The sequence below is a fragment of the Saccoglossus kowalevskii genome, chromosome 9, assembly GCF_978046115.1.
Source record: "Saccoglossus kowalevskii chromosome 9, keSacKowa6.1, whole genome shotgun sequence".
Classification (NCBI taxonomy): domain Eukaryota; kingdom Metazoa; phylum Hemichordata; class Enteropneusta; family Harrimaniidae; genus Saccoglossus; species Saccoglossus kowalevskii.
This window is the reverse complement of record NC_140649.1, coordinates 30,534,869-30,606,957: the sequence shown is the minus strand read 5'-3', so window position 1 is coordinate 30,606,957 and position 72,089 is coordinate 30,534,869. Positions and strand designations below refer to the sequence as shown.

The following is a 72,089-nucleotide window of genomic DNA, read 5'->3' as shown; positions in this document are numbered from 1 at the left end:
AACATATTAATTAATATATTTATACCAGCCAGAAAGAAATTGCAAGTTTTCACTGAGCAATTAGGAATATACATGGACAACAATTGATGCATGTGTAGCAATATACTGTTTGAAAGGCTGCAAGATGTAATGAAGTAGCAAACCAATCACTACTCGAGTCTGACTGGCTGGGAAACTGCACAATACATACAAAAATGTATGCAGATGATATATGAGCAGCTCCACCAAATATAAAAATATTCTTTCCATAGTTATGACTCTAATGTGTATGTGATTTTCCACTCCTTAGGAATAGTAGTTAGAGTATTGTATTGTACTGTATCGTACAAGTTTATTGTGATTCTATAAGTGTTTGTAATATTATTTAGCTTTATTTAGCATTCTGTTTAGTTGGTTAACTTTACTGTATCTTAATGTAGTTTATTTTATTTTTATACGACCATAGAACAACTCACTGTAGTTTGTTTTAATGTTGAATAAAAATTAAATCAGTCACTGTATAGTGGTGACGTATTGCGTGAAATTGTTGCAAGGACAATACTTTTCTCGATTTGCGTGTCGTCGTGCGTCGATAAAAAATGCATGGAATGGTCGGCAGTATCGATCAAGTTCGTCTAGTGTGACATTTGTGGCTGGCGACAAGATGTCGTATAATCGTTTAAATAGACGTCAAGGAGGATTGAAAGGCCATAATTTGGTGCTACAATAGATGTCATGAAATGTTGGAAAATTACAGTCAATCAAAAAAACTGTTCACATGACAACAAAAAATATTCACTATATTTATTATGCATTATTTTTTTGTTGGTAGCAAATGATCACGGTACGGTAGCTTACTTGTTTTCGAAGTGTTGTAATTGTTGATTAGTACTCAGTAGTGATTATATTAACGTACAAAAAATAAATTCGTTGAATTGTTATGAAATGCAAGTAAAATTCAACTTAGTTTTATCTAAAGCAAATGTTTTCGGTTACATGTTAACGCTCGATGTGACAATATCCGCCATGTTATCCATGCCCACGACGTGTGTTTATTGACCAGATAGGTCAAGTCGCTAATCAACCAATCAAAAGGCTGGATGGTGCCCATGTGCTCAAATTACCATAAAGCATTTAAATATGACAGTTCAGCGACCTCATGGTGAAAGCAACACGAAAGACCAGATTTACCGATGTTTTAGTGCAATCTTTTGGCTTCGTTTCTCATGGGGAAAAAGGCATGATTTTTTTAATCGGATTTAGAAAAATAAATAAACGTACCGTCCCAAATGAAAATGTGCTGGGTGGAATTTTTCTAAAGAAAAAATAAACGTACCGGTACGTTTATATTGGGACATTTAGCGTTGTGGGCAAGCTCTTCTGAGTAGCGACATATTTTTAACTTCACCTATTGCATGATCAGTTGATTATGGAAATAAACCAACACTTTCAATGAGTACATGCCGACCCAACTAAACTTGTTTATGGCTGTTTATGAACAGCGAGGACGCATCTCATAGAACAATAGCTGTGGAAATCATAAACAAATGTAAATGTTGCGGAAATCAAGCATGGCGATAATGATTTTGAGTGAGGCAGAGTCTGGCAAGCATCTCAGAGCAGCATTGCGCCGACACCACCAGGACGTTTGAATCCCGGTGAGAGCACTGCAAACCTCAAGTCACGAGGTAAACTTTCAATTTACACAATACATAATCAGTTCCTACAACCATAATAAAAAGGCAGATTTTCTGGCGAAACTCTCGACAGGTTAGCAATAGTTTCTCATGATCACCAAACCTGAGACACAAACAATAATACAAAGTGTATAAATACCATAACAAGCACAGTTTCTTACCTTTGAAATTGACGAGACACAATTTTGTCCATAGAAGCATTGCGCAAATAAAGATACAATTCCGGGATACAATATCCTCACAAAATTGACTGATTTCCACCGAGACGAGAACTGCATAAGCATCATCAAAACTCGGATTAAACTCGGGTGATTTCGGGAAAAGTCGGATTTTGAAGGAAAAATGTTAAAAATCAAGTAAAAACACAGTGAAACTTTGAAGAATGGAAAAAATAACTTGATGTGCACCATAGCACCATCAATTTCTGTCTCTGTACCAACTCTGAACTGAATTGGATCACACATGTGTGAGAAAAAGCTGGTAACATGAAAATGTGCACACACACTGCACAGACACGACCCAAATTATTATCCCCCGCCCGGATCGCAGATCCGGCGGGGGCTAATAAAGGACTCTGTCCCACAATCCTTTGTGCACGTTATTACGGACACGTGCAAAAAACTGTACCACGCTTGTCAAATATGGGTCAAACATACAGTACGCTACTATCTTGCCAGATTGTTTAGTAATGGAGTGTTCGGTGAACATTGAATTAACCTGTGATTCATATTTTATGTGTATTAATTTATTCGTCAATTTTAGTGACTGACAGTACTGCCCAAATTTTAGTCAAAAAAACGCAACTGGTGAAACGGGAGAGCATCACCAGGCAATGGACGCAGGGCTCTTTGGCAACGACTGCATATAGGTCAAAATACGCGTTCTATTTTTACGTGTTAAATTTGGCTCTTCCGTTTCGCCCCCTCCGGAATGTTCTACTTTCCGCAGCCTAATCGCAGGTTTTTCGAAAAACGTCAAAAAAACACAAGAATTAGTAGAAATGTTCCTGTTTTGGGCGGATTATTGATAGAGAATAATGTCTTCATTACAAAAATGCTGAAAAACCGTGAGTTGTTGCCTTAGTTATTTGTTTATTGGTGAAAAACTGCGAACTTGGCATATTTGGTTGCACAACTTCCCTTTATCATATACACCCAGCGACACCGTTGCCAGCTGACTGTGTACAAAACTGGTAGGAGGTAATACATTTGGGGCGAATGTATTCAAAAATCAGTTTTTGGATGTTGCAATGGCAATGGTGGGCCAGGATTTTTTTCTAATTAGTGACGGCACGACCTACCTGTGAAGTATGAAAAAAACCAGTCGAGCCGAAAAAATCACAGAGGAGTTAAAAGCCGTTGCTGGTGAAAAGTTACCCCAACTTTGGGGTCAAATTTCTCTGTAATGAAAACAGATATCAAAAATTCAAATAGTAACTTTGTGCCACACTCAAGCTGAGTAGAATGAGCTATGTCTGAAGTGTTTTATCTAAAATATGTAGGAGGAGATACATTTGGCGCGAAGCAATCCAAAAATCAGTTTTTTGGTTGTTGCTATGGCAACGGTGAGCCAACAATTTTTTCCAGATTTTTTCTAATAACTAGGGTGAAGGTGTGACCTACCTGCCAAGTTTGAAAGAAATTGGCCAAGCCAAAAAAATTACAGAAGGAATCATACATGAAAACACTGGAAATGTACACACACACACAGACACACACACAAGCCGGTAGGCTGGTTGGCGATCCGCTCCACTCAAAAACAAGCAACATGTTTTTGGCTGTTTCCATGGTGTGACATAAACGTGAAGCTAACGTCGGTTTATAACTAATACGAAGTTCGCAAACACCACTCAGTCTTAGGAGTCACTTAGTTTATTACTAGGACCACAGTCACTGTCCTAGCAGAGTGACTGTGCTAGGACGTATTCTGCTGTTACATTTATTATTTCCAACCGTTTTGCGATAGCATTTTCTAGAATGAAGCTTTTGCTGAAAATACTGGAAAGCGAAATAATGAAATAACGAAATGGTAAATATTTACCTAAAGTACAGTGTGTTGACCTTCATAATAATATACTTCATAATGCAAAACACTATTCACGGTGAGTTATTTAAATATACGACTCCTAATCGAAAAATATGACCACAGTCCAGAATTTCAGACGGATATTAAGCAATATAAGAGCATATCAGAAGCATTTACTCTAAAATATAAAAAAGAACTGCAGTCAAAAGTCAAGAATGCCAGCAAATAAAGAACTCTGTCCCACAATCCTTTGTGCGCGTTATTACGAACACGCGCAAAAAACTGTACCACGCTTGTCAAATCTGGGTCAAATATACAGTACGCTACTATCTTGCCACAGATTGTTTAGTAGTGGAGTGTTCGGTGACCATTGAATTAGCCCGTGATTCATATTTTATGTGTATTAATTTATTCATAAATTTTCGTAACTGACAGTACTGCCCAAATTTTAGTCAAAAAAACGCAACTAGTGAAACGGAAGAGCATCGCCAAGCGATGGATACATGCGGGGCTCTTTGGCAACGACCGCATAGAGGTCAAAATACGCATTCTATTTTTACGCGTTAAATTTGGCTCTTCCGTTTCGCCCCCCTCCGGAATGTTCTACTTTCGCAGCCTAATCGCAGGTTTTTCGAAAAACGTCGAAAAAACACAAGAATCAGTAGAAATGTTCCTGTTTTATTGATAGAGAATAATGTCTTTATTACAAAAATGCTGAAAAACCGTGAGTTGTTGCCTTAGTTATTTTGTTATTGGCAAAAATCTGCGAACTCGGCAAATTTGGTTGCATAACTTCCCTTTATCATATACACCCAGCGACACCGATGCCAGCTGACTGTGTGCAAAACTGGTAGGAGGTAATACATTTGAGGCGAAAGTATTCAAAAATCAGTTTTTGGATGTTGCAATGGCAGTGGTGGGCCAGGATTTTTTTCCAATTAATGACGGTACGACCTACCTGTGAAGTATGAACAAAACCAGCGAAGCCGTTGCTGGTGAAAAGTTACCCCCAACTTTGGGGTCAAATTTCTCAGTAATGAAAACAGATATCAAAAATTCAAATAGTAACTTTGTGTCCACACTCAAGCTGAGTAGAATGAGCTATGTCTGAAGTGTTTTATCCCAAATTTGTAGGAGGAGATACATTTGGCACGAAGCTATCCAAAAATCAGTTTTTTGGCTGTTGCTATGGCAACGGTGGGCCAAACAAATTTTTCAGATTTTTCCTAATAACTAGGGTGAAGGTGTGACCCACCTGCCAAGTTTGAACGAAAGCGGCCAAGCCAAAAAAATCACAGAAGAAATAATACGTGAAAATACTGGAAATGTACACACACAGACACACACACACACACACACACACACACACACAAAACGACAAAAGTGATTATAAGGGCAATCCTAGCGGAGCGGATCGCCAACAAAACGACAAAAGTGATTATAAGGGCAATCCTAGCGGAGCGGACCGCCAATAATAAAATCAGCTAATTTGTCCCTAACAACACCAATGCTATCAATAATAAATAAACTTCAGTAATAACTAGAGCAATCAAAGAAAAAACACAGGTGTGAATAAAGAACAAGACACATAAATACATCAACAATGGCAACAGTCCACCAACAGTCAGCTTCTATGCAAGGTTCCAGCTTAGAAAGAACTCATGTGTATTGTTGGCATGAAGTACAAATAAGGAATACTGTATATTAGAGCAAATAAACCATTTAAAATATAACTGTAAGCAATGATCAGGGTGGTTCCAAGTAGCTAGGGTTTAACAATTATAAATATTTAATGAAATAATGAACATATATGATGACTTGATATTTTGGTCATAACAAAATTATATCACCGGTTGCATGTTCCTATCTGCAACAGTACTCAAGATATTACAGTTGCATATTATTACATGTTATGACCATATATAGTCATCTGAAACATTAGTTATACATTGTATCACCTCTCAACTAAAAACTAATCAGGTTTGCCCATTATCCCAGAGCAGCTATGTACCTTCCATGTTTCATTATATTCTGTTGAATTATACTTAAAATTTGCTAATTAATATGCAAATTAGATAATTAATATGCACTTCAACCAAACATTAAACTTAGGGAGAGGGTTCTCCGAAACCGCCTATTCACATAGTTCATACCCACCATAGAGTCCGGTCAGTCAAAATGACTATTCTGCAAAAATGCTGAGACTGACTTATCGCCTATGCGCAGGGACCCTCGTGGTCGTTCGGGCTGGGTCAGCAACCAAAGTCTGACCCGCTACAAAAGAGACCCTCCTCAATAGATTGGGTGTCTCTTAGGTAGTAGTTGATAAAGACATTCTGCGTTCTCCAGAAGCCTGCCCTCAGAATGTGTTTGAGGGGGCGTCTGACGCTAGCGCTAGCGAGTTAGCAATTGCACGAATCTCATGCGCTCATACTTGGTGGCTCTGCAGACTCTGTGTTGAGGAGGATAACGTATTATAGATCTCCAATACAGTCGCAGTGATCCACCTGGCGATGGAAGTCAGGGAGGCTGGCTTATATTGTCTGTCAGGGCCGTAACACAAAAACATGTGTTTGGTTCCCCGTCTTCAAAACCTAGTATGGTTCTCGTAGCAACTCAACGCTCAAACCGGGCAGAGAAGCAATTCCTCCTGATCCTCCGGACCGACAATATTTGACAGCCGGGGGATGTCCTGGGATTTGGTTCTTGGCGAAGAATCTGATTCGCGTCTTTTGCACAACCTGATCGTCCATAAAGGTGGCATATCTGTCCGCAAAGGACAGTGCGTCTAGTTCTGACCGGTGCCTACCAAAGGCGAGGGCCAGTAGGAAGACTGTTTTCTACATCAAAAAATTGAGTGGTGCTGATCGGATGGGCTCAAAGGGGGGTCTGCATAGAGCTGATAACACAACCGACAGATCTCAATTGGGCGATTCCCTTGAATGGGTTCTCGGCCTCTGATTATGAAAAGCAGTAAACAGTCTTCTAATAATAGGACAATCGGCTAGACTTGACCCCAAAAAGTTCTCTATGGCGGGGGACAAGGCTGACCTGTAGGCAATGATCGCTGCGTAGGACAGACCCACTTCGTCAAACAAGTGGACAAAGAAGTCTGGTACCTGGCCGATAGAGGGATTGCATGGATCAATCTCCTTTCCACTACACCAATTAGCGTATGCTCGCCACTTTGAGTTGTAGGCAGCGTTGGTGGAATCCCTGTTCGCCCTGGCCAGGACGTCGGCAGCCCGCTTAGATAGACCTTTCGTCTATGCGAGTCTACTGAGAGCCTCCATGCGTGTAAGTGGTACACCGCTGGGCTCGTTGGTAGTGCGCTGTCCGGTTGGCACAGCATGTCCGTTAGGTCCAGAAGCACTACTGGTATCTCGACTAGCATTTCCAGCAGAAGTAGAAACGAGGCCTTGGTCGGCCAATCGGGTGCCACCAGAGTCAATATGCAGGTGGGTTCCAGTCGAAGCCAGGCAAGCGAGCCAGGCAGAGCCGCTAGAACTTCATCCCCATTGATGAGGAGAAGAAATCAGAGTGAGTATCCAGCCCTAATGGCGCCGCCATATAGGCTCGGTCAAGTGGTTTGTGACATAAGGGAAGAGAATCTTGGGGTCATGGGGCTTCCCCTGACCTAGATTCTATTTCTCCGTCATTGGCAGGAATCGCTGATTAATGCCTATAGTCATTTTGACTGACAGGAGTCTATGGTGGGTAATTGAAAGTAGTGAATAAGTCTGTGCAATATCCTACGAAGTTATGAAGTTTCATTGAAATCTGTCGAATAGTACATGAGAAACAAAATGAAAATGCTAATTATTATGCAAATTTGGTAATTATTATGGATGTATATAAACCCCAAACATTAGATTACATTAGATCGTTGCAATGTCTTAGAGTATTTATGTACTAAGAATCATTAAAATAAGATGATAATGATGAAAAAGCTGCAAACTCTGAAAGCTGTGCAAGCTTTTAGTGTAAAACTAATAATGTCTGTGCATTGTCCTAGTTTCATTAAAATGTAAGGATTAGTACTTGAAATATCAGCGGAAAAGACAAACAAGCAGCCTGTTGGCTGAGATAGGTCTGCTGTTAGAAATGATAATGTTTCAATTAAAGAACTGAAGATATCATTAGAAAATGAACAATATGTATAGTATCAAAGCAATCGGATTTGCTGTTTTCAACAAGAATTCGAAAATATCACTTTTTACCAAAAATGGCAAAAATATTCATCAAAATTAGATAATTGAAGATATCATTAAATGAACAAATCTGAGAGAAGCCCACCTGTAATACATATATATGAAAATTAATATACATGGCTATTAACCCAAAACATATCAGATCTGTGCTTTGTCCTGACATCTATGTACCAAGTTTCATTGTAATGTGATTATTAGTACTTATGATATCAATGGAAAAGCCAAAAATTTAATAATCATTATGCAAATTAGGTAATTAATATGGACAGATGTTTACCAAAAACTAATCTGATCAGTACATTGTCCCAGAGCATCTATGTACAAAGTTTTATAAAAATCTAATGAGTGGTTCTTTAGATATCGGAAGAACAGTCATAGAACAGCTAAAAATTAGCTAATTGCGCATTAGCCCGGAGCAATTATGCATAAAGTTTCATCAAAAACTAACACATGGTTCTTGAGATATCAGTAAAAAAGACGTACATACACATAAAGACACATGTTTCAACATAAACATGTCAAGATATATGGAGCCAGAAGCTGATGCTTGATTATGATGATTTTTCAACAGTAAAATGATACAGTCATCTTGTATCTAATGGTCAAATGAGTACTTGTCCATATTTAGAGATATTACACGGGCACAGAGGTCAATCCATAAGTCCCCATTCTTGGACTGCATCCAAATGGGCACGAATAATGGCAGGCGTGAAACTGACAAATGACGCTATGCTTATTGTATAGCTATGCTTCTCGGAATAAGATACGCCATTGATCCAAGAAAAAACAAAGCCGTTGTCAGACCAGTGATAGCGAGACTAAGATTTGTTTACTTTGACAAGTCATTTTCTATTATGTTATCAGTTATCTTAATTGATGTGGTTTATGCAAATTTTTAAAGGGTTATTTTGATAGTAATAATAATTTTAGTAATAGCTGACATTCTCTGGAGGGATTGGCAATGGTTACAAATGTTTAAGAAAGAATAAATGGGTAAAAAAAAAAATATTTTGACTATTTTGAACTGAGGGCATTTATCTGCGATTCAGCCAATGACGGAGAGAGCAATCTAGGTCAGGAGAAGCCCCATGACCTCATAGATTTTCTTTCACATCACATAACCTGTGACCGAGGCAAAGAATTATACACCATTTTGCCTTAGCTTTACTTCCCTGTTTTCTCTGTATACAAGGACTAAACCCAATCGCCATGAAAAGTGGGGTGGATGGGAGGGACCTGGGACTAGGCGAATAGGCGGGTTGAAAACCCTCTGCCTAAATTCACTACGTTCAATCACCCACAATAGACTCCGGTCAGTCAAAAAGACATCAGACGGGTTTCTGAGAAAAACAGAAAATAAAAGAGTACTCGAAAGGATAAAATTACTTATGACTACCACCTAGCTATGACAAGTGAAACAACGGTGTTTTACCTTACCAGTGGCATCCCCATAGAAACAGGATACTGCTGATAGGGTGACAGGGTCGACATTGTCTGAGAACACTAGACTCAAACCCAATTTCTGGGGGTAACTAGCATTTCAAAAAGAAGAGGCCGAAAGCGAGATCAGGGATCTAGAAGAAATGCTGACGGAAAAAACTTCTCTGCACAAATCTGGTGAATCAGCGGTAAGTTAGGAAAAGAATATGCATCATGCTCCTCGAGTCACCATGTACGTCAGAAGCTTGGCAATCCGGGATGTAGCGAACAGATCTATCTTGGGACTTTGAGTTGCTGTGACAGTTCCACACCAGCTTCACATTGTATTCCAGGCACCAATGAAAAATTTGCTCCGCCAGGGGTGACAACGATGGGGATTTTATCGCCCCTCTTTGTTGATGTAGGAGACCATCGCTGTGTGTTCCTTGCTGAGCAAGACTCTGTAGCCCGAACTATGGGTAGAAAGTTTATCAGTGCCAAATGCACTACTTTCAGTTCGAGCCAATTGATATGGTGGCTCTGAATCCAATGCAGGGGCCATATTTTGCTTGGGCTTGATTGTCCATTACAGTAGGTGTGCTCCCCAACCTATGCGGGAAGCATCCGTGATAGCCGTGGCATAGCTGTGGCAAGTAGGTCTAAGGGGACCCCCTGTCTAAGGTTGGTAATTGCCATCCACCAGGGCAAGACATCCCTTGCTTGGTCCAAGTCTCTAGTGCGACCAGTGTTGCAACAAAGTGTGTTGCAACAAAGTGTGTTGCGCTGGGCGTCTGCGCAGTGCAGCTTGGGGAACAACCCTGCAAATTGACGTCATCCCAATGATGAGCATCTGTTCTCTGACAAGTCGCGTATGGATAGATTGTAGATTTCCTAGAAAGCCTAATTTGTGTAGTAAATCCTGTGTTAGCCTTACTTGTACAACAACCCCTTGTTTTGGTTGTGTAGCAACTGTGTAGCAATTGATGCAGCAGCAGCACCACCTGTTTCAACACTGGTGAACACGTATTGAGCTGTGCATAACCTTCTACTCTCATGTCTCAAATAAACAACCCCCCCCCCCTCCAGAATAAACATACCCCCGGGACAAATCATCAAAATCTAATAAACATACCCCCCCCCCCCCCAGAATAAACATACCCCAGCAAATTTCCAAAATGGTCGGTAAATTGTTTCCTTGATTATAGATGTGCTCTCACTGGTGTATATGCAAACTTTTCACTCTCCCTTGTAATTAGGAATATATGGACAACAAATGATGCATTTTTAGCAATATACATGTCCTTCAAGTCTGTTTGCCAGGCCGCAAGATGTAATCAAATAATTTAATTATAATAATAATTTTATTTAACACTTACACATTCCTTGGAGGGATTGGCAATGGTTACAAATGTTTAAGAAAGAATAAAAGATTAAAAAAATAATACATAAATAAAATTAAAAAAAATAAAAAAAATTAAGCTAATACATTACAGAGAAAAAATATTAAAACTAAATTATTATACAATGTACTATAAAAAGAACTGTGAAACTGTGAAAGAAGATTTTGGTTTTTGCCATTTCATATAAGACATTTCATTCGGGGGTATATCTTTTGCATGACATCATTAGGTGATACTCATCTTCTACTTCGTTCTGTTCACAAAGGTTACATAATCTATTAGTAAGGGGTATTTCTTTATGTCTGCCAGTCTCAATTTTTAAGTTATGGTCACTGAGACGAAATTTGGTTAAATTTTCGCGCATCTCAATATTTTGCAGAGTAACAAAGTAGCTTTCAAAGGCAAAACTGGTTTTTAATTCTCTGTATGATCTTAATTTTTTTTTTTCATTTTTTTTTTCAAACTAATCACTACCCAGTCGGCCTGGCTAGGAAACTTTCCAGCCAATTTAGAAAAATAAATAAATGTACCGTCCTAAATAAGAATGTACCAGGTGGAATTTTTCGAGAAAAAAAATAAAAGTACCTGTACATTTATTTGAGACATGAGAGTACCCTACTCTGTCTACGACATGTCAGATTGCTTCTGCTTTGAGGGGATCCCCTGGCAGCGCCCCCAATGGAGGAGAAGTTGACAAGGGAGGCCAGAGATAGCAGCGGAATTTTGTAATTGTGTGTCACCATCTGGAATGTCCAAGAAGGCTCGGTTACCTGCTGACTCCAAGCCAGAATACACCAGCGCAATCTGAGTGCAACAGGGATATGTGGCCACGGGTTTGGCAGTTCTACATTGGAAGAAATCTCACCTCCGCCGACGTGAGTACGTCCCTCAAGGTGTGCAATGTCCCGCCTACAACTGTGTCTCCTGGTCTAGGAGGCTAATGCATTTCACCTCTGAGACTTCAGAGACCTGGAGACACAACGTAATGCATTCCAGCGTGCTGGCCACAAACTCCAAAAAGTCAATGGTTTGCAACTCTTTTCTCAGGGCATGGTCGACTGTATCTGACTGAGGTGCCAAGAAACTCCATGGAACGTGGCCATCCCCCTTCACACATCCCACAGAACAAAAGTTTGTGGTACCTGGGTCGGAGGAAGGAACCAAGGGATTTGGTTGGGACGTGAGGTTTAGCATCTGACTCTGCTGGTTCCAGTACTCGACACTGCACCGTTCGAATAGCGCTTGGTCCAGCAAAAGGCGTTAGTCATAAGGTTACCCCACCCTGGAGTCTTAGAACTATATTCACCCTCCCATCAACACTGTCTGTGTGTCCTCCGCCACATTCAGCAACCTGCGGGACCAGGGGAGCAGCGCAGTCGGTGTTGCCTTGGATCGCGTCGTCTTGGATTTCGGAAACCACAACGCTACTGCATAAGAGCAACTGCTTCAGGATCAAGGGTGAGCGGTTCATAGAGTCGTTTCAAAGAACAGACAAGGGGCTGCCCGAACCCGTGTTTCCCTCAATTATCAAACAATTATCTGGATACTTGTATTCACCTGCGGGTCTGCAGATACTTCGGCCTACTTTCAAGCATGAATATAGATGGAAAACTGATGAAATTTTTTAGTATCGTTCCAGACATTGCAAGAGCTATATATAATAATCACCGTTGACAGTGATTACTTCTGCTGGGTTAAAACATTATTTACGATCATTCAAAATATAGTGGTCATGGCTGTCTGTTCAACTCGGTACTGATCTTCACCGCTATTGCGACGCCACAAGCAGAGAAAAGGAAAGCTGAATTCCTCGCTTCTAGTCATTTTGATTCAAAGTGTCTACACTTAATCCATGGATCCATGGATAGTGATCTTCAGTTTGTATCAAAAGCACGTCTCACAAATGAGGTATTTTTTTCTAATGATAATTTGATAGCAACTAAACAAATTTCAATCATTGGCATGTGTAAGCACTGGACCATTTACTATCAAGGGCTATCAAAGCCCGGACATTAAACCGCAATGTTTATATTTACTTTTTCTAGGTATGTTGTGCAGACCATGGAGCTTTTACCTCCATGTACAGACATTGTAGCTGTAAGAAATTTAATTAATTTCACTATTTTGATGTTTTAAGTATATTCACTGTGTTTTAATTTTGAATTTGTCAAGGAAACAATCTGTTTTACTGTTACTTTACATGTTCACGTAAGGTTAATTCAGCAGATTTTACTTGCCAGCGAAAATAGCGAAATAATATCTCAATGAGTAATTAAAGAATTAACAGTACTCAAGCACACAGTAATTTGGACGTATGGACACACAATATCCTCGATTAAATAAACAGACTATCGATTTATTGAATTTGTTTTAAGCATAAATTTTATAATTTTATTTTGTTAATTTATAATTATGGCGATGATAACCACAATATACTAATAAAAATTAACCTGAAACTTCATTACAGTTGACTTTATTACATAAATGTGATGTATATGTGAATTTTCATACCCTAGTCCCTGCATGATTAGCATAACAATAAATATGGTAATTAAAACTTAAATTTGCATACTTTTTATTATGCTAATTCTATTGTTAGGTAAATTATCCAAACTGTTAAAAATAATCCTGTGGAGAACACTGACAGTTTAGATTCAAATATGTTTGACCTCAGGTCAAGTCTTACCTTATTTATCAAGGTTGGGTGTTGTTTTTTTCTCCTGCCATATTTGTTCACTATTATGATAAATGCACACACAGTCAGTGAAGAATACAAAGTCACAATCACCAGTCACTGTAACTTCACAACGGTTGATCTAAAAAGAGACAAACTTACGAAAATAATGCGAATAAAAAAAAGCCTAGAGTGAGATCTCCAGTGTTCTAAGGGTATAGAGGAGGGGTTAAATTAAAAGAAATATTTAAAATTTAGAGAATTAAAATTTTTAAAATCTCCAGCATTCTGAGGGTATTTGGGGTATGCACTTATGAATTAGATATACCGTATATACCGAACATGGAAAATCGCCAACAAGAAGGGGTGGGCGTTTTTCCGGATATCCCCTGCAAAAAACGAAAAATCACAAAAATTGGCAACACGCAGATCGAACTGCGATAGAGAGTAAAACGGCAAATAAAAACATGCAACAAAAATAAGTGAACAATATGCAGCATTAAAAGTGTAACAAGAAATAATTTATTGCTTAGAATGTGACAAATAAACCAGAAAAAATAAAAATCGACAGTGAAGATTCATTTGAATTAGAATATCCTCGTCGACAAACACAACCCATATGCGTGAATTATTTCCAGTTTTGACAAATACCGGATCAACAGCCATACAATATCAATAATAATTTACGCAGTAAAATTACGAAAGTTCATAGTTGTTAGAAAAAAAACCCATCTATTAAAGATCTCTATTTGTACGTTCATTGCTTTCTTCGTAAAAGTCAAAACCCTGAAATTCCAAGTCGGCGTCACTGTCGCGATCAAACAAAATCTCTATAGCTTCATCTTGAAGTTAGTCGATGTCGTCCCACACAATTTGGACTTAGCACATTTAATCCGCGGATTTCGCTGTCTGGTAGCTTAGCACTTTAAATTCACTTCTAATCAGAATAAAGAGACAAGAAATAGGGTCGCAGCAAATGACTCGTACGATGCTTTTGTTTACCATCTGGCAATCATCTTTGACCTTTAAGCATCCCTTTATCGATGTCAATATGCAGGTGTCAATATGAAGGTGTGCACCTGTCAAAGTTTTTTTTCACCGGTGCCCGGGGAACTAGCGTGAAGGGGGGGAAAGGTGTACACAACAAAGTGGGTTTACGGGGTCAGCAAAGCGACCCTGGTCCAAGCTCCTGGAGTCGGCAGGAGTGTTATGTACGTCGGGAGCTTGGCGTTCCGGGGTGTGGCAAACCAGTCTATCTTTGGACCGTCCCACAGCCAAAACAGCCTGGAGGCTACCCACTGGGGTATCAGCCACTCTGTGTTCTGGAGACGGAGCCGCCCTGAAAAGGCGTCTGCAAGACTGTTCCTCACCTCTGGAGGAACAGTCTCGAGATGGGACTTGACGATTTACTAAAGAGCCCAACTGGTGAAGTAAATCCTGTGTTAACCTGACGTATTTGGCTAATAACCCCTTGTCCAGGTTGTGTAGTAACCAGTCGTCTAGGTACGAAATGAGGAGTATCGACATTTGGTGAAGCAGCAGCACTACCTGTTTCATCACTCTGGTGAACACGTAGAGCGCTGCGCATAACCTGAATGCGGGGCACCCAAAATTCGAATACTTGGCCTAGCTGGGCGATTTGAAGGTGAGGGCAACTCGCTGGGTGCATCGGTTTGTGCAGGTAGGCCCCGCTCAAGTCTAGTGGGGCTAGCCAGTCAAAACGGTCGATGGAGAGAAGAACGCTGAATGGCGTCTCCATGCATAACCGATCGAGAAGCACATACTGATTCAGTCTGCCTAGGTCCAGAACCGGACACCGACCTTCTGTAGATTTGGTACTACGAACATGTTTGGGTAGAAGCCTGGATTTAATGCTGGCTGATCTACCCTGTGTATGGTGCCCTATTCCAGCAAACTGCTACTTCCTGCCTGATTGCTTCCACCTTGCAGGAGTCCCCTGGCAGTGCCCAATAGGGGAGACACTGATGGGGGAGATGGAGATTTCAGCGGTATCCCCTAACCTAATGTCACCACCTGGAAAGGTCCAGGGATTGGTCACCCACTGTCTCCCAACCGGACTACACCAGCGCAATCTGTGTGTGACAGGAATATGTGGTCATGGGTTCGGCAGTTGCGAGAGGCGGGGTGCTCTCTTCTCACATGAGGTGAGTTTTCCCAAGACCTGCAGTAGTCACTAAGTTGTGACCTGGCAACTCACCGAACACATGCCTGACCCCTGGGTTGCAGCAGTAAGCGTCAAACACGCTTCCCCCACTGCCGGGGTGGACGACCGCCTGAGGAGGGTGGGGAGCCTCCACCTGGCCCTTTCCTCCTTAGGGGCGTGCCGCTACTCTTCCCTCCCGTGGAAGGGTATGAGCGCTTGCCTCCTGGCTGACTCTGGCTAGCGGACGACGCCCTAGGGCATTGTGTTCTCCGTGCTTGGAGTGCCATCCACTTACCCTTAGCAGGGCCAACTGCCAACTAGCGGATTCGATCTGAACCCTCTGGTTCATTGCACTCCGAAGCTCCGAGACTGTACCTGCCATTCCCTGAACAAAGAGGGTGGAAGATGTCCAGTCTGAGTCACTGAAGTGGGGACGTACCCCCTTACTCAGTTTGCCGGATAAAACACAGGCTGCATCTTGTTGCACAGTAGTGACCCTGGCCAAGAGAGCCAGGTGACACTAGGGGATGTTGCACGTAGATGTGCAGTGACCCACCAGTAAATGAGTCGCCTGGTCTAGGAGGCTGGTCTCAAGAGTCCTGGGCACACACAATAATGCGCTCAAGCAACTCTGCCTTCAGGGCGGGATGGATCATGGAACGACCATGGAACGCGGCTGTCCCCCTTTGCTCGGTTTGCTAAACGGAAATTCATGGTACCGGGGTCTGGGGAAGGAGCTTTGTGATCCGGTTGAGAACGTTTTGGTCTCATCCCACACTTTGGGTCCAATCCAAAATCAAAGAAAGCTTAGAAAGAACTCCTGTGTGCTGAGAGTATTGAAGACACATTAAAAATTAATTCAAAATTACTTGTACATGAGATATTGATAGAAAAGCTGAAAACTAATTATGTACATCAGGTAACTAATATGAACAGAACAGAACAAAAAAATTATGAATTATTATGCTAATTAGAGAATTAATATGAACAAATTTTAACCAAAAATTAATCAGGCCTGTCTATTGTCCTAGAGCATTTATGTATCAAATTTTATTCAAATGTGATGATCAGTAATTGAGATATCAGTGTTAATTAATTATGTTAATTAGGAGATTAATAAGCATAAATATTTACCAAAAACTAATTGGGTTTCTGCATAGTTCTCTTTAAAAGTTTCATTAAAATCCAATTTGTGGTTCTTTATATATCAGTGGAACATTATGCAAATTAGGTAATTAATATCCAATTAAAACTAATTAGGTCTCTGCATAATCCTAGAAGATCTATGTAGCAAGTCTCATTGAAATATGATGATTACTACTTGATATATCAAAAGCTGAAAATTAATTAATTATGCAAATTAGATAATTAATATGTACTCATATTACCCTAAAAACTATCAGGTTTGTGCAGTGTCCTATGACATCTATGTACCAAGTGTCATTGAAATGTGATGATTACTACTTGAAATATCAAAAGCTGAAAATTAATTAATTATGCAAATTAGCTAATTAATATATACTGATATTAGCCTAAAACTATCAGGTCTGTGCAGTGTCCTATGATGTCTATGTACCAAATTTCATTGAAATGTGATGATTACTACTTGAAATATCAGAAGCTGAAAATTAATTAATTATGCAAATTAGGTAATTAATATGTACTCGTATTACCTTAAAAACTATCAGGTCTGTGCAGTGTCCTATGACATCTATGTACCAAGTGTCATTGAAATGTGATGATTACTACTTGAAATATCAAAAGCTGAAAATTAATTAATTATGCTAATTAGGTAATTAATATCTACTGATATTACCCAAAAAACTATCAGGTCTGTGCAGTGTCCTATGACATCTATGTACCAAATTTCATTGAAATGTGATGATTACTACTTGAAATATCAAAAGCTGAAATATAATTAATTATGCTAATTAGGTAATTAATATGTACTCGTATTACCCTAAAAACTATCAGGTCTGTGCAGTGTCCTATGACATCTATGTACCAAGTGTCATTGAAATGTGATGATTAGTACTTGAAATATCAAAAGCTGAAAATTAATTAATTATGCAAATTAGGTAATTAATATGTACTCATATTACCCTAAAAACTATCAGGTCTGTGCAGTGTCCTATGACATCTATGTACCAAGTTTCATTGAAATGTGACAATTACTACTTGAAATATCAAAAGCTGAAAATTAATTAATTATGCTAATTAGGTAATTAATATCTACTGATATTACCCAAAAAACTATCAGGTCTGTGCAGTGTCCTATGACATCTATGTACCAAATTTCATTGAAATGTGACAATTACTACTTGAATATCAAAAGCTGAAAATTAATTAATTATGCTAATTAGGTAATTAATATCTACTGATATTACCCTAAAAACTTTCAGGTTTGTGCAGTGTCCTATGACATCTATGTACCAAGTTTTATTGAAATGTGATGATTAGTACTTGAGATATCAGTGGAAAAGCCGAAAATTGATTAATCATTATGCAAATTAGGTAATTAATATTGCACAGATTTTTACCCAAAACTAATCAAATCTGCGCATTAGTTTGGAGCATCTGTGTGCCAAGTTTCATCAAAATCCAATGAGTGGTTCTTTAGATATCAGTGGAACAGTCATGAAACAGCCAAAAATCAGCTAATTATCATGCAAATTAGGTAATTAATATGCATGGATTTTTACCAAAACCTAATCAAATCTGCGCATTGGCCCAGAGCATCTATGCACCAAGTTTCATCAAAAACTGATGTATGGTTCTTGAGATATCAGTGGAACAGACGGACACACATACACACATACACACATACAGACACACTAACTGCAAAGACTCCCTTTTTGTGCTTCGCACACGGGAGTCAAAAACCACACCGACTGGGTAGCGTTTGGTCCAGCGGGAAGTGTTGCCTAAGGTTTTTCCCCACCTGGGGGCCTTATGCGTTACCTCCTCCGCAACTGACCAACATCCGCCTATCAACACCTCACTCCGCACTTGGACAGATGGGGAGAGACGTGCAGACGTGGTTGCTTGGATCCCGACGCCCATGATCTCATACGGGTTGAAGCAACCTTAGGTGGTCACCTTAGGGTCAAGGGTAGGGGTATTTACATCGTATCACTAGGATCGATGATACTCCGCATCACCCCAAAGATGTGGCTCACCGAGTCGTTACGGAGGAAGACTCTGAGGGACCGCCCGAGGTACCGGCTGTATCCGACGCGAGCAAACTGTCCTCTTTCCACTTAAATATGGGAGAGAGAGCGTGTTCGACTGTGCGTCTCATGAAAGGGTCGGTCCCCTCTGGGGACGCCCGTGGGTCGGTAAAGAAGGGAGTCAAAACCCATGGCGGAGACCGTACACAAAGGTAAATTCGTTACTGTTGTACCATTTTCGTGCGACGAACCCTGGCTGGCTGAAAGGCTGGAGGTGCAACGTGTGCCCTAACTCGAAAGCCCTGCCCTGAAATCGGAAGCTTGGCTGCCAGCATTCCCATTGGCATTCAGTGCCCGAGGCCCCAGAGACCCAGGTGCAACTAGCCTGAGCCGAGGCTCCACCCAAATCAGCAAGAGAGCCGCAGCTGGAAATGGGGGGGTTCCCCAGAAGAGACGTGTTTGAATGCAAATGATGCTTTCATGTCTCTTCCTGCTTGCTCATCAGGGGGCTGCAGTGGAGACAGCTCGCTCCGACTGTGTCTGATCTACCCGGCCTACCAGGGACGCAATTGCCCCAGCAGTCCTTCGACCAAAGCCCTCAACTCGGAGGCAAACCTGGTGCCGTGCAAGGAAGAATCCACAAAGGGACCCGCAACAGGCCCTATAGGAGGAAAGCCTCCAGGGCCACAGCCTCGCTGTAGCCGGTAAAATCGGGTAAACCACTGCCTGAAAAAACAGACTGTGAGGATGCCCTCCGATCAGCGGGGGAGACCGAGATAAGATATTGTTACCTTCAACATCGACGTCTCGGTTCATGACGTAAGGGAAAAGAATCTTGGGGTCATGGGGCTTCCCTGACCTAGATTCTATCTCTCCGTCATTGGTAGAATCGCTGAGTAATGCCTACAGTTCAAAATAGTCATTTTGACTGAGCGGAGTCTATGGTGGGTAATTGAACGTAGTGAATTGAACAAATCTGAAAGAGGTCCACTTGTAGTGCTTACATGTATATGTACAATATAAATGCAATTGGACTTGCAAAAAAATATCATAAAAATATTCAACTAAATTAGACAATTGAAGATATCATCATGAAATCTGGTAGAGGTCTGCCTGAGGTACATATATGGTATAGGTATAGTATCGAATAAATCAGGCTCATAGTTATCAAGAAGAAGAAAAAAGTTAACACAGAGATAAATCAAAGAAAGCTTAGAAAGAACTGTGTGCTGAGAGTATTGGAGACACATACAAATTAACTCAAAATTCAAAATTCAAGATTTGCATTTCAAACGAGAAGCTTAGCAACTAATATTTGTCTGCTATTTTCTGATGCACAACATGAACACAATGTGATTTACATTATCAAAATTTATAATACATACAGAAAATACATTTGATTTTTCACCCATGGTTTTTAGTCTGATTAATTAATTAATTAGAGTACCTCTGTAATGAATTCAATTTAAATCTGATTTTTTTATGATATCAGGAATAGGCTAATAATAGATAAACAACATGCATGTTTATCAACATTAAACTAATCACATCTGTGGACTACCTCAATGAACCAAATGAATCATTATACAAATTAAGCAATGATTATGCATAGATTTAGGTCTGTATATTGTTTCAGGGCGCACATGTACAAAGTTTCATTATAATGTGATGATTAGTCCTATCAAATTAGTGGAAAGCTGAAAAGTAAATTATTATGCAAATTAGGTAATTATTATAGATATATATATATATATAAACCTTAATTAAACTAATTAGATCATTACATTATGTTAGAGTATATATGCAGTTAAAAATTGGCTAATTATGCAAATTAGCTGATTAATATGTACTGATTTTAACCCGAAACTAATCAGGTCAGGTGATGATTAGCACCTGAGATATCAGTGGAAAAGCCAAAAATTTATTAATAATTATGCAAATTAGGTTAATTATATTAATGTGTTTTTACCCAAAACTAATTAAATGTGTGCATTAGTCCAGGGCATCTATGTACAAAGTTTCATCAAAATCCAATGAATGGCTCTTTAGATAACCGTGGAACAGTCATGGAACAGCAAACAATTAGCTAATTATCATGCAAATTAGGTTAATTATATGCATGGATTTCTACCAAAACCTAATCAAATCTGCGCATTAGCCCAAAGCATCTATGCAAAGTTTCATTAAAAACCAACATAGGGTTCTTGAGATATCAGTGGAATGGACGGACACACACACACACATACATACATACATACATACATACATACATACATACATACATACATACATACACACATACAGACAGGGCAACTGCAAAGACTCCCATTGTGTGCTTCGCACACGGAAGTAAAAAACCTAGAAAAGGATCTGAGAGTGTTTGCAACCTTGAAATTCGATATAGGAAGCACTGTGAGCCATTTTAATTTTTACTGCTGGTAATTTTCATGGATTTTGATTTTCATGACATTCATAAAGACAAAGTTTTGCAAAAGTCACTAACAAAGTGTTGTGGGACTCGAGAGACACAACATTTTGTAATCTTCACAGACTGCCAGTTGATATACTGCAGTGCTGCTCTTTGATGTACATATTGTGAAAGCAAACTAATCTATAATATTGGAGTTGAACCAAAAACTTAATTTGAAAGAAATTCAGGTCATGCTAGTGAAGAATACACAACAATACATTGTGCAATACGCCTCCAACTATGCCGTGCTTTCCGGGCAACCGTTAATTATTCATAAATGGAGTCAATTTGTGTAGTTTTCTTGATTTATTCTATCGGTAAAATATAGGTATGGCTTTGGCGAAATTGGAAAGAGCAACCAATATTCTTCAAGCTGGTATTTTAGATTTTATATTTCATTCTATTTGACTGTTTTTTCGAGTTTAAAAAATGCGAGCTGGCTGGAGCCTTCATCCCTTGTCTATTTCTTACACTACATACCAGCCGATAACCACCACCCCCACCCCACCCCACTCCCGCCCCGCTCATAGGGACTGCGTGCAGTTGATTAGAATTGACCACTCCGCAGTTAGTCTAAAAAAATGATATAAAGATAAAAAAAATACCTCCATGATGGGTTTAGGAATCAACTCACAGCTTCTTGGGTAATTTTCTGATCACGATTTCTATGATAGATGGATGGTGGTTTGATCGTCATCGTCTACTTAGTATCACAATCAAGGATCACAACAAACAGTACCGCACCAGGTTCCTAAACACTACACAGCGATCATGTAGAAATTCAAAGTCGCTTGTCCGTGAAATACCGCTTCCGACACTCAGAGCTCAAAGCGAGTCTTCTTCTAACTCATTTCGTCATTCTATTTAGATCACGGTTACATTTTCGACATACATGTACATCCATAAGTTTATGCAACGGCACGAGAACGATTTCAAGATCGTCGCCATTGTATTTACGCTCTGTCGGCCCGGATGTATAACCTCGTTCGCACACCTACCACTAACATTGCTTATTTAACTTTGTGATATATGTTAAAAATAATACCTACATTTTCAATATCGACTTATGGCATGATTTACAGGTAATATAATCGTGAATAAAAGTAAAAAGGAGAAAAATTACTAAACCGAGCCCAGACAGTTGACAAAATACAGCAGCAGGCAGACATGTTAGGAGTGTCCCACCAATACGACCGGAGCGTACCAACAAGAGTACTGGTAGCAGAAAGTCACTAACTTTTTTGTTTCGTGGTAACCCGGCTTTTGTCATTTATACACTCACATAATATTATATTGTATTGTATTGAAAAATACACCAAAAAGAAATAAGAGAAACTATGCAAGTCTAAAAAATACACCAACAATTAGTATTTATGGAGAGTTCCATCGACTCAAAAAAAACAACTTTTGATGAATTACGGGTATCTCAATACCATATTCCTATCATCGTCCGATTCGCACTGTTTCGCTGATGCCGACCATCCATGGTCGTCTCTACGAACCCGAGAATGATCGTGTTCCGGGAAAATTTGATTTGTTTGGGAGCGCCGTGTAGCTGGATCCATCAAACAGAGTAACGACAGTTGTAACGACAACTCGCACCAATTTCAAATGTGAATACACGTTTTTTACTGGGAATTCTGCCAAAGTATAATGGTGAGGCAATATTCGAATACATGAACAATGGAAAGTTTGGCATTTCGACATTAAAGCGGGAGGGTCGTCACCTGTACTACCCTGGCATTATAATAAAACTGTCCATTTGTACCACCAGATGTACTACCCTGGCAATATAATAAAACTGTCCATTTGTACCACCAGGCGGACTACCCTGGCAATATAATAAAACTGTCCATTAGTACCACTGGGTGTACTACCCTGGCAATATAATAAAACTGTCCATTTGTACCACCAGGTGTACTACCCTGGCAATATAATAAAACTGTCGATTAGTACCACCAGGTGTACTACCCTGGCAATATAATAAAACTGTCCATTAGTACCACTGGGTGTACTACCCTGGCAATATAATAAAACTGTCCATTTGTACCACCGGGTGTACTACCCTGGCAATATAATAAAACTGTCCATTTGTACCACCAGGTGTACTACCCTGGCAATATAATAAAACTGTACATTAGTACACCGGGTGTAATACCCTGGCAATATAATAAAACTGTCCATTTGTACCACTGGGTGTACTACCCTGGCATTATAATAAAACTGTCCATTTGTACCACCGGGTGTAATACCCTGGCAATATAATAAAACTGTCCATTAGTACCACCAGGTGTACTACCCTGGCAATATAATAAAACTGTCCATTAGTACCACTGGGTGTACTACCCTGGCAATATAATAAAACTGTCCATTTGTACCACCAGGTGTACTACCCTGGCAATATAATAAAACTGTCCATTTGTACCACCAGGTGTACTACCCTGGCAATATAATAAAACTGTCCATTTGTACCATCAGGTGTACTACCCTGGCAATATAATAAAACTGTCCATTAGTACCACTGGGTGTACTACCCTGGCAATATAATAAAACTGTCCATTTGTACCACTGGGTGTACTACCCTATAATATAATAAAACTGTCCATTTGTACCACCAGGTGTACTACCCTGGCAATATAATAAAACTGTCCATTAGTACCACCAGGTGTACTACCCTGGCAATATAATAAAACTGTCCATTAGTACCACTGGGTGTACTACCCTGGCAATATAATAAAACTGTCCATTTGTACCACCAGGTGTACTACCCTGGCAATATAATAAAACTGTCCATTTGTACCACCAGGTGTACTACCCTGGCAATATAATAAAACTGTCCATTTGTACCATCAGGTGTACTACCCTGGCAATATAATAAAACTGTCCATTAGTACCACTGGGTGTACTACCCTGGCAATATAATAAAACTGTCCATTTGTACCACTGGGTGTACTACCCTATAATATAATAAAACTGTCCATTTGTACCACCAGGTGTACTACCCTGGCAATATAATAAAACTGTCCATTAGTACCACCAGGTGTACTACCCTGGCAATATAATAAAACTGTCCATTAGTACCACTGGGTGTACTACCCTGGCAATATAATAAAACTGTCCATTAGTACCACTGGGTGTACTACCCTGGCAATATAATAAAACTGTCCATTTGTACCACTGGGTGTACTACCCTATAATATAATAAAACTGTCCACTAGTACCACCAGGTGTACTACCCTGGCAATATAATAAAACTGCCCATTTGTACCACCAGGTGTACTACCCTGGCATTATAATAAAACTGTCCATTTGTACCACCGGGTGTAATACCCTGGCAATATAATAAAACAGTACATTAGTACCACCAGGTGTACTACCCTGGCAATATAATAAAACTGTCCATTAGTACCACTGGGTGTACTACCCTGGCAATATAATAAAACTGTCCATTTGTACCACCAGGTGTACTACCCTGGCAATATAATAAAACTGTCCATTTGTACCACCAGGTGTACTACCCTGGCAATATAATAAAACTGTCCATTTGTACCATCAGGTGTACTACCCTGGCAATATAATAAAACTGTCCATTAGTACCACTGGGTGTACTACCCTGGCAATATAATAAAACTGTCCATTTGTACCACTGGGTGTACTACCCTATAATATAATAAAACTGTCCATTTGTACCACCAGGTGTACTACCCTGGCAATATAATAAAACTGTCCATTAGTACCACCAGGTGTACTACCCTGGCAATATAATAAAACTGTCCATTAGTACCACTGGGTGTACTACCCTGGCAATATAATAAAACTGTCCATTAGTACCACTGGGTGTACTACCCTGGCAATATAATAAAACTGTCCATTTGTACCACCAGGTGTACTACCCTGGCAATATAATAAAACTGTCCATTTGTACCACCAGGTGTACTACCCTGGCAATATAATAAAACTGTCCATTTGTACCATCAGGTGTACTACCCTGGCAATATAATAAAACTGTCCATTAGTACCACTGGGTGTACTACCCTGGCAATATAATAAAACTGTCCATTTGTACCACTGGGTGTACTACCCTATAATATAATAAAACTGTCCATTTGTACCACCAGGTGTACTACCCTGGCAATATAATAAAACTGTCCATTAGTACCACCAGGTGTACTACCCTGGCAATATAATAAAACTGTCCATTAGTACCACTGGGTGTACTACCCTGGCAATATAATAAAACTGTCCATTAGTACCACTGGGTGTACTACCCTGGCAATATAATAAAACTGTCCATTTGTACCACTGGGTGTACTACCCTATAATATAATAAAACTGTCCACTAGTACCACCAGGTGTACTACCCTGGCAATATAATAAAACTGCCCATTTGTACCACCAGGTGTACTACCCTGGCAATATAATAAAACTGTCCATTTGTATCACCAGGTGTACTACCCTGGCAATATAATAAAACTGTCCATTTGTACCATCAGGTGTACTACCCTGGCAATATAATAAAACTGTCCATTTGTACCACTGGGTGTACTACCCTGGCAATATAATAAAACTGTCCATTTGTACCACCAGGTGTACTACCCTGGCAATATAATAAAACTGTACATTAGTACACCGGGTGTGCTACCCTGGCAATATAGTAGGACTGTCCTATAGTACCACCTGGTGTACTACTCCAGCAATATCATAGGGATGTTCCATTAGAACCACCAGGTGTACTACCTTGGCAATACAGTAGGACTGTCTTGTAAATACTACTGAGTGTACAACCCTGGCAATATAATAAAAGTGTACATTTGTACCACCAGGTGTATCACCATGACAATATAGTAGAACTGTCCCATTAGTGTCACCGGGTGTAATACGCCAGCAATACAATAGAGTTGTCCCATTAATACCACCGGATGTCCTATCCTGGCAATACAATAGGAGTGTCGCACTATACTGTTTGGTTCTGAATACTATTATTAGTTTCGAGAAAACAGTGGAGGCAAATTCCCAGATAAACTGTAAAAATATAGTTATTTTATTGAGAAAAGACCTGTTACCTGTTATGTAGCTTTGTCCCCGGGTAACATTGTACTGTTAGTGTCTGAATACTTTTGAAGTAATGTTTCTTTTTCCTTCGTTTTGAATCTAATTATGATAAGATCCATACTTGATTTGTTTATCATGTTTTCCTTCCACATTAACTTGTCAATATCTTCAATAATCTTTTGGTAGTATAATTAATCTCTGATTTGTCTAGTTTAATGCTTGTATTAATATAGTTAACATGTGTGCTGACCAACACTCACAGAAACAAACACACCCCTCAGCAAAAATACAAACCACGTGACAATAAGAGGATGAATGAAACATCAGGGCGATATATTCTCATACTATTGGCTACGGGTATTGATCAATATTTCAGAATATTTTTCGAAAAGGTTAATGGGATAAACAAATAATTAATGGGGGAAATGTACGTCGTAATTTGTGTGCAAATACTTAGTTGATGTTCTATTTGACTAAAAATTGGTATTTATTTTTGATAAGGAGGTGTGTCAGTACACTGAAGCCATCAAACAATGTCTTTTTTTTAGTGATATCATCTTTTAAATAAACACTCCAGTATAATTTGTGACTAACAATTTGTTAACGGTTGTATAAGATCATGTAAGACCTATTCCTTTGGCATTTGTTAGTGCTGAATTAATTAGTTGGCAGTTGAAAAAATACTGCATTGGATTCACAGAAAGACAACGTCTTATTTAATATTTTACACCCCTATCATGTTCATGTGAGCGACCGGATGTCAGTGCAATATGTTCAACCAAAATTGACGCATCTTGATATGAGGTGACAGGTATTGTAGGTCTGAATGCTTAGCGCCAAACAATCACACACAGTTAACACACTTTTATAATTATAAAACAAGATATTACTCACATTAGAAATATCTGTTTGTAGGAAATACAATTGACGACATTTTCTGGGCTGGACTTTAACAAGTTGTACCAGGATGCCGTGACAAGTATTTGACATGGGGTGAGATTACAATACATGATAACACTGTTACATAGCGACGTAAAAATTACAGCCTCAGCTGTGAAGCAACAGTTTGAGTCCATTCCTCAATGTTGATATCAGTTCAGCTCACTTCCCAGTAAATTTGTCAACAAATCGCAGAGGTGGATTGAATAGAATGGATTTTAACATCCAATATATAAACGATCGTAAGCCGTCTCAGAATTATATTTGGGGTATATATATATGATCGTTCGCACTGGCAGGTGACATAATACACTGTTTGCACACTATTAATATATACGAGAAAACAGTGGAGGCAAATAAACAGATAAACTGTAAATGTTACGTATGATGTAGACTTGTTGACATTGTCACGCAACTGTTTGTTTCTGAATACCAGTAAATGTGTTAAGCGAATCAACTATAAAAATTATAGTTAATTGAGCGAATTTGTCTGCAAATACTTATTTGCAATCAATTTATGATGAAAAATAATACCATCAACGGGTCGTAAAATGTAATATATATGTTCGCCTTTATTGAGATAAAATACGGAATGCGTGTGTCATGGGTGCACTTTAATAAATAACTGATTACATGCCCATGCATGCATTGTAATCATACAATAACATTGGTAGAGGGCAAAGTGTGGTTATCATTTCCAGCCTCATTCTGAGATTTTGCTCATTATGTATTGTTACGTGTGGTTCATGAAAATCACAATGGCGCTCATCACGTGTCAACACAATGATGCAATGTTTTACCTAAAACTACCATGATTTGAAAATGTACTTATTTTTCTAATTTTGTCTCTGTATTTCAGTAACTTTTGTCAGTCCATGAACATAAATTGTATTGACTACAACCAAGACATAAGCAGGGGACCCAGACGACTAGAAATGACGTAGAAGTGTTATCTGGTAGAACTGGGTCGTGGAACATACTAGTACACGAGTTGGTACAATCTCCCATAGCAGTGATATTCCAAACTAGCAACTCAAACTTAAAGCGGGAGAGTCGTCACCTGCGCACGCGCGGGAATTGAGTCGCAAGCGACGATAACACACACTAAAAACGCAAAGGATCATGGGTAGACGCTTGTGTGACAATGACGCGCCATGGCCACGCATGCGCAGGTAACTCCCCCGCTTTAACACACAGAAATTACCAACACATTAAATAAGTTCTCAAAGTCGTGCGTTACTAAAGTTATAACCGTTTGAGGCATGGACAGGCAGGTAACTCCCCCGCTTTAACACACAGAAATTACCTACACATTAAATAAGTTCTCAAAGTCGTGCGTTACTAAAGTTATAACCGTTTGAGGCATGGACAGGTAGATAAGAGTTATCAATGATGAACGCAGGTCAGCACAGTTCATTATATCCTGATATCGGATTTTAATCAGATTGGCACGTTTTGTGTTTGTATAGCGGCTTAATCCAGGTCAGCCTACCATCAATATCACCTGCTTAGAGTGTTTCCACGTCTGATTTGTATTTATTATTCGATGATATAATATATTTAATCAATCGTATGCAAACAAAGAATTTTTCTAACAATTGGTGATGAAATGATATTCTTAACTGGTCATTTGTTTTTGTATATGTCACGTGCCAAAACCATAAAACACGGCCTGTGCAGTCATCGTGCCAACAGTCCTGTCCAACACGTGACTTCACGATGTGACAACTTTCACATATTTAGGGGAAGACAATTAGCAACTCTTAAATGACGTGGACGTGTATTATGAAATTGTACATGTATCAATTTATTCAATAACACTCTCACATCCCTGAGGGGATGGTAAAGATTACAACTGTAGAAATAAAACAAGGGAGAAAAGCCACCGAAGATTGACCTTGCTTGATTTCTAATAGTCTTTATACATTTTGCTAAAATCATGCTAACAAGTAGGTTCTTACTGAAAATTAATTCAGTGAATTGGGCCTCTGGTGATTTAATATTGAAATTGTGGATGTATGAATTAGCAATGCTAAATAGAATTCTTTTGAGATCCTAGTATTTATTGCATTAAATGGGTTTCTCCTTTCACAGATTCTGTCATTCAGAGGGATTCTTTTGCGACGGCCAACTTCAATATTATGTGTGTGGTCATTCAGTCAAAATTTGGAAAGATCACAGATTTTTTATAGTTTTGGCTCCAAGATGAAATTCGTTTAAAGGTTTAATAAGTTTGTTTTTTCATCAGTTATCATTGAAAACATTTTCCAATGTGAAATAAAAGACTGTTTGATGTTATTGCAGATTTAAGTAATTTGAGATGATTTATTTTATCTGAAAAGTGAATTAGATTGCCTTGCTTGGCGTTATTCAGCAAAGAAGTTACTTTCACATACCATTTTACTTCAGACATCACTGTAGTGTGACAGCCATACACTGAAATCGGTCTTTGAAAAAGCGAGAGAAAAAGTACAATATATTTGCACTAATCAACAGGCCAAGATAATTGTAAGATCTAACCATACTAATTTCAGTTTCATAAAAAAATACATGTGTATCGGTGTCTAAAAATCTGTTTGATCTGTTGAAAATTAACACTGTGACATTAAGTGTTTCCATGTGTTGGCAATGAAAGTTTGTCAAGACTGGCTTGTAAACCCTGTTTTGTTTCCGACATATCATCAGTGTAGAGCAGACAGCTGACAGGTGGATGAATAACGTGGATCAGAACTGAAGATTTCCGGTAAATCATTTAGGAACATGTTAAATAAAGTGGGGCTCAAGTTGCAGCCTTGCTTGACACCTTTATTGAAGAATAAAATTTCTCTGTTAACTTATCCTTACATTTAACTTCATAATTCATTTTACTATTCATATTTTTAATAATGTCGTACATTTTTTCAGTAATACCATACTGAAGTAGTTTTGAGCAAAGGCTAGTATGCCTAACACTGTCAAAGGATTTTTTTCAATTCAACAAAACATGTGTAGAATTTTTTGTTTGTTTTACTATTCATCCACAATACATAGCAATAAATAACACATTTTTATATTACTGGCACTCAGAATTTAATTTAAACCAATACTGTACATAAATGGAACAAATGACTGACTGCATAACACTGATATCAATGACCTTCTTACAGATATCAGTATATATATATATATATTTTTTAAGTTTTCAAAACAAAATGACTGTCTTTCAGCCAGGTCATAGGTCAACTATAAATAGCCTGTATGCTTACTGAGAAGAGGTGAAATTCCATAATGGGGTTATCATGTTCCTAGCAACATGTACTAAGCTCCGGTCTGAGGTTTTTAAATTCAACATGGCTAGACTGGAGAGATGAATATAATGTTCATGGTATTACATGTATAATGCATTTTCTGGAAAAAAAGGGTTTTTACTGAAAGAAGTGGAAGAACAAGTTATCGAATTGTGAAAAATATAACAATCATACATTTTTTTGAAAAACCCTGCAAAGACTAGGTTCAGATGTGTCTGGTGGTATTCACTCCTATGAGAAGTATGTTCACTATTAGACCTACATGACAAAGTCATAAATAAATAATAATCTTTATTGTAATCGTATCCTTATTAGGATCTTGACAAAAGTGTACAATAAAGTATAGAAAAAAAAAAAGAAGTAAAAATAAAAAAATAACATTAAACACATTAAATAAAATTAAAATACATGTAACTATTTAGATTTTGAGGCAGATGACATACTGTTTTTTTTAATATTTTCTTCTCTCAGATTGAAACAGTTGTAAATATATTTTGACAGTTCTATTATAATTGACTCATTATCACTAGTCATTATGGCTATCATTTTTTCTTCATTTGATGTAATATTATTAAGATGTTTTGTCATGGTAATTAGGGGTTCTCTCACATTTGTGTAGAGTTTACATTTGAGCAGGAAGTGTTCTTCATCCTCTATTTCATTTTCATCACAGACTGGACATTTTCTGTCACTTATTTCTACATTACTGTATCTTCCCATTTCAATCTGCAAAACATGAGCACTTAGTCTAAATTTTGATAATGAAGATCGATGATGCGGGTTTTTTATTATATCTAAGTATTTTTCAAATGTAAAGTCCTTTTTTAGCTGCCTATAGGTACGAAGTTTATTTTTGTGGTTGATGCCTTTATTATCGTTGTTTAGAGTGTTCCTGGCATGTACTTTAAATTTGGTTATTAGTTTGTCAGTTATTTGTTCAATAAAGTTATCTTCTATGTTTTTATCACTCCATGCACTTTCCATGCTTGTATACTCTAGGCAATTTTTTATGCTGGATACCCAGTTTTGAGTGCCAGAATTGTCTAGAGCGATGCCAAGCTTGTACGCATCATATATTAGTGTATTATCAGGCATTTTTTTAATTCTAAGCCAATATTTTAACATTTGTTTGATGCCAGTGATAATTAATGGGTATCTCCCTAATTCAATTAAGCATGCAATGTTTGTTGCTCTACTATTGACCTTGAGTAGGAATTTGCAATATTTAATGTGCATTTTTTCCATGGGTGACATGAGATTCATAAAGTATTTTTTATTATTCACAATGTCACCCGCCCAAATTTCACAACAGTATAAAAGAATTTGTTTGATCATTGAGTCAAACATTTTTAAGTATATTTTAATTGGGATTAATGTTTCTGAATATAGTAGCTGTTTAATTTTGAAACATGCCTTCAGTGCCCTATTTTTCAGATCCTGTTGTGCTACATCAAATTTCCCTGTTAAATTTAGTTTCATTCATATTTTAAGGATACAGACTATAGCAAATACAGTATTGTGCCACAGTATTGGTCACAACACACCAACATTGGTGTGTTTGACATGACAAAATATTGACCAATTGGAACGAAAATAAGGACCAGAAAATATATTAATATTTCTGGTCACAGTGCAAGTCAAGTTTTTTGCCAGAATTATAGAAAATCCTCAAAAAAAAAAATAAAAAAAAATTTGCCAGCACATGTCAATTTCGAAAAACAACTTTTATTTTTCCTGCATCTAATTTTTTTCCTGGGACTAAATTGCACTTGCAGTCAAATGTTATTTCCAAAGAATTAAAACTGGCATGTCTTAAAAACACTACAGTAATTTAAATGCTGCTAATTAGCCATATTTAATTCAATAATTAGGCAAATTGACAGGTATGACTTGTACTTGAGACAACTTTTAATAAACTTTGTCTCTGCATGTACACAAACAAGAATAACATCTAAATTGGAATTACGATAAATACTGAAATTCTGTTCAATTTGTAGAATTATTCAGATTATTTATATCATATGAATTTGAAAGACCTAATACTGGAAATAAAATTGATAATTTCAAACATAATATCTTTCCACTGAAGAACAATTTCCAGATTTATTGCAAAATGTTCCACAACAAAAACAGTGGTCATTTTAGATAGATATACATAACTTAAAGTTTCAAAGAGCATTTACAGAGTTTTATTGTGTTTTGTGACTATAATGATAAATATTTGATGGTCTGAATTCAAGAGTATTGTAGTGAGAAAACAAGGACTTACCAGGAATCTGCCTTGTTTTGAATTACTGTGGCTTACAGTAATTTGAAACAGAAGTGAATCCCAGTACATTAGAACACTAGTATTTAAAAGCATAACAAAAGAAGTTTGCACACACAATCCAATGAATGCTGAAACAATCGTTAGTATTCAGCCACGCTGAAAAACATTCAATTTTAACATTTATTACATAATCTCCCACACTTTGTGCAAGTTCAGACCACCAAATATTTCAAGACCCATATTAAACTCTATGTTATGTTAGGTTATGTGACGTGACAAAGACGACCTTAATATGAAAGTACCAAGTCATAATACAATGTAGCAAAACATTTTGTTTTTAGCAAAAATAATTGATGCAACACACAATATCATTAATTAATTTGACAATTTCATAACAACACAAAATTTGGCAAATAAATTACTTGTCTTGTATTGAATTAAATGAAATGTCCCAAAAAAGGGAAAGTCAATCCAAAATAAAATAAAATATTCAATAAATGCAAGTTTGTCTTTTCAAAACTTTTTTTTTAAATTTGTGTAAAAGTGCAACCTCTATAGCAGCAATGTTAGCACCTTCAAAACAAGACGTACTTTACAAAATATGAACACATTTCTAAGATATGTAAATTTTTAGTGTCTTTTTTTAGACTAATATATACAGGCAGTGTTCAACAAAGTCATTGGTTGCCATGGTTTCAAACTATTTCTAAACATTACTTAAATTATTTGGGTCTCAACAAAATTCCAGATGCAATATAGATAACATTTCTATCAAGTTTGTCAGGAACACTGAACCACAGACAAGGAACAGAATGTGCAATGCATTGTGGGTACATATCCAAGTACCCAACCAATCAATGGTGGTTTGAAAGTAAACAAGGACATAATTTATGTCAAGGATAGGAAAATATAAACACATTCTAACACAGTGTTGTAAAATTACAATAATAAATGTACACCTGCAATCTAAATATGCAACAAGGATGGCACCAATTAAAATAAACATGACACAAATTCATTATTTACCTCTGAATTAAAACTTAAAATAGAAAATATTTAGATGAGTATAGGTTTAACTTAAGAACTGATATTGGGGTCTTCCTTTTGAGCCATAACAAAGGGTCATCATCTTGAACTTAACCATGGCATACATGTTAGGATCATCATCTTGAACTTAACCATGGCATACATGTTAGGATCATCATCTTGAACTTAACCATGGCATACATGTTAGGGTCATCATCTTGAACTTAACCATGGCATACATGTTAGGGTCATCATCTTGAACTTAACCATGGCATACATGTTAGGATCATCATCTTGAACTTAACCATGGCATACATGTTAGGATCATCATCTTGAACTTAACCATGGCATACATGTTAGGATCATCTTCTTGACTCTGACATAAAGCTAAGTCTTTTGAACTTTGACTAAAAAAATCATCCATTTGACTTGTGACTTGCTGGTCAGTAATTTAGAACTCAATGTGTTGTCAATGTTCTGACCCCTGACATGACCTCTAACCAAAGGTCAAACATAAAATCATACTATTAACATTCATAATTGATTGAAAATAATTAAAAATTCATTTACATCTAATAATAAAATAAGACAATAAATCTGAAGATATCAAACCAATTTACAAATATAAGAACTTGGAAATTTAAAATTGGAAAATTAGCAGCAACCCTGTGGGTGTAAAATAAATCTGTACAAAAAAGATTCATAATTGCAGAGTTCACTCTGACTAAACAAATGTTTCATAATTGTTTGAATTCATACTGACTAAACAAATGTTTCATAATTTCTCGCATCCACTCTTATTGAACAAATGTATCATAATTGTCCAAATTCATTCTGACTAAACAAACGTTTCATAATTTTCCCCTTCCACTCTGATTAAACCAATGTTTCATAATTGTCCGAATTCATTCTGACCAAACTATTTCCTTCATATTCAATATCTGGTGTAGACGTTCCTCGATGTATCGTTAATGGTCGGTTAATATTGTAGTCACTAGCACCTTTCTTAAGTCCAGTCACAGTGATATAACTATCACTTCTCTCCACTAAATTTGGCATACTTTTGTTTTTATTTGTGTCTACATCAACTGTCACCTCAGAAATGACAGTTCTTGGGGTCCGCATGGTTAAATTAGGCATACTCTTGAAATAAGGAGGTGACGTTGATTCTGGTAACTCTTCACTTCCTACAAGACCTGCACGGCTATCCCTACGGTCATGCTGTAGATAATCCACCATCGGACAGGGTGGAATTTGTAACTGTGGATCACTCTTGGATTTCTTGGAGTAGTCATCTTTCTGAGTTTTAGATCGGTTTTTATTATTTTGTAAAGTTTCATAATCTGAGTCGGCAGATTCAGGAGTTTCATTGAATTCGAGTTTTACTTTAACTATGGAGTCATCTTCGTCATGTTTGCCTTCATCTATTTCATCTAAAACATACTTCTCTTCCTGCAAGACAGGTGTATATCTCACATTTGGATCACCTACAAAAAAACATAGTGAAACTATCAAAGCCTTGCGTCATAGAAATAATTTGTGTCAGTGAGATCAAAATGAAACTTTGTTGCATTAGCAATGATGGACAGTGCACATCCTGTGATCCAGAGACAAAAAAACAAGCAAAACCATTAGTTGTACATTCATGCATGATATGAACCTAAGGAATATTTTATATTTCAGTGGAGATACATTCGTAACCAAATTATACAGCTCCTAAAAGATAAAACTTCTTTAAAACCAATGAAATGTGAACACTTTCAATCAATGTGCCATATATTCCAGAAGGTTTCATTCACTTTTCATGCATGAATGAACAACTGATCAGCTGACTTTCATTACAATCTAACTGCCATTAAACCTTACCCTTATCTTCTTCATTGTTGAAAAAAAAAAAGATGAAAAAAAAATTAAAAAAAAGAACCATTTATAATAAAATAAAAAACAAAACTACAAACTATAAATATATACGGTGAGGGTACACAATACAACTTGGATATCCTTTCACAGTGATATGTGACAGAGATTCCATTCAGTGAGAGTTCAATGTGTGCGTCAAAATTTATAGATGCTTTCAAAGATTAAATTGTGTAATCACAAAAAAAAATTGCTGAATTCTCTCAGACTTGCTTATTTGCAGACAGATTATCTTGCCATTTTGTGATTCATTACTCAATTCGTGTGATTTTGAATTCAGAAGTTTATCACATATCACCAGTTCCGAGGTATGTACGGTACCCTCTAGAAGGCATTTGAGACCAGTTTTGAGACTCTCCCACAGAGGAAGATGCCATTTGAGACCGTGTTTGAGACCGATTTAGAGACTCTCGGATGCCACATAGACCGGGAATGAGACCGTGTCTGAGACCAGCTTAGAGACCGTCAATTCACGCAATCTGATTGGACAACCCTCTGACATCCGAAATTGTATTCTCTATACTCTTTTCACCATAGATTTAGGAACGGAAAAATTGTTGACAGATTTGTTAGCGTACCAGAAAATTAAGACGCTAAAAAAGAGAAAAGAAAACGTGACAACAACATAAATATCTCATTTGGAGAATAGTTTGAGGACATACAAGATTGTATTATGATGTAGTGTATTCTGAAACATGAAGCTCGGAATATTTAGTAACTGTGTTAATTGTTTGTAGCAGTTGACATAATCGTTATCAAACCCGATATCATCCAGAAAAACAGGCGCAAAAAGCCAGTTAACGGATAGTAACAATGGTCTGTGTCCATCGATAACGATCGTATTTGAGTTGCAAGTGTTTCTTTATTTGTCAATGCTAGGTTGAGGCGAGTCATGGAGCTAAAAAAAAATGGTTATGTTGAAGTGCTCGGGCTCGTACTTCTATTTACCCCTAAACCTTAGACCCAATACACAGCCCCTCTATCCCGGTCAAGCAACGCCAGACATTTTTTGTTTGTTTCAATCCGGGTTGCGGTTAAACAAACTTCTTGTCTACGACAGGGATATAGGAACCTGTCACAAAACATGTACTTTATTTCTTCACACATTCTATGAATTTGTGTTTACGGCGCATGACACAGGAATTCCTTTTTTACAGGGGTGACCACGTATTTTTACTGACGTAAAATAAAATATTTACCATGGCTGTCTGAAATTATGACAGGAAATTATTCACACGTTTAGGTGTTAACAGTGTGTGACTGTTAGTGAACAAGAGACAGACTAACTCCACCATTAAAAAATGAAGCAAACAATTGTCATCGAACTGTTATTGGCGAATACTAGTACATAATTTACTAACCATGGGCTTGGCGGAGCTTAGTATTCTGATTTGACTGATTATTCAACGACAGCACCTGTCAATCGTTCATTAAATGGAGATAGTCCTAATTTTTTGCTTATGTGTATAGTTACTGATTTGAGCCGTGTAAAGTGAAATAAACAATTCATTTATGGTGACGAGGCAGCTTGTTGGAATTCGAATTCAAGTCGGGTATACTAGCATGCACAGTTCATTCTAAAGTGACACGGTCTATGCTGCAATGTTCAATAAATATATTCACAGACATAAATTACGTTGCGTAGAGTAAATCGCTTGTCTCTGAGCGACCATCCTTTACCCCAGACATGGAGCTAGAAAGGGATCTCTTTTTACCTCCATGCCCCAGATAACTAAGAGAACTGTATATTCAAATAATATTTATGTTGATAGTCCTTGCATCATTTCAGACCAAGGTGAAATGAAACGCATTCGTTCACGAATTTGACCTACATGTATTATCATAGTTTAGCTGCTGTATTTTTTTATGATTTGTATTTTATTTTCTTTACTATACTGCGACCTCTAATGGCATAGTAGTGTAATAAAGTTATTATTATTATTATCTTCCATAACCTCACAGGCAAGAGTGTCTTGGATCGATCACGGGTCGTAATATTTTTTTATCGTATTCACGTGTTCGTGCCCATGCCCCATTTTATTATTTTGGATAGGCTGCGCAATGCTGAAAGAACATCAGAGGCGACATTGTTTACATTTATACTGGAACTTGCTACAAAGTATCATATAGGTTCCCACGCAATTTTGAATTTGATTGATAGGTCGTTCGCAGACATCGGGCAGAGAAACACGAATTGTAAAACTGCTCAAGATTTCTTTCGCAGCCACAGGTTATTGTCTATTTTTTGACAAACTAAAAAGAATTCCAAACTATGCCGATCTAGTCAAACGCAAGAATGTGTAAATGTGCATTTTTATCGGATATATATCAATTTGGCCCGAACGCAGTCACGGCAAAACTTGGTCGAGCAATATCACGAAAAATGTACTCTGTCCTTACTCATTTTGCATACGAAATTGGACGTGAATGTCTTATTGTGGTGCTTCGTGCATCACTATAAAAATAATCATCCTCGCTACGATCCGGAAATAATGAGATAGAACATTACCAACCAGCACGGCGGCAGCGAATCTCTTTCGTTTATTTATTCAGAATTATGTATATCATAACTACAGGCAAATTTGTTGGAAACAACTTCTGAATGCCGTTTATCGTTGACAAGTTGATTTCAATCGCCGGCTGTGTTTTCAAACAGACACTTTATATTCTGTCTGGTTTTGACGTTGCATTGTATTGTCTGAAATAAACGAGGAAGGCGCGACATTGCACTTTTTAACGTTATCCGATATTATCGTCTAAAAATGTCTAAGTTAGACAGGTCTAAAAAAGTCTAAAAATGTCTCAATTAGACAGGTCTGTCTGGTCAACAATTGCGACAGTTCGTTTTTCTCCGATATTATCGATAATATCGTCTAACAATGTCTAAAAATGTCTAAGTTAGACAGGTCTGTCTGGGCAAGTATTGGGACAGTTCGTTTTTCTCCGATATTATCGATAATATCGTCTAACAATGTCTAAGTTAGACAGGTCTGTCTGGGCAACAATTGCGGCAGTTCGTTTTTCTCCGATATTATCGATAATAACGTCTAACAATGTCTAAAAAGTTCTAAAAATGTCTAAGTTAGACAGGTCTGTCTGGTCAACTATTGCGACAGTTTGTTTTTCTCTGATATTATCAATAATATCGTCTAACAATGTCTAAAAATGTCTAAGTTAGACAGGTCTGTCTGGGCAAGTATTGGGACAGTTTGTTTTTCTCCGATATTACCGATAATATCGTCTAACAATGTCTAAAAAAGTCTAAAAATGTCTACGTTAGAAAGGTTTGTCTGGGCAGGTATTAGGACAGTTTGTTTTTCTCCAATATTATCGATAATATCGTCTAACAATGTCTAAGAAAGTCTAAAAATGTCTAAGTTAGACAGGTCTGTCTGGGCAACAATTGCGGCAGTTCGTTTTTCTCCGATATTATCGATAATAACGTCTAACAATGTCTAAAAAGTTCTAAAAATGTCTAAGTTAGACAGGTCTGTCTGGTCAACTATTGCGACAGTTCGTTTTTCTCCGATATTATCGATAATATCGTCTAACAATGTCTAAGTTAGACAGGTCTGTCTGGGCAACAATTGCGGCAGTTCGTTTTTCTCCGATATTATCGATAATAACGTCTAACAATGTCTAAAAAGTTCTAAAAATGTCTAAGTTAGACAGGTCTGTCTGGTCAACTATTGCGACAGTTCATTTTTCTCTGATATTATCAATAATATCGTCTAACAATGTCTAAAAATGTCTAAGTTAGACAGGTCTGTCTGGGCAAGTATTGGGACAGTTTGTTTTTCTCCGATATTACCGATAATATCGTCTAACAATGTCTAAAAAAGTCTAAAAATGTCTACGTTAGAAAGGTTTGTCTGGGCAGGTATTAGGACAGTTTGTTTTTCTCCGATATTATCGATAATATCGTCTAACAATGTCTAAAAATGTCTAAGTTAGACAGGTCTGTCTGGGCAACTATTGGGACAGTTCGTTTTTCTCCGATAATATCGTCTAACAATGTCTAAAAAAGTCTAAAAATGTCTAAGTTAGAAAGGTTTGTCTGGGCAACTATTGCGGCAGTTCGTTTTTCTCCGATATTATTGATAATATCGTCTAACATTATCTAAAAAAGTCTAAAAATGTCTAAGTTAGACAGGTCTGTCTGGTCAACTATTGCGACAGTTCGTTTTTCTCCAATATTATCGATAATATCGTCTAACAATGTCTAAAAATGTCTAAGTTAGACAGGTCTGTCTGGTCAACTATTGCGACAGTTCGTTTTTCTCCGATATTATCGAGAATATCGTCTAACAATGTCTAAGTTAGACAGGTCTGTCTGGGCAACTATTGGGACAATTCGTTTTTCTCCGATAATATCGTCTAACAATGTCTAATAATGTCTAAGTTAGACAGGTCTGTCTGGACAACTATTGGGACAGTTCGTTTTCTCCGATATTATCGATAATATCGTCTAAAAATGTCTAAGTTAGACATCTCTGCCAGAATTTCATTAGATTTTATTAGACGATAATTATCCGATAATGATTTATATGACATTGTCGCGCCTTCATGAAATAAACAACGCACTAGTGGCGTTTTTTTCACCTCATATGCAAAGTAGGCATTTTGAAAACAATGTGGGTGGAGATTTCAGTGCCGGCAAATTCGAAACTCAACGCTTTTGAAACCCATTTTTCCGGCAAAAGTAAATGCTCTAGCCGTAAAATTCACTACTATTTTTATCTATGGCTTCCCTGGACATTCATGGCTGTCTTTATAAGTTTAAACACAACGTTTGAAAAATAGAAAATATAATACAATAAATCACTGTTTCTCGTGTTTTGTGGGGCTTTTAGTCACCGTTGTTGATGTGGGTGAGGACGACTCATTTGAATAATAAACTCCGCCCGCACCTGTTTATATACCATGTCTGTCTTTATAAGTTTAAACGCGACCTTTTAGAAAACCCCAGACAACGAACGCGTTCAACCTGAAAACATGTATATGCAAATAGTGACGTGAATATTAATACAAATACATGGCGAGATTATTACCAGAGTGAATAATACTAGTAATAAGATTGATTTGCATTGCTAAAAGAAAAAAAAGTGGCTATTTCTAACTTGCAGTTCTTGGGTTACTCTCCCGGGATTCACTCTTTGCCTCGCATGGTTGCACGATGACTATCCGGTACTGCAGCCCGTATATTTATTTTATTTATTCAGTTTTGAATGTTATTATTATTAGTCTTAGTTTTATTATTATTGAACTTATTAGTATTAGTAAAAAAATTAACACATTATATTTTACTTTTATACTTAACATTATAATATCTTCTCTTTCTTTATTATTTCATTATTATTATTATACTTGGTTATATGTATTTTTATTGCTACTGTACTGATAGAAATACTGTATTTCTAAAGATGCAATAAATATTATTATTATTTATTTATTAACATATACTCACTCCCCGGAGGGAATAGTTACAGATAATAGTAAAAGTATACAGTATTAATACACTGAAAAAGAAGGAATAAAAATAAACTAAAGTTTAGTATAGTACTCCATAACTGGACAGTACAGGCATTTTGCACTGAATTTAGTACCCAAACATACATCTACTGTATGCATGACCTGAAAAAGTACCATATGCGAGTTTTATGCAAACTATAGAAAAAACTGTTTGATATACCCTCTTAAATAAATAATAAAAAAGCCTTCCTAACGCACACCATTTTCATATTTTATTTTACGTCAGTAAAAATGTGGTGACGCCACAGGGAGCCCAGGAACTATGATTAGCTGTATGCACTCCCTATGAGCGCGGGGGATGGGGGGTGGGGTGTATCGGCTGGTATCTAGTGTAAGAAATAGACAAGGGATGAAGGCTCCAGCCAGCTCACATTTTTTAAACTCGAAAAAACAGACGAAAAGAATGAAAAGTAAAATCTAAAAAAAATACCAGGTTGAAGAATATTAGCTGCTCCTTCAAATTTCGCCAAAGCCGTACCTACATTTTACTGATATCTGCAGAAACATGGGGCCCAGGGGCACCAAAGTCCTTTGGAATTAAGTAGAACTTGGGAAGCAGACATACATGATTTTAACTGCTACTGTTCAAGATTCTGACTATTAATATGTTCAAAATTCAGCAAGTAATCTTCAGATGAATGCAAAGAATCATCTTTGTTACCCAGTATACGTACACTGCTAGTCTTAGCACAAGTGCTATCAACTTGCTTTATATTTAGTTCCATTCAATTCATTATCAAGTACATTATCAGGTTCAGTGTCAAGTTTATTATAAGATATATTGCAAAGTAACTTATGAGATTCATTAGTAAGGGTTATACCCTCAATTTTGCATTTGGGACTGTTTCCTCATTAATTGCGTGACTCTTTTTTGTGAAGGCAGACTCCTCATTAATTGGGTGACTGTTTTTTTATGAGGGCAGTCTCCTCAGTTTGTTTGGTTCATCTGCATGTTCTCTGAAAAAAAGAAGAAACACAAACAGGTTTAATGAAAGCACCATGTCGTTCATACCTACAATGAATTTGTAGCACATAAATTTTGAGGCCTACTAGAATTTGAATAAAAATAATGATTGCACAAATAAAATACTGGCATATTTTTTCACCACGCATTCGTCGACTATCAAAACAATATGTAATTTAGCTATTAAGTTGCATATGCAAATCATCCACACTAGCAACATGACATGCAGATTACATCAAATCTGTTGAGATGTTCATTAGCTAATTTACATATACAAATTACTCCCAATAATATGACATGACAATTCCATCAATGTATATGCCTACCAAATTTGATCCAAACCTGTTGAGTCATTTAAGAAATAATCCAAATTTAGTAAAAAAACAATATGCTATTGACAATTTACATACCCGGTATGCAAATTAACCCCAATAGTAATATGGCACACAGATTACATCAATGTACATCTCTATAAAATTTGGTCAAAGTCTGTCGAGTTGTTTAGGATTTAATCCAATTAGTGAATTATCCCTAATAGTGCATCTATTACAACAATGCATATCCCTATCAAAGTTGACTCAAAGGGCAAATATGTCGAATTCTTCAAGAGATAATCCCAATTTAAGAAAAATATGGAAATTAGATAAATTACATATTGTGCATATAAAACAGATTTAGCCCAAAAGGTGCGAGGAGTGTCCCAAAGCATGTGTAATGAATTAAATAATTATTTCTATTCATGACCGCGGTTACAAACGTATTTTAGTTTACCCCCACACCCACAAACACGTATACCGTTAAGCCGATCGACAAATATTAACAACATTAATTATCAGAAAAGTATTAACAAAAGTCGTTCGATCACAAATATTCATAATTGGACTTTAGAAAAAAATCCACGATAAAACGACACACTATTAAAATGGCAGAGGCAACGATAAATTCACGCTACTTACCAGGAAAGTTGGGCGAGAGTGAACTACTTCCGGGTCGCGACCAATCATGTCGAAAAATGACCTATCACGTTTCGTGTACTTCAAGAGTTCAGTGAGTTGACTGTCATGACCTCACGTGCGATGAAAGGTGGCTGGATGGAGGTGTTTTCCGAAAAGAAATAAAATTTCCAAGTCCCCCTGCCTGGCATTACAGCTAAACAAGGTCAGCTTGGACGTTCAGTTGCGAGACGTATAAAAAATGCAGCCAGTGACACTTTTCGAAAATAAAAATACAAAATAACCGCAATCAGAGGGACCGACCACGCGCGTTGGTAATAAATAGAACGCGTTGTGACACAGTCTCACCAGCCTCTTTCACTGACGCAATATAATTATGCTATTTCCCAACGCACTTGTATTTAATACATTGACGAAAAACACCACAAGCAAAAATGTAAATCAAGCTTGTAATTACAAGTAACTCAATTCGAACGCAATATTCATCACTGTAAAAGTGGATAAATTCGAACCAGCCATCTCATGACCGGAGACGTCCGGTCGTCTTTGTCGATAACTCGCTAATTCACCATAATCGTGGTGGTAAACTGTTTAGCTGATTTTTTTCAGAAGATGGATATTCAATTCATTTTTCGTCTTAACCGTCGCAGTCTGCTTCATTGAATGTTTAGTTTGATAATTGATAAACATTGATTGATCCAGTGTGAGACTGTTGCTTTCAAGTTGTGTTTAATAATACAAAGATGATTTAAACTTGTTCCTTCCGTTGCGATCGTATTCAATATATGGAAATAGGATGTGTGTGCGTTTGCGTGAGTGAAAGATGCAGGTGAGATTTCTCGTCGCAACGCGTTCTATTTATTTCCAACGCGCGTGGTCGACGCCTTTGATTGCGTTTATTTTGTTCTTGCATTCGCGAAATCCATCGCTGGCACTGTTTATTTTGTCATGTCTCACAACTGAATGTCCAAGCTGATTTTGTTTTGGCTGTATTTAATAAAAGTACATTAGTCTTTACGAGTTTTGTATATATATCAGCATAATGTTATCGTCAACGCTAGAGTTTGTTTTTTTCTTCAAAATCTTTAATTTGAAAACGACAAGTTGACAACATCGAGTCGCGTTTCGATCGGTTTTTATGATTCACGGGGCCAAGAAAACAATGTCAATACCTACCGATGATGTTGAATAATATTTTTGTGTTTGATTCCATTTACCCAATGACATGATTGACCGCATTACGATTGTGTGTGCTTCGCACAGACTATGGAGCTAAAAAAAAAATCCATGCAAAGACCACCCACCTCAGGCGAAGCGAACGGTACTTCCGGTGAAATGTGTAGCCATGTGCAATGTGTACGCCACCCTACAGTTTTTAGCGGCTGTAACAACAGGCATTTACACAGGGCTGTGCAATGTCATACTGTTAGTAATATTCTCTCAGTTAAACTCCGTAAAACATGTCAGTACCTTCTGATGATGTTGAATAAAATGTTTGCGCTCAGACACGACTGACATGATTGACCGCATTGCGATTTCATGTGCATTCGCACAGACCATCCACGCTCAGGCGATGCGACGGTACTCGGTGCAATGTCGCACTATCAGTACCGGTTTAATATTTTCTCAGTGACACGCCGTAAAAACATACTTATCTTCTAAATGCACTCTATGATGCAAGACACCCGGGATACGCTGGGAGTTATTACTAGCATTGTATCGAGGTTAACCCTGAACACACGTTCCTGTAACCTCGTGTATTTATTCCATCGTGATTCGATGAATAGCTGTATGTGGTTCATAGCTCTCTTGTCGGCGCACGTCTTTTTTTATTGCTCAACGGTATTAGTCGTCCCCAGAGGTGACTGACAAGATACAAAACCATACTACGAACATAAATAAAAATGTAAAAATCAGTTGTCAGTCGTACAAAAGAGCTATGGATATAGCCGCTGGTTGTTGCCTGTCAGTGACCAGTTCGTGCAATAAAACAGCGCAGCAAGTGTTCAATTCGTCCAATAACACACACTACTTTATTAAGACAGCGCCCATGTAATCACAAATACACATCACGCATTGTATTCTATCAAAACAATTATTATACTTTAATTTTCATCGCGAAATTTGAGACATCGAATCACACTGCCATATCGTCCAATGGTGATTTTATGCGTAACTGCGCATGCGTGATAAATTCGAATTAGTACTATTTAATCTATCATTAAACGAATAATTTATGCGATAAACCATCACAACATACATGAACACATCAAATAATATACATTCTTTATTATGAAACTACAATTTGATAAGAGAAGTGTGTATCAGAAAAAATAACGCAAGAGATGTTTACTATGCAAATTGTGCCACTCACCATGTATGATAATTGGACAGAGATTACCTACACTAGAAAAGCCTGATTTTGGAAGGTTTTGGGGCCAAAAAGTAATTTTAAAATGATTCAAGCCAAATAAAAAAAAAATGCCCTGGAGATATTCACACAAGCTATCATAATGCCAAGTTTCAGAAAAATAGACTGAAGGGTTTTTGAGATATCTTTGTCTACAGCACACAGCCTACGGCCTACGGCTTACAAATTGTGATAGCATTAGTCCGTTGGTCCAAAGGACTAAAAATTAAGAAAACTACACAAATTGACTACATTTAGGAACGGTTTGCCCAAACGCACGGCACAGTTGGAGGCGTGGCATGTTCAGCATTTGTCAACAACCAGGTCACGACTCGGTTAGCCTTACTCAAGTGGTTTGTAACCAGTCTTGTTTTTGACAAATGCTGAACAGGCCACGCCTCCAAGACAAGAGGACAAGAGATTTACTCTACGCAACGTAATTTATGTCTGTGAATATATTTATTGAACATTGCAGCATAGACCGTGTCACTTTAGAATGAACTGTGCATGCTAGTATACCCGACTTGAATTCGAATTCCAACAAGCTGCCTCGTCACCAGAAATGAATTGTTTATTTCACTTTACACGGCTCAAATCAGTAACTATACACATAAGCAAAAGATTAGGACTATCTCCATTTAATGAACGATTGACAGGTGTTGTCGTTGAATAATCAGTCAAATCAGAATACTAAGCTCCGCCAAGCCCATGGTTAGTAAATTATGTACTAGTATTCGCCAATAACAGTTCGATGACAATTGTTTGCTTCATTTTTTAATGGTGGAGTTAGTTCGTCTCTTGTTCACTAACAGTCACACACTGTTAACAGCTGAACGTGTGAATAATTTCCTGTCATAATTTCAGACAGCCATGGTAAATATTTTATTTTACGTCAGTAAAAATACGTGGTCACGCCTGTAAAAAAGGAATTCCTGTGTCACGCGCCGTAAACACGAATTCATAGAATATGTGAAGAAATAAAGTACATGTTTTGTGACAAGTTCCTCTATCCCTGTCGTGGACAAGACGTTTGTTTAACCGCAACCCGGATTGAAACAAACAAAAAATGTCTGGCGTTGCTTGACCGGGATAGAGGGGCTGTGTATTGGGTCTGAGGTTTAGGGGTAAATATAAGTACGAACCCGAGCACTTCAACCTAACCATTTTAACTTGTATAAATAAAATTAGAAATGAACACAAAATATAAACCAGTTATAATATGTTTCGTTAAAATGCGAATGGGCATATCAGAGTTGAAATAATCACAGAAGTGTAGTTATCATCGGTAAAAACATGTTAACTCGCTAAACAGGAACTCGTGCGACACAACGTTCAACAAACGTAATCTCGTTCGTTGCTCAGTGGCGCCAAGAACTAGATACAACGAAAGGGAAATAAACAGCCGTCTCCCGGTTGCCAGGACGCCGACTTTTTTGGGCACCGCCAGTCAATGGTAGCTGAGTCTCTAAAGCTGGTCTCAAACACAGTCTCATTCCCCGTCTATGAGGCATCCGAGAGTCTCTAAATCGGTCTCAAACACAGTCTCAAATGGCATCTTCCTCTGTGGGAGAGTCTCAAAACTGGTCTCATATGCCTTCTAGAGGGTACCGTACCTACCTCCAGTTCCATACTCTTTTCCATTTTTAAACTACACAATGGTTAGCATCCAGAAGAAATATTAATCATCCAATGTATCCAGTATTTCTCAGCTAGCAATGAAATCCACATATCTACGGAGAGTGCCAGATCCTTCTATGACTAGTTCCTAAACCTCAAGTTGATATACGAGTCAGCCACATGTGCACAATGCACAAGGATTTGTGGTTTCACCCATGTATGTGATGTAGAATTTCAGTAAATGGATAATGGAGACATTTGAGATAGTAACATAAAATAACATACCATTATTTTTACCAGTGGATGAGACAGAAAATCTCTTGTCAGTAACCGTTGATGCTGTACTGAAAGATCTTGGATCTCTATCATAAATACCATGCAAATTCTGTAATATAAAAAGCCATCTGTTACTATGGTAACACGAATAACCTTCCCAGCATTCTTTAGAGCTTACAAGGACAGTGGGTTTATACAATTTGTTATCAAAAATCATTCCTAATAAGGTATGATGCAGTCAAACAGAAATGAACTCTGACCTTTGAAGAAGTACTTGATCTTGAAACTTGTTCCTTTGAGATACTGGTAGCATAGATGTCACGTATACAATCAGGACAGAATCTACTTTGACGAATCCATCTTTTGTACTCTTTTGTTACCTGAATTGTCAAATAGCATTCAGATATCATTTACATTTACAAGACAGGCCCATAATGTAGTTCTCATATCAAACTCACTAAAAATGAATATTTGTGTTTGCAATTTTTGTATTAACTTCCCCTAAATGTCATTTCTAACTACATGTGACACATGGAAATCATGTTCATTCATCCACCAATGAGGAACCATGTTACAAATAAGTGCATGTAGAACAATCAAATTCTAAGGTTCTGTTCAGTAAGCCAATCTGTGGTTGGACAAATTATGAGAGGACAGTTGATAGAACATGACTTCCATGCATATTGTAACAGATGTATTCAGTTGTGATCAGTTGTAATTGCATGTATATGGAGTAAAATTTTTAAATATCTACAATATCACTTTCTGATATCTCAAACTTATTACAAGGAAACATTGTTCAATGCAGTAACAGGAAGCGAAGCCTGAAAAATGGGGGATAACAGAAAGCCAAGTCTGAAGAACGAGGGCAACTGAAAAGTAAATTTCACAGAAAATGAAATATTGATTGACCATGCACACAAATAAAATAAATAACAAAATTTACGCAGAACAAATAAAATAAACAAATAAAAATAAATAAGATGTCTCACCTTTTCATTCATCATACAATGAAATACAAATATGAATACACCTTGCACGGCATTGAGTATATTGAATACATACGCCATTATTACTGTAGATTTATTAATGTAGAGCATACCAAACACCCAGGTGATACCAAGTAGACACAATAATACACATGCACCTTTTAACCAAGCTCTAAAATAGAGAAAAAATACACTGTTAGTAATCACAGACCTTATTTCCAAAAACATTCATGTACAGTATAGTGTAAGCACAACTTAGCTTTGTCTTTTCATTAAATCTTAATTTTGAAATAACAAATTTCCACGTATTCTTTGTTGTATTTAATTATGTTACTAATATGGGACATATTTTGGCAGATTACGCTGCATAATTTAGATATATGGTCGTTTTGTTAGCAATCTAAGCTAGGTTTAAACCAGCTTATGGCTAGCTTAATGTTAAGTTATACTGAGGCTGTACTGTAATTAAGTTTAGTATTTCATCATTAAAGTGAATGTCTACCTACAACTGTACAGATAATTGTTATAAAATACAAAATCATAATATACATATCAAATTCCAGTTACACAAACAAAATTACAAATTATTCAAAGTGGAAAATGCTTCTCGATAATCACAGAGAAAATGTAATAAATAATGACAGAAAGTGAACATGCTGTTGAAGGTGGATGAGAGGACTAGGGAGTTTGAGACAATGGGGGAGGGGCATGATAGGGGAAGGGTATGGGAAGATGGGTAATCTGGAGAGGGAGTAAATTACTCACAATAGTTCATCCATTCTAGATTCCCCAATTCTAGTTAAGTTAGCATGAAAGCAAAATGACTAAGTTAGTATTGAGTAAAAATGTAGTCCTTTAAACTATGACACTTTGGTACAGTCCCATTCGTCTACTACATATGGACTCTACCATTATATAGAAAAGAGGGGTGAAAGGTGCTGAGAAGTGACTGAGAAAATGAGAACATCAAGAATTGATTGAGATGAAACTTCACTGAAAAAACAACCAAAATATGTGATAAGCATTCAATACAAAGCTGAACAACAGAAGAAGACCACACATTGATAAAAGCCAAACAATTTGCACAAAATTTACATGCCTTTACTATCTCAAGGACATTCAGGACAACAATGTGAGTGAAATAAAGCATTGAAGAGCTCTCTATGACTGTAATAAACTAAACTTGATATGGAGATAGTTTTAAAATGTACTTCACAAATCACACTTGTATTACTATGAAAATGACAGCACTATTAATGCTTAGACAGGGAGTTTTTCAAGTTAACCCTAAGGGAGTAGAACTAAAGTAAGTTGCTGAGAAAACGATATTAAAAATGTGCGATCATAAAAGCTATATAATGCACACAAACCAAACAAGTGTGTATAGCTACTACAAACAAGGCAGGTGAGGAATGAGAGCAAATAAGTGCAAAAAATTAAAGAGAAAAGAGAAGACAGACTGCTTACGTCATTTTATTTGTATCAGCAATTTGTAGAGATACACTGCTATAAAGCATAGTAAGAGATGTCAAAGGTAGCATAGGAAGATAGCAGAGATGATATACAGAGAGATGAAGTAAGGAAATGAAGTATAGATACACTTGTACAAAGCATAGTAAGAGATGTCATAGGGTAGCATAGAAAGATAGCAGAGATGATATACAGAGAGATGAAGTAAGGAAATGAAGTAGAGATACACTTTTACAAAGCATAGTAAGAGATGTCATAGGTTAGCAAAGAAAGATAGCAGAGATGATATACAGAGAGATGAAGTAAGGAAATGAAGTAGAGATACACTTCTACAAAGCATAGTAAGAGATGTCATAGATTAGCATAGAAAGATAGCAGAGATGATATACAGAGAGATGAAGTAAGGAAATGAAGTAGAGATACACTTCTACAAAGCATAGTAAGAGATGTCATAGGTTAGCAAAGAAAGATAGCAGAGATGATATACAGAGAGATGAAGTAAGGAAATGAAGTAGAGATACACTTCTACAAAGCATAGTAAGAGATGTCATAGGTTAGCAAAGAAAGATAGCAGAGATGATATACAGAGATATGAAGTAAGGAAATGAAGTAGAGATACACTTCTATAAAGCATAGTAAGAGATGTCACAGCTTAGCATAGGAAGATAGCAGAGATGAAGTAAGGAAATGAAGTAGAGATACACTTCTACAAAGCATAGTAAGAGATGTCACAGCTTAGCATAGGAAGATAGCAGAGATGAAGTAAGAAAATGAAGTAGAGATACACTTCTACAAAGCATAGTCATTATAGAATCATTATAGACTTTTAAAATGAGTAAAAACCATTTTTTGCCTCTATTGTTGGTTTAGCCAAATTTTATCTCTCAACCTAGTTTCAGGCTAGACTGTAAGCTTGATTGCCAATTTCTCACAAATATAGAACTAGATCTAGTACAATATTTTACAGCATTCATAAATGTTCGTCAGTGTGAATTATAAAGATTTGGTCCAGCTAATATTTAATAAACAAATAAAAAATATTATTATTCGTGAAGGCTTTTAGCAGGAGATGTGTCAATATATTAATGCCATGAAAATCCATAGGTTCAGATTGGACTGGATCTTACCTTAACTTGTTTATTTTATCATTGTTCCTATTGGCTGGGGATACTGTATGTCGGCACATGATTACACCAGCCATTATTAAAAAGATAAGATTAATCTACAAATAAATCAGAAATTTCAAATTGGTTTAAGCCATGAAAACACATTAAATCCAACTTTGATGAATCATTATTATAATAGCTAATCAAAAAACTTAAATTTTGTTGGGATGCTACCCGAATGGCTATTTGAAAAAATAAACAAACAAGCCATGCATGGCACAGTCCCTGTTAGTTATCGAATTCGAGAAATATACATGTAGTTTTGTTTATATTAATATAGCTGGAATATAATGTCAAAAATAATGCTTAATTTTGATGATTTTTCAGTACAAAATGGCTGCCATTTGGCGATCTTCAATGAGATTGTGAAACAAATTGATGTGCACATGTATAATGTCATGTATAATGTATGTGTGAAGCTCGATTGTGATTGGTCTAGGCATTTCTAAGATACAGGTAAGGACGCGCACACACACACACATGCACAGAGGTCCAAACACAAGTCCTCGTTTTCGGACTGCGTCCAAACGGGGACTAATAAGCACTGCTATGTTTTTGCATAGTTTTGTAGGGGCTTAAATGAAGGTATAATTGATTGTTTATTGTGTCTAATCAGATGCACTTAAACTACAGCTTATTTATAAACAGTCAGTTTTTAACAAAGCACAAACAATTTCTTAATTAATTTCTCTAAAAAATGAGTAGACAAGGACTTCCCTTACCAAAATAACCAGACAGATTGGACCAACAAACGCCCAAATAAATCCCCTATTCACTGTCAGCCAGCATCTGAAATAAAACATAGAACAACAATTATAACCTTGTCTTTCTTAGTTACGGAGGAATCAATTGAAAGATATAATAGCATAACGCATGATATCAGGTTGAAATTTATGTCAAAAAATTGTGGTGAGATTGCCTCTAAAGGCAGTATTTAGAAACAAACTGCATGTTCAGGTTTTTTATACATGTAAGTTGAAGTACTGTATCTTGTTCGGGTTTTACACCAGTAATACAATACCTATCCTTGATTAAATGTTGGAATTTTGAATGGATGAATGGAATGGTCATACTTACACAGAATCAGTTCCATAACCTTCATAGAATATACCAGCAGACACACCAACTATCACTGCTGGAAGACCTGTGTAGTAACAGTAAGTACCCAAACATGTTAGATGTCAGTTTTAATTTGGGAGACTATTTATACAGTGTCAGAGTCCCCATTAATGCAAACTGCTATTAACTGCTGTCAATCCAATGCTTTATGAATTCAGAAAATGTCATATCAAACTGAAAGTCACACGAATTCAGAATATGGAATGATAATACCGTACTTGACCGCGCCCATGCCCCACTTTTGCACAATTTTTATATTTGGGGTCACATTCGGCAAAGCGCCCACCTCTTCAAAATGCAACTAATTTAAAACTTGGTCTTGCGTAACGAATCTTGGTAATCGTTTTTATATGATACAGCGTGGATATCGACCGCTGTGAATATGTTGTGTATGTGTACCCCACGGTAACCGTGCGTAAACTACGCTTCGACAATGACCTATTAATACAAGTAAAATGCGGTAAATATTTCATGCCATATTCTGTTTACATCTCAAAAATGGCTAGTTACTAGTTTTTTTAGAAAAACCATGTCGTTTATTCGTTGAAATCAATTCCAACAGAACGTACTTTGACATTGATAATTCACTTCCACATTGCGTTACCGGAAAGTCTTTGGGAATTTCCAAAGAATTGCATTAGTACAACACAGCATTCTAATTGGTTAATAACCAACTAGATCCATTAGGTCAAAGGACGCTGCTGAAGGTCAAATCTGCAAATGCATCATGGTGGGAAGTGATTTTCATCAAGAGTTTGCGTACGATCTAACCCCAGGATCCAACACCTTCGTCAGTGGAGATAATGATGAGAATTTTGACTCTGATTCTGGTGGAACGTAATTAAAATTGTAATAAAATTGTAATAAAATCATTTCTGTTTCTCCATTGTGAAAATCAATGACGACGCAACTAATTTTGTAATTTGATTTTCCCTCAAAGACGTAATCTGTCACATGACGAATTAAATTTGCACTCATTTTCGAGGGGGATGCTCGGGTAAGCGCCCACCCCTAAAAAATCACAATTTTCTGAGGCCCCTGGGTGCTAACGCGGTCAAGTACGGTTCAATTGGAATCCAACTTTTTACTGCCTCTGAGTAGTTCTCAATATTTGAATTCTACTTTAATGAATATTAACTCACCATATCCATATGGATAGTAATACTTTCTTCTTGAATGCTCGGCTTCAAAGACTTCTACTAACATGACATTCAGTTGAATTCCTTCCAAACTCATCCATGCAAACGCCGCCAGAAAGAAATAATGCAGACATGCTGCAATGATGGTACACGGCAACTAAAATTTAACAAAAAAGCATGTTATTGGATAACAAGTCATTGATATAACACAATCCCCATCACAAACGAGCCATGCATGGCACAGTCCCTGTCAGTTATAAAATTTAAGATACAGTTTTGTTTATAGTAATAAAGTTGGAACATGAATAGGTCAGCGATATGGATCAAGAAGCTGAGGCTTGATTATGATGATTTTTCAATCTGAGTACTTATTCATATTGAGAGATCTTGCTCTGGAACAGCACTAATTAAAAACAAAATGGTCACTGGCCGGCCATTTTGAATACATCTGTATCTATGACATGATGTATAATGAATATATAAAATTTGAACATAATCAGCCAAAGCATGTCAAAGATATGGCTCTATAACCGCATTCATTAAAACAAAATGGCCAAAAGACAGCAATTTTGAATCCATCTGAAAAACAAGGGCCAATAATGTCTATCGTATGTACCAAGTTTGAATGAAATGCATCCATAAAAGACCAGGATCAGTTTCCGGTATGCAAGAAATGATTGATTGGACCATATTGAATCGGGTCATCAAACCAATTTAAATTACATGATGTATTATGAATATATAAATTTTTAACATAATCAGTCAAAGCATGTCAGAGATATGGCACTAGAATCACTGAAAACCAGTTCCGGAATGCCAGAAATGCTTGATTTTGATTATTTTACAATACAAAAATGGCCTCCATTCGGCCATCTTGAATCAGATCATGAAACAAATTGATGTGCATATGTATAATATTAAATGTGTGTGTGAAGTTTGAATGTAATCGGTCCAGGATGTCTAAGATAAAGGTCCGGTCGCAAAGACGCACACACAGAGGTCAATCCACAAGTACCTGTTTTTGACTACAGGGACTAAAAACATTGCAGGAGATGCCACCAATATACAATCTCTCTTGATACTTTAAAAAGAGGTTGTTATTGCACAAGTCAACACAGAGGGCAGAATGTACGAGGAAGCTGAAATTCACCCATGATTGTACACATTTTCACTTACCAGTTTTTCAGTCTTATCAATACCAGCCATGAACAACACTTCTGCCACCAGTAGACAAAAACAAAGATTCTTGTGAATAGTGTTTCGATCACACTGCAAATTCCTACAAGCAGGAAAAAAATAGAAATTTCTGATAAACAGGATAGTTATTTATGGATATATTAGGTAGTTAAATATACCAGTACGTAGACTGAATTGCTTGGACCCACAAGATTTCATTAACATAGTACAAGGCATTATATTGGGTAATTATAAGGTCTAGGTAAAAAATACTACTATGTTGACTGTGACTTACTTGAACCCACAGAACGTCATTAAGCAGAGTATGAGGCATATTATTGATATCATGAATCCAGCGTAGGTAATCACAGATAATGCAAAGTGATGACTGAAAGGTAACTGCAATAAAAAAAGTATGTTTGATGGATATTATGTGAATGAAAAGAACATAAAATGTAAATGCCAGGTAAACATGTCAGGTGGATAACATGGGGACATCACATGAATGTCAGGTGGACATCACATGAATGTCAGGCGCACATCACATGCATGACAGGCGGACTACACATGAATGTCAGGTGGACATCACAGGCATGTCAGACAGACATCACATTCATGTCAGGCGGACATCACATGCATGTCAGGCGGACATCACATGCATGTCAGGCGGACATCACATGCATGTCAGGCGGACATCACATGCATGTCAGGCGGACATCACATGCATGTCAGGCGGACATCACATGCATGTCAGGCGGACATCACATGAATGTCAGGCGGACATCACATGAATGTCAGGCGGACATCACATGAATGTCAGGCGGACATCACATGAATGTCAGGCGGACATCACATGAATGTCAGGCGGACATCACATGAATGTCAGGAGGACATCACATGCATGTCAGGCGAACATCACATGCATGACAGACGGACATCACATGAATGTCAGGCGGACATCACATGAATGTCAGGCGGACATCACATGCATGTCAGACGGACATCACATGCATGTCAGACGGACATCACATGCATGTCAGACGGACATCACATGCATGTCAGACGGACATCACATGCATGTCAGACGGACATCGCATGCATGTCATGGGGACATCACATGCATGTCAGACGGACATCGCATGCATGTCATGGGGACATCACATGCATGTCAGACGGACATCGCATGCATGTCAGATGAAATCAGCTACAGATCAGGTGAAGGTAGTGTGATTGTCAGGTGGCCATCATGTGATAGTCTCATGTAGAAAATCAGGGAATTGTCAGGTGGATATGTAAATATCAGGTACATACAGATCATGTGAATGTCTGCTGGATATCATGTGAATGTCATGTTGAAATCATGTGACCGTCAAGCTGGTATCATGTGAATATCAGGTACAGATCATGTGAATGTCATGCAGGAATCATGTGAATATGATGAGAATGTCAGGTGTCTGTATTGTGGACATTTTGTAAATGCCAAGTGTATATGTGTAGTACTTACCAAAGTTCCATGTACATCCATAAGTACAGCAAAGTTAGTGAGGTGATTACAGGAACATATTGTATGGGTTTCATTACTTTCAACAGTTTCACATCCAGAGTTTGACCAAGAACCAGAACTGAAAACAAAAATCATCTAAATATATTATCATGTAATAGAGTGCAAATGAATAATTTCAAATATTGACACATGGACAAGATTTTATTATTGTGATGTTAAAAAAAATGATCACATAGTACTTACCCGCCAGAGGCATTCCAATATGAACAAACAGGATTTCTTCTGTCATTCTGAAAAAATAGAATACACCATAATACATGTATCCATATATTGGCAACAAATTGTCTCCACTTGCATGATTCAAGATGGATCAATTCATGATGAATGACTGACAGGAAAAATGTGCTGCATACAGAAACAAAGACAACACACTGTAGGGAGGAAAGGAAGGGAGAAAAGTAAGGAAAGAAGAAGTGGTTATTGTTAACTTTATACAACGTGATCTCACCTTAATATGCTCCAATGTGATGATGACAGGTTCAACTAAAGACTGTGAATGCATAGTGTTGAGAGATGCTGAAATGACGCGTGAATTTATCAACTTAACGGATGAGTTTGTATCATTGCCAACTCCATCAATACCTTCTAAGAAATGACCAATATTGTTGTACATCAAGAAGACTAATTTAGCAGAGCCTATAAGAAATGAAAATATGGAATGTTATTTCAGGAATTCGTAGAAAAAAGTCAAGCACAAAGTCTTATATGAAATTGAATGCCAAGTCACTTGTTTTTGTCATTTGAGCTATGATGTGATATATGATGGCAGAATCTATTGAATATAAATTGATACGAGTTGTTGTTACAGGAATGCTTATTGATGGATTCAACTCCTTGGTGTGAGTTGGTCCTTGGTGTACCCAATCAAATCATTCCATTTAACAAAGGTCAAATACAGTTTTTCCTAACATGATTATGCAAAGGTTTGTAGGCTCATAGGGCCATAGATGGCGAAACCATATGTGAATAGTGTGATGCTGTTCTTTTAAGCACACCTGAGTATTCGTTCCATGTCATAATGAAAGTCTCACTGCACTTTTCATGTAACAAATACTGTTGTGTGTCCTGCAAACAGTACGTTTTTAGTTTACAGTAAATCATATTCTGATTAAACAAAATACTATATGTTTTAGTTCATATCGCACTTTATCAAAAGATTTAGAACATCCACATGAATCCTGGTTATAATATAGGGTCAATTAAAGTGATTTTATGATGAATATAGTCTAATAAACTCACCGTTTGTACTTCTGGCTTTGATACTAACATCAGATAGAACAATAGAATCAGAAGAATTCACTATTCCCCTCGTCCCTGGAAAAATCACTGAGCCATCATCTGGTAAATTACTTGTTTTAGAAACAGCGACTTCCATCACTATGACAACAGAAATAGTAGAATATAAGAGATCAACCATTTTGGGTTTTGACATGTCTTTCTGGTTATCAGGAAACCATGCATCTACCATACTTACCTACATGTATGTTGTCAGTGACTTTAGTTTTGACCTGTCCTTCTGGCAACTCCCTGGCTACTAGAAAACCATTCGTCTCCATACCATTTAACAGTTTAGCTGCTTCCTGAGTTTGTTCTTTTGGTGATAAATCCAACCAAGCATCATTATGCTCATTTGACAATAAATTACTACCAGTAATAAGGTTGCCCTGGTAACAGAACAATAAAAAAGTGTCACAAAGCATTCATTAGTCAAGTCAAACTAGTAAGTACTACCTGTTAAATCAGAAATTCAGACAAAGATGTATGTCAATATGTGTGACATGATGTATAATGTAAATGTAAAGTTTGAATGCAATCAGTCAAGGCATGTCAGACATACAGCTCTGGAACAGCATTCATTAAAACTAAATGGCCACCAGTCCAATCCAAAATACAAAATTACATGCATCAAGGTCCTGCAATGTCTAATGTATGACATTTATTAATTTACAGCTAAAGTCAGGTTCCGGAACAACAGAAATGCTCGATTATGATGAATTTTTAACACTAAATGCCCACCAAATGGTCATTTCAAATCAGATGACAAATAGAGAAATGGATGTGCACATGTATCTCAAAATGAGATCACAGGTCTTAGATACAGTTGGTTACAAACAAAATAGACTGAATTTAAACAGGAACTTACAAAATGCAATAACCAATCTACTGTATGTGATGTTCATACCAAGTTTGAATGAAATTGGCTCAGGCATGCCTGAGAAATGGCAAGTTTTAATTTGAATATTCCACACACCCGCTTTTATACAAACAAATACATAATACTTATATATTGTATACTTACATCAGCAGTATTGGAAACAAGTTCTTGTCTTTCCACTTGATTCAAATCTTTCAACTGTTCCTCTAATGCTATCGGTAATTGATCAATGACATCAATACAACCTTTGACGTCACCACCATAAAGTTTTTTATCTGGTTCTGTTCCAGTTACTAGCATTTCTGAAATCTGAATGATGTCATCAGGGTCTTCAATGTCATCAACCTAGAAAGAAAACAGTAGAAATATAGTTTGACAATACTCGTAAAAATGCACAAATTTAGAACAGTGAAAGCAATAAAATGAAAATACTGACCCGTCCTGTGATGAAATTCACCCAAGGTGATTTGCATGCACTGAGATCAGGACCTGATGCAGGTGTCCATTCAGCTGGGGAACCATTGCAATCCCATGATGCTTCACCTAGGAAAAAATGCATATAATTAGTAATGTACAGGTTACATGACAGATCACATGACTGATACATACAAGTGTTAAAACAAACAGCATCTAGGATGGAGTTCATTTAAAAACATAACACTGGTTCTGTGGGCCACTATTGTCTAGTATTGTTGTAGGAGGCGCTTATGTAGGCATAAAACCCAAAAATGTTACAATTGAACAACTTTTTTTTTCACGAAAAATCACTGAATGCAACTTTAATATCTGTTTGCCTAGCATTGTGCGCTATTGTTTGTTCAACATGCCAAAGTGTACTTATTGTGGTAAAACTAAAAGTGTTACAGCTGCAGAAAACAGTGTACCTTTGTGCAAAAAATGTGAAGGCAGTCGGACATCCAGTCCCGAGAAAGACGCCACGGGAGTACCATCAGTGGCAGCAATTATTGAGAAACTCACCATTATCAGCAGTGACATTAGTGACTTAAAATCTGGACAACAGTCGGTAGTTAATTCAATATCATTTATGAATAGTAAGTTTGAAGAAATGGTAAAAGAGATTGAGATAATGAAGAAAGTGAATAAGAACTTGAAAGAAGAAAATCAGTGATTACGAAACCTGGTTAACAACACTGAAAGAAACTTGAATAAATTAAACTAATATCATTGGAAAATAAACCTAGAAATTACGGGCATCCCAGAAACCAGCCAAGAAGAAAACACCGAAAAGATAGCTCTTAATATCCTAAAGAAGATCAACCCGCAAACTAATGAAAATGACATCGATGTAACACACCACATTGGTAAACGCAATGAAGATATCACCCTAGACGTAAGACGTCCACGGCCCATTATTGATTTACTACCAGAAAAAAGAGAAACGCTATCTATGAGGGAAGACGTAAACTCAAAGGTATATCAACCAGAAACATTGGTTATGACGCAAACAACTCTTTTTTCTTTAACGAAAATCTTCACCGCAGTACTCAACAGTTATTAGGGAAAGCCAATGAAGTAAGAAAGAAAGAACACAAATTATAAATTTCTGTGGACAAATAACTGTGAAATATTCGTGAGGAAGAAAAGTGGCTTACCACCAAAGTATGTTAATTGTAAGTACTGTGTTGTCGTATATGGTGTACATGTATAAGTATAATTTGTATTTGTGCAACCAGTCAATGATGATATTTATATCAGACATGAAGTTGTAAACGACTCTCTTTCACCTTCTGAATTTAACGAAAAATTTAACCATAATTCAAACAGTACATTTGCTATATCTCATATTAATATCCGCTCGTTAAGCAAAAATGTTGGCAGTTTAAGGTGGCGATGCATCATGATTTATAAGAATTTTAAACAATAAATTACACTACTAACAAATGCGTTAATTTTGTTATGTTATATACCACATGAAAGCTTACATGTATTTTGCCAGCTTTTCAACAGTGTGATGCATTTTTTTTGTGGTTTTGTGGTATCGAAAATGGGTTGAAAATGTCAGTTTTGGTTAAATTGTGTATTTAACTTCTGAACGCACAGGTTTATCGAATGGCAGTTTGACTTGTTAAAAACCTATGTTCACTAGGATTATAGAACAAAAGTTTGTAGTATTTCCATTGAATATTTTTTTCACAATGCTTGCTAAAAGTTTCACACTTTGAAATTGACACGTAATTAATGTTATTGAAGTCGAAAATGAAGTTGAGATAATCATCATTTTGTTTAAATTTACGTGAAACCACGAATGTCGCTTCACGTACCTTTTAGACACTGTCAAAACACCACGAAAAGATTGAGTACCATAACTGGAACAACACTGTTTTTAAAAAAAAAATTAAATCTGCACAAATCTATTTGTGTGAGCGTTTTTGTTCTACAAAATGTGGAGTTGGCGAAACTCTTCATGAGCCAAGCTTCTGATGTCCCGCTATGATTATAAAGTCAACAGTGGGTGGAACTTGTACGCAAATTACCGATCAGCTGATTGTTTATAAATCTGACTTGCCAGGGGCCCGGGGTAAAATCCAACGTGCAGATGTCATAATAAAAATAAAATAACATTAATAGACTATGTCAAAGTATACTATGCATCACAATAGTATTGCCTCCGTAATTTCTGGGAAAAGTGTTTTTATTGTTACTCTTCTGAGAGCTGACAGAAATTCTTGTTCGGCTGTCTCCTCGCTATTTGAAGCCAAAATGGCGGTGTAGTTTTTTTAAGGGGGAGCGGAAATTGGTTCTCTTAATCTCGAAATGTTTTCCATTTTGTTTTGATGAAGTCATCTCCACAGCTCGACGCAGGGTGACAGTTCGTTTGAGTGCACAGGTCGTGACTTTCTTCAAGCATTCGTTCAGGGACATTAGGTCGATTATTGTCAGTACTTCAGAATCTTCTTCCATTAAATTGTCTTTACGGCCCACTTTTTTCGTCAAGGTATATCTGTTCCTTTTGTTGTACAGATGTATGATCCCGTGTCTGTTCCATATTCCAAGTCAGACTTTGTCGGGGAGCTGTCACTCTCGGTACAGTATGCACTAAAAATCGCGTCTTCTCTTTGGTTATGATAGGAACCACGGTCTGATTCCTTCAGTAACATTCTTTTTCCCTCTATTAAACATAGTGTCCATCTTTCTTTTTCCGAACATGTTCTCCTTTTTACTCAGTTGTATATAATAAATAAATCTTGGGATATAAAATAGCTGATGTTTGCGTACGAACGGCGTTTGTGAAACCATGGAGGTAGCTCCATGGTGAAAGAAGTACTGTAAAATCTGTATTAGAAGCCGCGGCTTCTATTAAAATGGTACAATGCAACAGATGGGATGTGGCTTCTATTAGAGCATCTACACATTCGTAGAAATGATGAATTTTTGGTTCTCAATTATTCAAAAATAATGGGTGCGACTTCTATTAGGAATGCGGCTTCTAATACAGATTTTATGGTACACAGGAAACAAAACTGGTCTTCCCAAAACATGATTTGCATACTACTGTTAAGCTCCAGCGATCAATCAACATTAATTATTAAAGCAAGACTTATGCAAATTAAACAGTTAAACTTAGACCGTGGCACATGTGTTTGTTTCTAATAATTTTAAACCTAGTTTATAAGGTGTTCTACTCACAATGGGATTTTGAAATTTTCACTCAAGAACAAGGACGTTTTCTGCTATATAAAAAGTTAAAAAAGTGAAATTCCACCTCTAAATGCATTTTTCCCTGCAACGCCACCTTGAAGATACTTTATGAAACCTGTTCACAAAAACACTTCAGTGTCATTGGAATATCTGAGACGTGGCAGATTAATAACCCCAATTTAGAATAAAATTTATAAAAGCAGTCAAATGGTTACCTGACCTCTATATGCATTAAGTTAATACGCACACTTACCCGTTGTACCAGAAGGACACTGTTTAATAACATTTCCAGAACCAGTTAATGTTTCCGGCCAATCTATATCTCTCACTTTAACTGCAGGGCAGTATAATCGTCTTCTATCAGTTGTAACTTTGACTTCCACTGTGGTGGTTTTAACTTTACTATCTGTTGTTTCTATGGATAACACAACAATAAATAACATTATGATGAAAGAGAATGATGAAAGGAACAAGACAAACACCAAATTTTGACTTGTTTTTGTACCAGATCTGAACTGAAATTGGACAAAGCATGGCAGAAAAATGCACACACACACACACCCTTGCTAATTTTTTTATTTCTGAATCACACTGCAGATGGTGGTCAACGGTTGGTTCAATTAGTGGGCAGTCATTTTGCATGAAATATTAAAATGAAGAATTTATAAATTCTATGAGCAGTCTTCACAATGAATTTTTTATCACAAGCATGCAATTTAATTTAAAGAAAACAAATACAAAATCATACCAAACACCGCTAAGTATCTTCCAAAAGATTAATAATAATACAAGGTTATTACGAAGATACCTCAAAGTATGCACAAAGACAGTACAGCGGCAGTATCGACCGACGCGCAGCCGAGGTCGATGCGACAGCATACTGTCTGAGTGCATACTTTGAGGTATCTTCGTGATAACCTTATTAGTATACATCTTTTCCTTCCAAGGATACATCATGGGAATGCCGAAATCCAAAAAGTTTAGAAGAGAATCAGCAAATTTCTTTGTATGGAGTCCGGTCAAATCCTGGTGGCAGCCATGTTTGTTTTTATTATTAGAGGACGCTTACGCGCGTAATTATTCCATATTTAGAATTCGCATTTCCTAATATGGTAGTATGAAAATATACCCCATAAAATACCGCAAAATTACGGCACGCTGTAACTTATGGCGTTACGGTGACAGATGTATAATAATAAATAATAATAATAAATAATAATAATAATAATCAAGAAAATAAAGAAAAGAAAGAAATTGAGCAACTATAGTGTTTTTCATGATCAGCTTATTTTGGATTTTCAAATCAACACTGCTAGTAATTATTATAACAAATTAATGAAAAGTACAAGATAAATTTTAAGTGATTATCCTTTCTGAGATCATCCCTGGATTTGGGATTAAGTGATTTCTGCACTCACATGATCAGCAAGTTGTAACTAGAATTGAACACCAAAAATGAGATCAACCTGACAATGCATAGTTGCAAAGAAGCTTGTGTAGAAACAGAAACTTGCATATGAATTAATAGATCTATATAAAGCCATACATACCTTCAGGTTGTTGTGTTGTTTGAATTATCAGCGGTGAAGGCAATGTGGGAAGTGATATTCTATGAGGTTGTGTTGGAGTAGTGACTGGTTTCTGTTTTGTAGGCTTCACAGTCGTTGTGGTCGGCATCACTGTTTGGTTGATTGTCGTGGAAACAGGTATTTGTGCTGAAACAGAATTTTGTCTCGTTTAGTGGGTTTAATATTTACCGGTAGGTATAAATGGTAAAGTATGGGATGCTGGTTGTCCATATATGATTATTTAAAAAAAAATATGTGTGTGAATGTTAGGTAGCTGTTCAAAGAGTAAAGTAACCCCCCCCCCCAAATTGCACGTCTTCCCTTGCAAATCAACTAAACCACTTGAGTAATAAATAAATCCTAACTTTCCATCCATCTATGGAAATTCAGAAACAAAAAACTGAAAGATTTACATATATGAATGCTTTTTCTTGTTGTTGACTTGTATGCCTCTTTTTACGCCATTTCAAAGGCTAATAAAATATCATTATTATTATTACAAAGTTTTCTCAAATAAATTTCCTTGTGCCTCCCCATAAATTTAAATGTTTAGGCCCTCAAGAAGGAATTCATTTGGTACCAATGTATTGATAGCAATCTTAAAACCTGTGTGATTGTGGAGTGATTGAAGTTAAAATCATAATGTCACTTTTCTTTACAAGAGTACAGATTATGTGATAGTATCAGCTTATCACAGGTACAAGTATTGCAATTAATTTATTTACTTATTGACTCTTACACAATCCCCGGAGGGAAAGAAAATGGTCACAAAGTACAAGGAGAAATATATATATATAAAAAACAAAACAAAAACACAATATACTAAAAAACAAATAACAAATACAATCACTAAATTACTAAATAAAACAAAATCTCTAAAATACAATCTAATATAAAATTACAAAATTGACAGCAGGCATTAAGATGTCAAGTAAGACCCTGCTTCCTGACTTCAAAGCTTTTACTTATGAACTGTGCTACTGGTATAATAATGTTTTCATTCTGTAACAATTCCATGAATTTTTTCTCTGCAGGTTTATTTTCAAATGCTGGGATCATATCCTTAGCTTTATTGAACAGTTTGGCACGCAACTCATTATATTTGTTGCATTCCAGCAGAAAATGCATTTCATCCTCAATTAGACCTTTGTTACACATGTCACAAACCCTGTTGTTTAGTGGGATTTTTTTATGACGACCCATTTCAATTTTGAGACTATGGTCACTAAGACGGAATTTGGTAAGCACACTACGCAGTTCAAAGTTTTTTAGCTTGACTAAATATGGCTCAAGTTTTAAATCTGATTTGATTAGCCGATATGTTCTTAGTTTGTTTTTCTCATTTGCTTTGGTGCGGTTATCATTATAGACCTCACCTTTCCATCTTGTTAGAAATAAATCCTTGATGCCTAAATCAATTTGTTTCATTTGTGCCGAGGTTAGTTTATCACCGTTGTTAACTGAATGATATAGTTGGATATTGTTTAATAATGATGTCACTTCTAGATACCATTTACTTTTAATGCTTTGGTTAACCACAAAAGCTTCCTTGAGTAACGCATTATTAGAATTCATGGCCCGACTGTAATATTTAATTATTTGTTTTTTTATAAATACGTCTAGGGGGTATCTGCCTAACTCGCTATACATGGCCATAATTGGTGTGTGTTGTGACACCCCCAGTAGATACCGACAATAACTTAATTGAACGTCTTCAATAGGTGATTTAGTGGAGAACTCATCACCCCAAACATCACAACCATAAATGAGGATAGGTCTGATGAGTTTGTCAAAAAGGGAAATTGAAACTTTTATACTTATGTTTTGTATTGAGCCAAGCTTTGCTTTCATTGAAAACAGAGCTTTTTGAGCCTTACGTTTAAGGTTTTTTAGGCCATCCTTAAATTTACCATTGGCACTAATGACTAGTCCCAGATAGTTATAAGATTTAACTGTATCAAGTTCGATACCTCCAAGAAAAAATGTATCATTATTCAAACGTCTGTTTGATTTATTGAAAATTAAAATTTTGGTTTTGTCAGTGTTGACAGAGAGCTTCCACGTTTTAGCATACAATGCCAAACTATCAAGACATGTCTGTAATCCCTGTTTAGTTTTAGAAAGTATCACAATATCATCGGCATAGAGTAGACAGCTGACATGCGAGTTTTCTAAATAAGGAGGATCACAGGTATTAGGATTGAAAATAGTGGGCAGGTCATTTAAAAAAAGATTGAAGAGAGTTGGACTAAGATTACATCCCTGTTTAACACCAATATTGGACTGAAATTGTTTTGTTAAGCCTTCTTTACATTTAACTTTATATTTTACTTTACTGTACATGTTTTTGATAGTTTTATACATTTTTCCAGTTATACCATATTTGATTAATTTTTTGAATAGACCATCATGCCAGACACTGTCAAAGGCCTTTCTAAGGTCAATAAAGCAGGCATATAATTTTTTTGATTTTTTAATATTTGTGTTATTTTGTTTATTGGCGCACTCTGACTTACCACTGTAGAGATATTTATTTACCAGGGTTTTTAGTATGAAAAGATTGTCTGTAGTTCGACAATCATGCCTGAATCCGAACTGTCGACTGGAAAGAATGTTATTAGAGTCTAAAAATGATGTCAGCCTAATATTTAGAATACTATTGAATAACTTGCCAAGACAGCTAGAGATGGCAATTCCCCTGTAGTTGGCCGGGTTATTTTTCGACCCAGATTTGTGGATTGGTACCAACAGGCCAGTGCTCCAAGAATGTGGATAGTTATTTGAACTATAAACAATATTAAAGAGTTTATGTATTGCATCTAATAAGTGATGTTCACCGTATTTTAACAATTCATTGCAAATTCTATCTTCTGCCGAAGCCTTGTTACTTTTAAGAAGTCTGATGGCTTTAGTTATTTCATTTTTTAAGATTGGTCTGTCTAAATAGGGGTTGCTACTTGCACTCTTTTCACTATTCTCCAGTTCATTCGCAATCTCAGAGTTTGATGTACTGCTATCAGTATTAAGTAGGGTCTTAAAGTAAACCAACCAATCACCAGGTTGAACATTCCCGTTATTATTACTGGGGTTCTCGCCATTCATTTCACGAAGAATCTTCCAAAATTTAGATGTGTCTGATTTAGAATTTTCCAATTCTTTGAGTTGTGCAATCATTTTCTGATTACTTTTATGTTTGATTAGTTTTTTATACTGTTTACGGGTTTGAAAGAATTTCCCTCGGATATATGGATCTTGAGGATACTTTTGTAATAAACGTGATAGGCTCCTTAACTCCTTACGAAGGGACCAACAATCCTGGTCAAACCAGTTTTTTTGTTTACTTTTGCGTTTATTTTTTTTAAGTTTAGGAGTAATTTTCTTTAGACATTTGTCTGCAATATTTGTAATTAAATTTTCAAAATCTGTGACTGCAGTTTCTGACTCATAAATGCTATAAGGTTTGCTCATAAAATTCTTAATTTCATTATTATTTAACTTTTCAAGGTTTGTTTGATAATTGTCCTTAGCCTGGTCATTCCACATATATTTTGATGGTAAAGGATCTAATTTATCATTGCTTTTATTATTTTCATTTAGACACATGTTAACATTAAACTTCATAGATAAAGTTAAAGCACAGTGGTCTGATAAATGAGACAAATCGACTACTTTAAAATATTGTAATGAGTCACATAAGTTCTTTGAAGTTATCCCGTAATCGATTGTACTGCTACCCCGGGGAGTGTGACATGTGTATTTTCCTGCAGAGTCACCAATAGTTCTACCATTCAGAATGATGAGGTTGCAATCAATACACAACTGAATTAATTTTTTACCAAATTTGTTAATACAGCATGATGAATTAACATCCATAGTATTTCTGTTGCCAAAATTGTCATTAATATAGTAGGATGGTAAGGGTAGATGCATATTTCTGCTATCATCAATTCTATCATCAAGGCTACCAATTCTAGCATTGAAATCCCCTACGAGAAGAACATCACCTTTGGATGAAAATTGTAAAATATCTTTTTCCAGATAACTAAACAGATCAACATTCTTGTTCTTATAAAGGAATGAGTTCTCAGGTGGGATGTAAATACAACCAATGTATAAATCATTATTAGTAGCACAGATTGTTTTGTCAATCTTACACCAAATAAAATGTGCTGTATTGCCAGAAATATGAGTAATGTACTGTTTGTATTTACTTTTAAATAGAACAGCGACACCCCCTCTTTGTTTTTTTGAGCGACCAAGATTTCTGTCTTGACGTATCACCTCATATGAATCTAGGCTGTTTTCTAATCTAACACTACTGTTACTGCTAAGCCACGTTTCTTGGAAACAAACCAAGTCTAGGGAAGAGGTGTAATTAATAAAATCAGCATTTGACAGCTTACTGCTATTCAACCCATTGATATTCCAACTACCTATTTTGAAGTTGGACATTTTCCAGCAAGCGAAAAAATACAATAATAAAAATATATATATATATAAAAAAAAAAAAAAAAAAAAAAAAAAAGAACTACACAAAAATACTACACACTTAGTATACTGAAGGAAATAAAAGTTAGCAAGGGGGTAACAGGGCTGGAAAATATAATGTACTAGTAAAACAGTTAATTAAATTTGAAACAATAAGTATTCGTTTGGTTAAAAATAATCAGATTAGAGAAATAAAATCAACGAAACAAGTTTGTTTGGCACCTCCAAGTAAAGGAGAGGGAGAAAAAACAACAACAATCAAATTTAAAACAATTGGTATTTGTTTGGTATTAAACTTGGGAGAAGAGAGCAAAGCAACAACAACAAAAAAGAAAATACCTAATTTATCCAAAAGAATGTACGTCCATCGTACTTCTGCCCCAGCCATGGGCTCCATGATAACAGTTATTTAAAATGAGTTCATAAGGTTTATGAATTTCATGAATTTGGAAAACATAGCGTTCTCATCGTTATGCGATTTCTCGGCGTTCAAAGTAAGCGTCTTCCTGAGCTGTTGAGGGCACTCTGTTTGGTAGACAGTTTTGGACGAATATCCTCCTGTTCGACGATGATTATTTTGGTTCACACTGCGGCCGTTTCTGTACTGCTCTCTGAACTGATACTTGCCTGCACTTCTGTTTTCATTTGGTATCAATCTTTGTCTGATTTTATTTTTGATGTCATAGACCAGCTGAGCGGTGCCTCTGATGTTTAAGTGTGTACCATCATCATCAAACAATTCGGAATTTGCCGACAATTCATTATGTTTTACGATTGTCACTTTCTTGCGTAATTTCATCTTGTTGAATAAAAGTAGGTTAAATTCTTGCACATTATCATTCACGTTCTTGTTATTATGACGCTTCAATACATCAGAGATTACTATATTTGCATTTGGCATATTGTTAGTCGTAGTGTCTACTAGTTCAACCATTTGGTCAATGCATTCAGCGGGCGATTTCCCACTCATTAAATCATTGGTTCCTATGTGATATACAACAGTGTCCACTGACGGTGATATGAAAACTTTAGCTGCGTCAATGGCCTGTGCAATGGTATATATTTTACGATGGTCAACAGAGGTACGCGGGAACATTTTACTAGCTTTGACATGACGTGTAATAGAATCGCCTACAATTAGTTTGTTTGCGTTTATAGTTTCATGATGAATGTCACTCCCCTGCTGGGATTTACAGTTAGTTCCATCAAGACATTTTTCTGGTTGGGGACTTTCGTCATTTGTTTCAGCTTTCGTTTGAAGAGGTTCAGAACCACGTGGTTCAAAACAGTCGGCTTCAACATCCAGGGTGGTTTTCAGTTGAGGGTGAGAATGATGTTCAGGATTAGACATTGATGTAACGGCAGTATCCTGGTTTGAGCAATCATCTACGTTTTTCAAACAAGCCTTGTATTTGACTGTTACTTCTTGTAATTCGTCGCGTACTTGTTGTAGTTCCATCTTGTGTTCAGTTTTTAAATTTTCAATGGCTGTTTCGTAATTGGTTGTAACCGATGAGATCTTTTCTTCTAGGTCACACTGTAATTTCATGATCATGTCCTGTACAGTCTGTAAAGTGAGGTGCTGCATATTAGCCAAACTATCTTTAATTTGTATGTTGATTTCTGTTTGAGTGGCCAACGATTTAGCATCAACAGCGTCAAGCAATGACGTAACTGATTTGTTAGTCTGGTCAATTTCCTGTGTGAGTTTCTCTCGTTCTTTCGATGAGTAATCGATATTCTTTTGGATTTCTTCTAGTTTAGTCCAAGTCTTACGCTTCTCTTCATTATTATTATCCACGATCGCTGTAAAGTTTTCTTCCAATAATTTAATACTGTTATCTTGTTTTTCTGTTGACTTTTGGACGCGTCTGAGGTAGTCCGCCATGATTGATTGTGGTGAGCTTTGTTTAGAATTCGTAGGTGTTGATTTTAGTTTCTCCATAAGTGACTGTTCAAAAGTGTTTTTAACTCCATCTGGCGATACATTTTTAGTGGTGGGTACATGTGCTGATGCAGTAGTTGTCTCAGTTGTCTCAGTGATAACATTTTCGGAGATAGTACTATCAATGTTCTCGTCGCTGTGATCGCAACTGCACACCAAATTAACGCCGGTTTTGAGGTCAACATCACAAGAAAGCAGAAAATTCTCCGCTTCTTCTCTAGTGAAGAATCCCTCAAAAAGAGAACTTGAATATTTATCAACTTGCTTGTTGCATTCCTCCCATGTATTAAATATGCCAACTGATCGGCCTCTTGCTACGGCATAAAACTTCTTTTTACCTTCTCGTTTTCTTTGTCTCCTTTGTACTGTAGCAATTTCTTTGTCTAGATCTTCGTAAGAATACATCGGATCGTGTAGTTCTTTTCTAATTCGTTTCTCAGCTTCCATGTTTAACCAGTGATAAGTGTGATACTTTAACACAACGAACAGCTACCCAACGATCGTGGAATTACCAAGTTACCAACAATTTTACCAAAAGTTTAAAGAGCGATGTTTACTATGTGCGCACTTGTCGCCATCTTGATAGAGATAATGGTGCCATGTGACACAAGTAATATAAAGGAAGTTGACATGGCAATTCAGGCGCGATTGGAAAACTAATCTTTTCAGCTTTAAGAAGGATTTCAGCAATAGCAACAAAGAATAATCTAAAAATGAACTGGATTCATGCTCCCTCACACCAATACTTCAAAATCACCTTCTTGAGCAGGACATTCAGATTTCTATTGCAATTCATTAATTCAAAATTTGTCATTTTCTTTTTGTACAGAAATCCTAGAATGCTTACCATGAACATCAATTGCGGTTGTGATTAAAAATGTGAAACAAAATAAAGAATTATAAATACATGATTATATCAAATTTATCAACAAATAGAATTAGATAAAGATGTAGCACAATCAGAGATAGTAAATTAATCAATCACAAAACCATTCATAGATATTATCTGCACACATACTTCACCACAGCTATCATTTTTACTCAAAATTATGTTTTTACTTTGAATTCTACCCTTATTTTGAATTTTTTGGATCTTGTATAGGATTTCATTTTCTTTGCATAAAATATATATTCGGTCATGGCTATTTGAATTATTAAGTTTTCTATTTCATTTGAATTTCTACATTTTGTCAAATTAGTTCCCATAATGCACCCAAACTCTCACACTTCATAAGAGTTTATGATACATTGCTTGAATTCAATGATATTTGAATCACAACCAATGACATCAAAAATTACTATAATTCAATGTGGATAAAACTGATAGCTTGTAATGGGACAATAATCATACATTCTACAAGTAAGTGTTAGCTGTTTGTTGTTTTTTAATAAGCACTTACATGGTCGAACACATTGGAATCTGACTTCCAAGTATTTCTTGACAGTTGTACACGGATCACTGAATATTTCTGATGATGTGTTTATACTACATTGAAGCAAACCAGAGCATCTAAAAACCACCACCAACACCAACAGAAAGCAGAAGTCGCAAGATAGAGAGAATAAAAGAGAAAATAGAAAAAAATAATATAAAAAAGCAAAGCCAATAATTGTGCTTGTGTCAACAATTGTTTTTATTGTTTGGAATCTCTGAATGGCATACCCATGCAGACTTCAGTATTTTTGTTTTAGCACAATTATTGACCATGCTTCAACAGAAACAATGCAATGCACAATAGATAAGTTTCCAGTTTAGGGAGTGTTCCATGCATGCTTACATTACTGAGTGCATTCATGAGAGAAAGGGGGTTTGATTTTACAAGCAGTCCGCCCAGAGCCAGCTTGTCTCAGGTTTTCACAAGTTGAATAGACATGATTGTATGTTCTCCCAGAAATATCTTACAAACATATGCATAGATACCAAAATGATATATATTACATTTCAAAGGTAACTTAGATGACTACAATACAGAATTAGCATGTTCAAAACAAAACTGAAGCCGCTATAGTAAAATATCTGCTTAATACTGCTTATTTTTTTAGACTGGTGAGTCTAAGTGATTTGACACACCCCTTCTCTTTGAGCACATGTTAGATTTACAACCAAGGAACTGAAAACTTGTCTATTTTCAACCATGCTCCATCACAGACATGTTATACTCATGCAGGCACAATGCACAAATGAATACTGATTATAAA

At 36.8% G+C, this 72,089-nt stretch overlaps 1 protein-coding gene across 1 annotated transcript; it reads right to left on the bottom strand.

The window, feature by feature from the left end:
* Nucleotides 1-34,315: 34,315 nt before the first annotated feature.
* On the bottom strand, nucleotides 34,316-67,909 carry LOC102803410 (uncharacterized). Its single transcript, XM_085504063.1, has 22 exons — nucleotides 65,974-67,909; nucleotides 63,440-63,604; nucleotides 62,143-62,304; nucleotides 58,666-58,772; nucleotides 58,374-58,574; nucleotides 57,549-57,738; nucleotides 57,314-57,451; nucleotides 56,523-56,710; nucleotides 56,258-56,304; nucleotides 56,015-56,132; nucleotides 54,806-54,909; nucleotides 54,511-54,613; nucleotides 53,338-53,491; nucleotides 52,154-52,220; nucleotides 51,799-51,865; nucleotides 51,038-51,132; nucleotides 49,908-49,943; nucleotides 49,206-49,235; nucleotides 48,444-48,612; nucleotides 47,712-47,831; nucleotides 47,461-47,560; nucleotides 34,316-35,269 (listed from the first exon to the last, which is right to left on the bottom strand). Exons 1-22 carry the CDS (start codon nucleotides 67,907-67,909, stop codon nucleotides 34,659-34,661), a joined length of 4,908 nt encoding a protein of 1,635 aa, XP_085360189.1. The 3' UTR covers nucleotides 34,316-34,658.
* Between the last annotated feature and the right edge of the window lie 4,180 nt (nucleotides 67,910-72,089).

Bases quoted from the DNA above. Each gene is read 5' to 3' on its own strand.
- LOC102803410 (XM_085504063.1), bottom strand. From the start codon at position 67,909: ATGTCCAACTTCAAAATAGGTAGTTGGAATATCAATGGGTTGAATAGC. The intron at 54,614-54,805 runs GTAAGTCACAGT...TCCTGCTTGTAG, and splicing joins ATGACGTTCTGTGGGTTCAA to GAATTTGCAGTGTGATCGAA. The intron at 49,236-49,907 runs GTAAGCAGTCTG...TAACTTAACTAG, and splicing joins GCTGATACAAATAAAATGAC to AATTGGGGAATCTAGAATGG.